Source organism: Papaver somniferum, chromosome 8 (assembly GCF_003573695.1).
Source record: "Papaver somniferum cultivar HN1 chromosome 8, ASM357369v1, whole genome shotgun sequence".
NCBI lineage: Eukaryota > Viridiplantae > Streptophyta > Magnoliopsida > Ranunculales > Papaveraceae > Papaver > Papaver somniferum.
In genome coordinates, this window is record NC_039365.1 from 19,479,873 (window position 1) to 19,551,345 (window position 71,473).

General features: G+C 36.9%; 5 protein-coding genes and 1 long non-coding RNA gene across 9 annotated transcripts; 1 reads left to right on the forward strand and 5 right to left on the reverse strand.

The window, feature by feature from the left end:
• The first annotated feature begins 29,893 nt into the window (after positions 1–29,893).
• On the forward strand, positions 29,894–32,895 carry LOC113304438 (protein RETICULATA, chloroplastic-like). Its single transcript, XM_026553556.1, has 7 exons — positions 29,894–30,667; positions 30,766–30,864; positions 31,067–31,287; positions 31,478–31,547; positions 31,738–31,817; positions 31,903–31,967; positions 32,311–32,895. Exons 1-7 carry the CDS (start codon positions 30,056–30,058, stop codon positions 32,502–32,504), a joined length of 1,341 nt encoding a protein of 446 aa, XP_026409341.1. The 5' UTR covers positions 29,894–30,055; the 3' UTR covers positions 32,505–32,895.
• On the reverse strand, positions 32,815–35,896 carry LOC113304439 (CASP-like protein 4A4). The gene is made up of 3 exons (XM_026553557.1): positions 35,521–35,896; positions 35,301–35,436; positions 32,815–35,225 (listed from the first exon to the last, which is right to left on the reverse strand). Exons 1-3 carry the CDS (start codon positions 35,778–35,780, stop codon positions 35,040–35,042), a joined length of 582 nt encoding a protein of 193 aa, XP_026409342.1. The 5' UTR covers positions 35,781–35,896; the 3' UTR covers positions 32,815–35,039.
• Positions 35,897–36,333: 437 nt separating this feature from the next.
• On the reverse strand, positions 36,334–39,565 carry LOC113304440 (bifunctional UDP-glucose 4-epimerase and UDP-xylose 4-epimerase 1-like). The gene is made up of 8 exons (XM_026553559.1): positions 38,994–39,565; positions 38,770–38,905; positions 38,578–38,679; positions 37,669–37,896; positions 37,486–37,567; positions 37,312–37,394; positions 37,104–37,195; positions 36,334–36,836 (listed from the first exon to the last, which is right to left on the reverse strand). Exons 1-8 carry the CDS (start codon positions 39,245–39,247, stop codon positions 36,752–36,754), a joined length of 1,062 nt encoding a protein of 353 aa, XP_026409344.1. The 5' UTR covers positions 39,248–39,565; the 3' UTR covers positions 36,334–36,751.
• Positions 39,566–40,829: 1,264 nt separating this feature from the next.
• Positions 40,830–45,541, reverse strand: LOC113301390. Of its 2 annotated transcripts, none has more exons than XM_026550175.1 (10): positions 45,400–45,541; positions 44,808–44,981; positions 44,099–44,168; positions 43,905–43,962; positions 43,701–43,795; positions 43,501–43,604; positions 43,201–43,329; positions 41,769–43,002; positions 41,392–41,534; positions 40,830–41,052 (listed from the first exon to the last, which is right to left on the reverse strand). In XM_026550175.1, exons 2-8 carry the CDS (start codon positions 44,936–44,938, stop codon positions 41,805–41,807), a joined length of 1,785 nt encoding a protein of 594 aa, XP_026405960.1. In that variant the 5' UTR covers positions 44,939–44,981; positions 45,400–45,541; the 3' UTR covers positions 40,830–41,052; positions 41,392–41,534; positions 41,769–41,804. The 2 variants fall into 2 exon arrangements, with proteins under 2 accessions (XP_026405960.1, XP_026405959.1); XM_026550174.1 differs by having other exon boundaries at positions 44,099–44,171.
• A 2,345-nt stretch (positions 45,542–47,886) lies between these two features.
• On the reverse strand, positions 47,887–49,219 carry LOC113301396 (chromosome transmission fidelity protein 8 homolog). The gene is made up of 3 exons (XM_026550182.1): positions 49,018–49,219; positions 48,683–48,917; positions 47,887–48,127 (listed from the first exon to the last, which is right to left on the reverse strand). The coding sequence occupies exons 1-3, from the start codon at positions 49,165–49,167 to the stop codon at positions 48,060–48,062; spliced, it is 453 nt and encodes a 150-aa protein (XP_026405967.1). The 5' UTR covers positions 49,168–49,219; the 3' UTR covers positions 47,887–48,059.
• A 13,368-nt stretch (positions 49,220–62,587) lies between these two features.
• LOC113304753 lies at positions 62,588–69,014 on the reverse strand. Of its 3 annotated transcripts, XR_003338359.1 has the most exons (12): positions 68,765–69,014; positions 68,498–68,541; positions 67,812–67,893; positions 66,868–66,937; positions 66,403–66,501; positions 65,533–65,703; positions 65,246–65,422; positions 65,114–65,161; positions 64,941–65,004; positions 64,744–64,834; positions 64,575–64,654; positions 62,588–63,351 (listed from the first exon to the last, which is right to left on the reverse strand). It is a non-coding gene; the product is annotated as an uncharacterized LOC113304753 (long non-coding RNA). The 3 variants fall into 3 exon arrangements; XR_003338357.1 differs by having other exon boundaries at positions 65,246–65,703; XR_003338358.1 differs by having other exon boundaries at positions 64,941–65,007; positions 65,246–65,703.
• Positions 69,015–71,473: the final 2,459 nt, after the last annotated feature.

Here is a 71,473-nt window from a genome sequence, read left to right on the forward strand (position 1 = left end):
TTTTATGGTTCTCACATGTGTGCAGGTAGGAATGAAGAGAAAATTCCTGCAACACGTTGAATGGTGGGAAGGAAAACTTTCGAAATATTTTAAAAATCTACATCTTTTAACGTTTTGAAAAACTATTTTTCTGACGATCTCTAAGAAAGGAAATCAACCACTATTATTGAGGATGAGATTACTTACTCGCCTTCGCATCCGATCGTCAACGATGATAACACCACTCTCACTGCATCCAATAAAAAACGGCTTCCACTCCTCGTCTTCATCTTCTTGGTCTTGGTCTTCGTCTTCAACTATTGATGATAAATGCTCGAACTTCGTAATTCCTTGACAATTTGTAACTCTTTACCTTAAATCCTCGTCGCTTGAAATTTCCTTATAGATTTTCCTTCCCCACAGCTTATTAAATAAATATTAAAAACAATGATAAATTTTTCTCTTGTCTCATTTTTTTTTTTTTTTTCAATTTTCAGTTTTCAATTTTTTTTTTTTTTTCATTTTACTTTTTTTTTAGAGACAAGAGAAATAAAATACAAAACAAAGAAAAAAAACAAACCATGGCCGTGGGAAAAATACTTTACCGCTTGATTCTTCACAACTTGTATCGTCTCGAAATCATAAACTTCAATAATTCTCACCTTTTGCTTTTCTTTGCTCTTGTAAATAAGTCTTCAACATGTATATAAAATTATGCTCATTGCTATGTAAATCTTCAACATGTATATATAAAAATCCGCTCATTTTATGTTGCTTTACTTAGATATGAAATTTACTCTTTTCTTATTCCGTTGCTTGTAAACCTTGAACTTTTTCAACTTTCCTTGTAAATTTTGATGTCGCTCCCTTGTTGATGATGATGGTGTTTCTATGGATCTGTTGTTTTCGAGAGAGAGAATGGTGCTAACTGCAAATCGAACTACAAGAAGGAAGCTTTCATCTATAGACGTCACCCTCATGATTGACAAAAATAGCACTGAAGAGATCAAAAATTAGTGCTTCTATTGGTAGGAGGTTGGGTAGCTCACCATTCTACCCGGAATTAACGTACGGTGACACACACTCAAAAGAAAGCTCTTTAGTTATTTATAAAGAAATCTGGTCGGTGCCTCGCATGATATAAATAGGGTAGTCTCTACTAATGATTGATCAACAACTCTAATAATGCATTTCTCCCTGATCCTAATTTGCATCACTGGAATGATTAAATCCATTATTTAACACTCTAACAAGCAAGAAATCCGAACGTAGTTCCCTAACACTTCCAAGTTCAGTTATGTCGGTCAGAATTCTCTATGTAAACATACCTAGAAGTATGCTAGTGACTCTAAAATCTCTACAAGTTGGAGGTTTTATGCAAAAAAAAATTATTTATTTTTTAAAATATAGTTAACCACTCCCCCACACTTAAACCTTACATTGTCATCAATGTAATTGAATCGTCCAAGTAAAGTCAAGGTGGGAAATCCTAGTATGATATGGAACAAGAAAAAAAAATAAACAAAACAAAAAGAAAATTAAAATTAAAAGGATAAGAAATACAAAACCTATGGGTTGCCTCCCATTAGGCGCTTGTTTTAAAGTCGATGGCCCGACTTAGCTCTTGCTTCACATTACTCTTCCAGAGGGAGTGAATCTTCAAATGAAAGTTCATCCACATTCACATGTGAGATGTTCTCGTAGTATGGATTCAATCTATGACCGTTGACCTTGGAAACCGAGTTGTCTCTAAGACTAGTAATTTCAACTGCACCATAAGGAAAAACATTAGTAACAACATATGGTCCAATCCAACGGGACCTTAACTTTCCAGGAAATAGTTTAAGGCGAGAATGCTATAAAAGGACTTTTTGTCCCACTTCGAAGCTTTTACGAGAAATCATCTTATCATGAAAAAGATTGGTCTTTTCCTTGTAAATACAGGCACTCTCGTATGCATCATTACGTATCCCCTCTAGCTCATTTAGTTGTAACTTCCTTTGCTTCCCCGCATCGTCATACTCCATGTTGCACTTCTTTATCGCCCAATAAGCCTTATGTTCAAGTTCAAACGGAAGATGACAAGCTTTACCATAAACCAACCGATATGGAGACATTCCAATTGGTGTCTTATACACCGTTCTATACGCCCAAAGTGCATCATTAAGCTTAAATCTCCAATCTTTCCTTGTAGTATTCACTGTTTTCTCAAGAATGAACTTGATTTCCTGGTTTGAAATTTCCGCTTGTCCACTAGTTTGTGGATGATAAGGCGTACCAATCTTATGTGTAATGTTGTACTTCTTGAGGAGAGCGTGGAAAGCCTTCTTGAAATGTGATCCTCCATCGCTTATCACCACTCTTGGTGTACCATGCCTAGTGAAAATGTTTTCTCTTACAAAATCACAAACAACTTGAGAATCATTAGTGTTGGTGGCTTTAGCTTCCACCCATTTCGAAACATAATCCACCGCAAGAAGTATATAAAAATTTCCATTCGAATTGACAAAAGGGCCCATAAAATCAATACCCCACACATCAAAAATCTCAACGGCAAGAATTGGTGTGAGTGGCATTTAATTTCGAGCACCTAGATTGCCCGTTCTTTGACATCTATCACACGATTTACAAAAAACATGTGCATCTTCAAACAAGGTGGGCCAATAAAATCCACTCTCGAGAACTTTGAGAGCGTTACATTTAGAACCAAAATGGCCACCACAAGCACGAGTGTGACAAAAAGAAAGAATAAATTAAAATTCGGAATTAGGCACGCACCTTCGTATCATTTTATCCACGCCATATTTCCATAAGTATGGTTCATCCCACACATATTTCTTGGCTATCTTCTTAAGTTTCATCTTTTGGAAGTTAGACATTGTATTAGGTACCTTTCTTGTCACCAAGTAATTCACTATATCCGCGTACCAAGGTGTAGAATTTTCCAAGGAGAAAAGTTGTTCGTCCGGAAAGCGGTCTTGTAATGGAAGTTCTTCTTGAGACATAACAAGTCTACTGAGATGATCAACGGTATTCTCCACTCCTTTCTTGTCTCAAATTTCTATGTCGAACTCTTGTAGCAATAGGATCCATCGTATTAGCCTTGGCTTAGCTTCTTTCTTCTTTATTAAGTATTTAAGTGCGGCATGATCGGAATATACAATAACCTTTGTGCCCACCAAGTATGATCGAAACTTTTCCAATGCAAAAACTATAACCAATAACTCCTTCTCTGTGGTAGAATAGTTGATTTGTGCATCATTAAGGGTCCTCGATGCATAATAGATAACATGGGACAATTTGTCCATTCTTTGACCCAAAACGACTCCAACCGCATAATCACTAGCATCACACATTAATTCAAATGGAAGATTCCAATCCGGTGATTTGATAATTGGCGTACTCGTCAACATTTCCTTAAATTTGTCAAAGGCATCCTTGCATTCCTTGTTGAAGTCAAAAGGTACCTCCTTTTGTAATAACTTGCACATCGGCATGGAGATTTTGGAGAAATCCTTGATAAACCGCCTATAGAAACCTGCATGGCCAAGAAATGAACGGATTTCCCTCACCGAAGTGGGATATTGTTAGTTCCTTATTAAATATATATTTGACTTTTCCACTTCGAGCCCTCGAAAGGACACAATGTGACCAAGTACTATGCCATGGTTTACCATAAAGTGACATTTCTCCCAATTAAGGACGAGGTTTGTGTCTATGCATCGTTTAATAACTAGTTCAAGGTTGTCTAAACAACTATCAAAAGAATTGCCATAAACACTGAAATCATCCATAAATACCTCGATGATGCGCTCCACATAATCCGAGAATATACTTACCATGCATCTTTGGAAATTAGCCGGTGCATTGCAAATACCAAACGGCATCCGTCTATATGCAAACGTTCCAAACGGACAAGTGAAAGTTGTCTTCTCTTGGTCCTCCGGTGCAATAACAATTTGGTTGTATCCCGAATAACCATCCAAGAAACAATAATGAGAATGTCCCGCTAACCACTCCAACATTTGATCAATGAAAGGTAAAGAAAAGTGATCCTTTCGAGTTGAGGAATTAAGATTTCTATAACCAATGCACACTCTCCAACCGGTTTGAACTCTTGTAGGAACAAGTTCATCGTCTTGATTTCTAAAAACCGTAACACCGGACTTCTTTGGTACCACTTGTACCGGACTAACCCATTTGCTATCGGATATTGGGTAGATCACCCCCACACTTAGCAATTTGAGTATCTCTTTCTACACAACCTCCATCATGGGAGGATTAAGCATACGTTGAGCATCACGTATCGGCTTCACGTTCTCTTCCATTAGAATTATATGTATTCACACGGATGGACTAATGCCTTTGATGTCCGCAATTGTCAACCCAATAGCCGTTTTGTGCTCTTTCAAAAATCTAAGCAAACGGTCTTCTTGTACCGGTGTGAGGTTCTTTGCAATAATCATCGGATGCTCATCTTCATCTCCCAAGAAAGAATACTTCAAATGGTCTGGAAGTGGCTTCAATTCTAGCTTAGGCGCCTTCACAATAGATGGTACAAGTAATTCATCATCCATGGGTAAAGAAATATATGAAACATTACCCTTTTTAGCTTCTTGCAATGCCGTCAAGGCACCACACATCTCCACCAATTCCTTGGATATTTCAACATCCAAATTAGACAAGCCATGGACGTCCAATTCAATGCTCTTTTGCAACACCACCTCAAGTTCGTATTTTTGACTCAATTCCACCATTTGTTGCGCTAACGAACTAACCACATCAATGGAGTAAGCGGAATGCACATCACTTGGGTAGCGCATGGCTTCAAATATGTTGAAGTGTATTATCTCCTTATCGAATTCCATAGTAAGTGTACCCTTGTCAACGTCAATCTTCGTCTTTGCGGTCTTCATAAATGGCCTTCCAAGAAGTAAAGACGTAGATGACCGATTCTCATTGTTTTCCATATCCACCACGAAGAAATCAACTAGAAAAATTATCTCATTCACTTGCACTAACACGTCTTCTACAAGTCCCTTAGGGTATATGTTAGACTTGTTTACTAATTGGATAATAACTCTTGTCTCTTTTAAAGGTCCAAGATTCAAGGAGTCATATATATCGGCCGACATTACACTTATGGAAGTAAATCATGTTCAAACCTTTTTGTACCAATAGTAATTGGCACCGTGAAACCACCGGGATCCGTGCACTTTATAGGCATCTTGTTCAATAGCATAGCCGACGCACTCTCGCCAACTTTGGTAATTTCATTATCAAGCAACCTATCCTTCTTTGTGCATAATTCCTTCGTGAACTTAGCATACCTTGGCATTGTATTGATGGCCTCGATGAATGGGATGTTGATTTCGATCTTCTTGAAGATATCCATGAGTGCCTTGTCTTGAGCTTATTTCTTAGATTTAGCAAAACGACTAGGAAAAGGAGGTGGAGTAGTGAAAGTAGGACCCGTTTCCTTGGATTGGTTGGTAGGTGTTGTATTCTCCTTTCGTTCGGCTTCCTCCTTATCTTTGACTACCTCTTCACTAGCTTCTTCATGGTGACTTGGACTCTCCACTTGTCTTATACTTCTTAAAGTAACCGCATTAACATTCTATCTTGGATTCACAAATCGTTGTGAAAGAAGCTTTGTGGATGCTTGATATTTCAATAGATGCACATCGGTTGCCAATTGTCCCATTTGGGTTTCCAAAGCCTTAATGACCGATTCATTCTTTTGTTGGCTTTGTTGGATTTGTTGTAACATAGAAGTAAGACTTTTTATGCCTTGCATTAACGCATTGAGCTTGTCATCACTCGAAGAATCACGCTCCTTGACTTGTTGTGGTTGGTTGTTGAGGTTGGAAGCGTGATTGTTGGAAACCACCTTGTTGCACATATGGATTAGGAGCCTCCTCTTGCTTGTTCGCATAACTAAAGTTAGGACGATCCTTCCAACCGGGATTGTAAGTATTGGAGTATGGATCGTACCTTGGCCTTTGATTTTGATATAAAGCATTTACTTATTTGGTCTCATCATATGAAGGTATGATAACTGTAGCCATCCTTTGCATCATTATCTCCATGTTACTCATCCTTTGATCAAGGTGTGATGATGAATCACTAACTTCATGCACTCGCCTAACCATTGGTTCTTCTCTTGTGTAGAATTGTTGCGAGTTTGCAGCCATACTTTCAATCAACTCTCTATCTTGGGTCAACGTCTTTTTCATTAGTGCACCACCACCTGCGGCGTCAAGAAGAGATCTATCACTGGGGTGGAGAGCTTCGTAGAAGTATTGGAGTTTCATGACATCACTGAATTGATGGTGTGGACTGCTTGCCACCAATCTCTTGTATCGCTCCCAACATTCATACAATGACTCTCCCACATTTTGCTTCATCCCACAAATCTCCTTGTGAATTTGAGTAGCTTTTGATGCAGGAAAATATCTCTCGAGGAAAAGTTTCTTCATCTCATTCCATGTTGTAGTACTTCCGGAAGGCAAATAATACAACCATTCCTTAGCATTTCCCGCCAAAGAGAACGGGAAAGCTTTCAACATTGCTCCATCCGCATTAGTTTCCGGTGGAAGCATAGCCATGACTATGGTAGAGAAGTCCATAAGATGTTTGTTTGGATCTTCATTCACCATGCCATGAAACTTTGGTAACTCTCTAATCAACCCCGGCTTGATATCGAAGGTTGAGTTAGTTTGGATACACCATTGTTGTGTATCGAGCTTGTGAGAAGCTAGATCCTTGAGTGTACGGTCATCCATTTCTTCTTCGTCTATATCGGAATCTGCGAACTCACTAGATGAAGAAGGAGGAAGTGGAGTGTTAACCGCTCGAAAGAGGTCCTTTAGTTGAGTGACGGATCGAAGACGTATACCAATTGGAATCGGTATGCCTTCTTTAAGCATTCACCAAAGATATAGTACCTGAAACAAGATTCTCGAAAACTAAGTTAGATACAATATAAATCTAACAAAGCAAGAATAAAGCAAAAAGAAAAATAAAACAACTAAAATTGTCCGCTGCTCCCCGGCAGCGGCGCCAAAAATTGATGCGTGTCGTAACCACAACAAATTAATTAATATTTTTCTCACTAATTAACAAGTAATATAGCGATAGTAAGGATCGTTCCCACGAGGAGCAAGAGGTTTTAGTTGTCTTATAATGTCACAAAAGGGGGGGTTTTAGATTTTATAAAGTAAAAGAAATAAACAAAGCAATTAAAAGTGTATGTTGAGATCAATAAGAGAGATTAGATCAAGGAATCCTTCTTCGTTGCAAAACAATGATTCAAGTTATGTTATTTTCCACTTTTTATTAGTCACAGATTATCACCAACCGTAGGTAAAGAAGCTAGCTCAGTGCTAAACCCCTAAATCCCTAGTATCACCGGATACGGAAGTTCTCGACTACCGGATTCTATTCACCAAACCACCTAGTAGTAGCTCACTCAAGATGTAATTTATTTAAATGCATTAAGATTTATGAATTTATTAGGTTGATATTAGTAGTTAGACTCTTAGCTCAAGATCTACTTGCTAACGTTGTTTTCACACACAATTTCTCCACGGAATCCCTCCACAAGGTCTCGTGTTTGCTACTTGTGTAAAGAGTCAAGAAACGATTACTTATCCCCTAACTTTCACTAGCTTTAGATCAATTAACAAATCAATTTAGTTGGCCACCTAAACAATCTATCAATCAACCATGAATGTATAAACATTCCTATTAGTAAAAACAAACGATAATCATGTGAAAAACTTCAAAGTAGATTTAAAAACAAAACTCAAAACATGTTAAGAACTAGGAATTCATCCTCAATCAATAAGAAAATTAGCTACTCATGTTTTTGAAATTCACACAAATAATTAAAGGGAGAATTTTTAAAGCTCACATAAATAATTAAAAGAAGAATTTTGAAAGCAAGCAAAAACACAAGTGTTGTGTGTGTAGAAGGTGTAGAAGTTTGTGTAGGGAATTTCTCTTATTTATAGGCTTCAATTTTCTTTAACTCCTCTTAGGAATAGAATCCCTTTCCCTTTGTAGCTCAACTTCCAAATCCAAGTCTTTCTCAAATCTTCCATCTTCTCTTTCCAAATCCAAGCCCAATTCTTCAAACCCATGAGAGAAACTCACACAAAAATCTGTTATTTTGGTCGTCGGGAAAATCCTGGAACCACCGGAATCCGGCCTGGAAAGTCGCCGCCGGCAACCTGAGATTTTTTCACTGCGGAATGAATATTCCGTCACTGTTCTGTTATACTTAACTGTCAAACTACCAGTCTTCTGTTAGTCAATGGTCAATGAGGAATAGAGTCAGCTGGTCTTATTCAGGTCTGAGTCGTCTGAGTAGATCTTAATCACTGAGCTGGATCATCTCATCGCCGGTATGAGTTGACTCGCCATAGCAGACAATCCGACAGAGTCTCCTCTGTTTTCTGGGCATTTCTCAGGCCGAATTCATGCCAATATTTTCACTTCCTGCACAAACCTGCATCCTAGACATACATCTAATTCTCAAGCATCGTCTCATTCATTGTACAACGGTTGCTTTAGACCACCTCCTGTTCTTGTAATTCTATAACTCCGCTTCAACTAAGGACACAACCCCTGCTTCTCCATCACTTCTGTATTGCAACATCACCTGATCTAACCTTCAATTCATTGCAAAACCCTAAATCATCAAAACCCATTCATCCATTAGCTTCAATTACAGCACCAGCAGTTCTCTTCACCAACTGTGACTCAAATCGAATAAACCCATCTTTGATTCTCCTCTCTGTGTCTATTTCAAACCCTAACCAATTTTACCAAAACCCATCTGATTCATATCACAGTGTCGTTCTTCAATTACAGAGATGAACCCTAATTTCTTCATTTCTTCAATTTCAAGCCCCATCGTTACACAACATCACTAATTCTTTCCCCTGGTTTCAAATCTGTCTCCTTCTCTTCGATTCTCACACTAAACCCTTACTTCATTTTGATCTGATTTCTTCTCTATCGACTCCATCTCTCCGATTCAATAGCAGCAGGTTTATTATCTTCAACAGATCTCATCGATTCAATCCTCTCTATGTTTTTGATCCATCTCGATCTCTCGGAATTAACGGCAGTCACATCTGCTTTTCTCATCTTACTTTCAGGGACTGTAGAATGAGGTGAATGAGAGAAACACGTCTCTCGATTTAGGGTAAAGAGGTAGGGTTAGTTATTTAGTACCCGGTCACCTTGATAAGGTCCACCCCAGTGGGTGACCTATAATAGGTGGTCATTTCTGATAAGGGCTAGCCAGTTTCCATCCCCTTATCCTCAACTGATTTGTATTTAGTACTCCTTCAAACAGGGTTGCCCCTTAACCTTGACCAGGATCCCAATAATGACAGCCTATGAAATTTCCTTTTTAACCTTTCGGCTCAATTTGGGTGATTTCTTCTTCTTTTTCTCCGTGCGACTCCAGAGTACTTAATAACTCAAAAATATGCGTAAAATACATAATTTACAAGAAAAATAGCAGAGAAAGCATAAACAATAGATAATAAATAGGATGTATTCTACACCTTATCATTAAACCAGTCACCTTAGGTACGCATACCCGTACGCGTACCCACGGAAGTTTTCGACCGAAAATTTATGTTGAGTTTCTAAACTCAAATCCGGTAGCTATGGTACACGTACCCGTACGCGTACCCAAGCTGGTTATATTTCTCAAATCGGAAGTTCATGAACTTAAACAATAAATAAGGAATGCAATCTTTGCAAACCGTGGCTATATTGTTCATGAGTTGATTCAAGTGAACCAAACCGATTTGGTTTCAATTGTGTCTATTCATAAAGACCTAAGTAATTGAAAAACTCTTCAACTAGTTCTTATGAGTCATTTGAACTAGTTATGTGAAAAAGATGAATATGGTTAATATGGAAGTACTCATATGGCTAACCATTGGTTAACTATTTGTGAACCAACTAAGTGTACACGTTTAGGTACGGTTACTCAAACCTAACTGAAATACATTTCATTTGTATGTGACAAGCTAAGTTTCGATCTAACAGTTGAAAGATATTAGCTTGGTTAAATCAGGTTTTTCATCTAACGGTAAATATTGAATGATTTGTTACCAAGGTAACTTGGATTGGAAACCTTGATTTGAAAACTATATAAAGGAGACATCTAGCAACTGGAAAAACTAATCCCCACACCTCCTATATGATACTAGTTGGTTTTTCTAGAGTCGATTCTCTTTTAACCTTGGTTTTTTCACGAAACCCTGTAGGTTAACGACTGAAAGACTTCACTGGGATTGTGAATCCAGACGAAACTAGTTCTATTGTAGTTGAGCGATCTGATCTTGCCATTTTCTATAGAACGAGTTCAATTGAATAACTGACTTGAGATTATATCTCCGATAGGGCAAGATAAAAAGAAATCACAAACATCTTCGTCTCATCGTTTGTGATTCCGCAATATCTAGTTTCGCTACCATACAATTTATATTATTGTGAGGTGATTGATAATTCTAGGATATTCTTCGAGAATATAGGTCCGGGTTATCAATTGGTTTATGTTCACCTTGATTTTATCAAAAGACGGAACAAAACTCTTAGGTTTATCTGTGGGAGACAGATTTATCTATCATCGTAGACTTTTCTGTGTGATACAGATTTGTATATTAAAGTCTTCGACTTTGGGTCGTAGCAACTCTTGGTTGTGGGTGAGATCAGTTAGTGGAATCAAATGTGTAGTATCCTGCTGGTATCAGAGACGTAAGGAGCGCAATTATACCTTATATCAGTGTGATATTGATTAGGGTTCAACTACAGTCCATACCGAAGTTAGTTTGTAGTAGGATAGTATCTGTAACGGCTTAATACAGTGTGGTGTTCAATCTAGATTAGGTCCAGGGGTTTTTCTGCATTTGCGGTTTCCTCATTAACAAAATTTCTGGTGTCTGTGTTATTTCTATTCCGCATTATGTTTTGTTATATAATTGAAATATCACAGGTTGTGCGTTAAGATCAATCAATTAGAATATCCAACCTTTAGATGTTGATTTAAATTGATTGACACTTGGATATTGGTCTTTGGTACCATCCAAGTTTATCTCTCTAGTATTTGATAAAGACTCGCAGATTTCCATTTGCTTGAGTAAAGATCAAATCGAGAGATTGAGATATTAACTCTTTGATACTTTTATCTAGATTGAGTCTGACTGTCTAGTTGATTCTCTAGAAAGTATATTGGAGTTAGTCCATACAGATTGCTAATAAAAATATTGGGTGAAGTTGTTAGACCCCCGCTTTTTCAATTGGTATCAGAGCAGGCAAACACGTTCAAGACCTCAAAAGTCTGTGTTTGTAGCGATATGAATATATGGACAGTAATGCTATCTCAATGAAGGCACCACCATATCCAGGGATTTCAGAACTCTCTTCTATGACTGATTTATTTAAGTCTGTCAAAGAGATTCTATCTAAACCATCACCAGGTTTAAAATCCTCTGAACCCTTTTCAGGAATTGAAAAGAAACTTGAAAGCCTATTCTCTAATCTTTATCTATTCCAGAATGAACAACAATATCTTGACAGGCTAAATCAAGTTATGATGAATAATTATCATGATAAGGTTGATACTGATTTACTAATCAGTGAGAGCAATGCTCCTCTTCTGTTTTCTTTTAGTCATAATAAATTAGACGTTTTACAAGAAGAGTTAGAATCTCAATCACATGAGTATATCACCGCAAAGCATGAACTATTTCATGGCTCAATTCTTGATCCAACTTATCAAAATATTAATATTATCTTCAAGTCTGAAGAAACCAGGATGTCCCTTATTAAAAGGGTTTCCCCGTGCAAAAGTAAGAACTATTTACAAAAACTATTTCATTTAAGTTGGAAGAAGATAAATCAGAGTCTCAATATTTTTTGGGTTCTGTTAAAATTCCTTGATAGACTTATAAAAAACAGGTTCCGTGAGGCTCTCAATATTTTGAGATGTAACAGATGTTGGAAAGAAGTTCTTTCTTGGTGTCATGCTTTGAAAGAACAATTTTTTGTTTCTACAAAAAATTACCCAAAACAAATGAATGTTGAGTTGTTGCTCCTTTTTGTACCAAACATGTGTTTGACTTGCACACGAGCAGTTCACATATGTTGGACCAGAGCCGTCTCACGAACGAATCTAGTATTTGAACGTGTCAAATAGCTTCACTCTACACTTAAAAGAGAAAAAGAATCTCTTTGGTTCTTTCACCCTTCTTCTTCGTCTCTCCAGTTCGTATACGAGAGAAGAAACTCTATAGTTCTCATATCTTCAACATCTCGATTCTCAACCAAACCAAAATTGGTTTGACTATTTGGTTCCAGAATTAGCTCGAGACCCTATAGATTAACGACTTGAAGACTTTATTGGGATTGTGAAGCCAGACCCAACTATTATCTTTGTAGTTGCGTGATCTGATCTTGTTGTTTCTATCGTGTTGAGTACAATTGAAATAATTGGCTCGAGATTTTATATCTCCGATAGGCAAGATAGAAAAGTAATCACAAATAAACTTCGTATCATCGTTTGTGATTCCACAATAACTTGTTTCGCTAGTCGATTAAGTTTATTGTGAGGTGATTGATAATACTTGGATGTTCTTCGGGAATATAAGTCCGGTTTATCAATTGGTTCCTGTTCACCTTGATTTATCAAAAGACGGAACAAAAACTGTTGGGTATTTCTGTGGGAGACAGATTTATTCAATCCTATAGACTTTTCTGTGTGAGACAGGTTTGTCTGTCAAGTCTTCGACTTTGGGTTGTAGCAACTCTTAGTTGTGAGTGAGATCATCTAAGGAAATCAAGTGCGTAGTATCCTGCTGGGATCAGAGACGTAAGGAGCGCAAACGTACCTTGAATCAGTGTAAGATTGATTAGGGTTCAACTACAGTCCAGACCGAAGTTAGTTTGTAGTAGGATAGTATCTGTAACGGCTTAATACAGTGTGGTGTTCAATCTAGACTAGGTCCAGGGGTTTTTCTGCATTTGCGGTTTCCTCATTAACAAAATTTCTGGTGTCTGTGTTATTTCTATTCCGCATTATGTTTTGTTATATAATTGAAATATCACAGGTTGTGCGTTAAGATCAATCAATTAGAATATCCAACCTTTTATGTTGATTTAAATTGATTGACACTTGGATATTGGTCTTTGGTACCATCCAAGTTTATCTCTCTAGTATTTGATAAAGACTCGCAGATTTCCATTTGCTTGAGTAAAGATCAAATCGAGAGATTGAGATATTAACTCTTTGATATACTTTTATCTAGATTTAGTCTGACTGTCTAGTTGATTCTCTAGAAAGTATATTGGAGTTAGTCCATACAGATTGCTAATAAAAATATTGGGTGAAGTTGTTAGACCCCCGCTTTTTCAATTGGTATCAGAGCAGGCAAACACGTTCAAGACCTCAAAAGTCTGTGTTTGTAGCGATATGAATATATGGACAGTAATGCTATCTCAATGAAGGCACCACCATATCCAGGGATTTCAGAACTCTCTTCTATGACTGATTTATTTAAGTCTGTCAAAGAGATTCTATCTAAACCATCACCAGGTTTAAAATCCTCTGAACCCTTTTCAGGAATTGAAAAGAAACTTGAAAGCCTATTCTCTGATCTTTATCTATTCCAGAATGAACAACAATATCTTGACCGGCTAAATCAAGTTATGATGAATAATTATCATGATAAGGTTGATACTGATTTACTAATCAGTGAGAGCAATGCTCCTCTTCTGTTTTCTTTTAGTCATAATAAATTAGACGTTTTACAAGAAGAGTTAGAATCTCAATCACATGAGTATATCACCGCAAAGCATGAACTATTTCATGGCTCAATTCTTGATCCAACTTATCAAAATATTAATATTATCTTCAAGTCTGAAGAAACCAGGATGTCCCTTATTAAAAGGGTTTCCCCGAGCAAAAGTAAGAACTATTTACAAAAACTATTTCATTTAAGTTGGAAGAAGATAAATCAGAGTCTCAATATTTTTTGGGTTCTGTTAAAATTCCTTGATAGACTTATAAAAAACAGGTTCCGTAAGGCTCTCAATATTTTGAGATGTAACAGATGTTGGAAAGAAGTTCTTTCTTGGTGTCATGCTTTGAAAGAACAATTTTTTGTTTCTACAAAAAATTACCCAAAACAAATGAATGTTGAGTTGTTGCTCCTTTTTGTACCAAACATGTGTTTGACTTGCACACGAGCAGTTCACATATGTTGTACCAGAGCCGTCTCACGAACGAATCTAGTATTTGAACGTGTCAAATAGCTTCACTCTACACTTAAAAGAGAAAAAGAATCTCTTTGGTTCTTTCACCCTTCTTCTTCGTCTCTCCAGTTCGTATACGAGAGAAGAAACTCTATAGTTCTCATATCTTCAACATCTCGATTCTCAACCAAACCAAAATTGGTTTGACTATTTGGTTCCAGAATTAGCTCGAGACCCTATAGATTAACGACTTGAAGACTTTATTGGGATTGTGAAGCCATACCCAACTATTATCTTTGTAGTTGCGTGATCTGATCTTGTTGTTTATATCGTGTTGAGTACAATTGAAATAATTGGCTCGAGATTTTATATCTCCGATAGGCAAGATAGAAAAGTAATCACAAATAAACTTCGTCTCATCGTTTGTGATTCCACAATAACTTGTTTCGCTAGTCGATTAAGTTTATTGTGAGGTGATTGATAATACTTGGATGTTCTTCGGGAATATAAGTCTGGTTTATCAATTGGTTCCTGTTCACCTTGATTTATCAAAAGACGGAACAAAAACTGTTGGGTATTTCTGTGGGAGACAGATTTATTCAATCCTATAGACTTTTCTGTGTGAGACAGGTTTATCTGTCAAGTCTTCGACTTTGGGTTGTAGCAACTCTTAGTTGTGGGTGAGATCAGCTAAGGGAATCAAGTGCGTAGTATCCTGCTGGGATCATAGACGTAAGGAGCGCAAATGTACCTTGAATCAGTGTGAGATTGATTAGGGTTCAACTACAGTCCAGACCGAAGTTAGTTTGTAGTAGGATAGTATCTGTAACGGCTTAATACAGTGTGGTGTTCAATCTAGACTAGGTCCAGGGGTTTTTCTGCATTTGCGGTTTCCTCATTAACAAAATTTCTGGTGTCTGTGTTATTTCTATTCCGCATTATGTTTTGTTATATAATTGAAATATCACACGTTGTGCGTTAAGATCAATCAATTAGAATATCCAACCTTTGGTTGTTGATTTACATTGATTGGCGCTTGAACATTGGTCTTTGGTACCGATCAAGTAACTCCTCTTATATTTAATCAGGCTCGCAGATTTTTATTTGCTGATTACGGATTGAATTAAGAGTTAGAGATATTAAACTCTTTAATATACGTTATTCTAGATTGAGTCTGACTGTCTACTTGATTCTCTAGAAAGTGTATTGGAGTAAGTCCTCTCTGGTTGACAAACGAATTGTTGGGTGTGGTTGTTACACCCACGCATTTTCAAGTTACATTTCATTTGTGTATAACAATCTAAGTTTGATCTAACGATTTAAAGATATTAGCTTGAATCTAATCAAGTTTTCATCTAAAGGTGAATATTGAATGCTTTGTTTCCAAGGTAACTTAGATTGCAAACCCTGATTTGAAATCAATATAAAGAAGAAATCTAACAACTGGGAAACCTAATCCCCACACCTCTTGTGTGATACTAGTTGTATAATATATAGTCGATTCTCCTTTAACCTTAGGTTTTTCACGAAACCCTGTAGATTAACGACTTGAAGAATTCATTGGGATTGTGAAGCCAGACCCAACTATTTTCTCTGTAGTTGCGTGATATGATCTTTCCATTTCTATCGTGTTTGAGTGCAATTGTAAGATTGGATTGAGATTTATATCTCCGATACGCAAGATAGAAAAGTAGTCACAAACACCTTCGTCTCATCGTTTGTGATTCCACAATATCTTGTTTCGTTAATCGATTAAGATTATCGTGAGGTGATTGATATTTCTAGGTTGTTCTTCGGGAATATAAGTCAGGTATATCAATTGGTTCATGTTCACCTTCATTTATCAAAAGACAGAACAAAACTCGTAGGTATTTATGTGGAGATAGATTTATCTATTCGTATAGACTTTTATGTGTGAGACAGATTTGTTTATCAAGTCTTCGACTTTGGATCGTAGCAACTCTTAATTGTGGGTGAGATCAGCTAAGGGAATCAAATGCGTAGTATCTTGCTGGGATCAGAGACGTAAGGAACGCAACTGTACCTTGAATCAGTATGAGATCGATTAGGGTTCAACTACAGTCCAGACCGAAGTTAGTTTGTAGTAGGCTAGTTTCTGTAGCGGCTTAATACAGTATGGTGTTCAATATGGACTAGGTCTCGGGGATTTTTCAGCATTTGCGGTTTCCTCATTAACAAAAATTCTGGTGTCTGTGTTATTTCTTTTCCGCATTATATTTTTTTATATAATCGAAATATCACAGATTGTGCGTTGAATCGATCAATTGGTAAATCTAACCTTTGGTTTTTGATTGAAATTGGTTGATCCTAGAACATTGGTCTTTGGTACCGTTCAAGTTATCTCTCTTATATTCAATTGGGCTCGCAAATTATTATTTATTTGATTGCTGATTGAATTGAGAGCTTGGGATATAACTCCTTGATATACTTTTCTTAAGATTGATTTTAACTGTCTAGTTGATTTTCTTGAAAGTATAATGGAGTTAGTCCATACAGATTTCTAAGAGAAATATTAGTGAGGTTGTTAGACCCAGATTTTTTCAATTAGTATTCCAAAAATTTGTTCTTATAGTGACTATTTATATGTGACTTTTGAGAAATCTAATCATATCTGTCTGAAAAAACTGTCATATGGCTTCCAAAATGATATCTCTTTCGGTATAAAATGTATCCTTATGCTTGTTGGGATTTATACAACTATCAAGGAAGATGTGAAACCTTATCCTAAGGAGAAGAATTCTTACTTTAAGTAGAATAAGAAGAAGAACGTGAAGAAGTCAATATCAAATGGTTCTAACCATCAAATATTTGCACTATGTTTGGATAATGCAAGAAGGGTAAGTTACAAGTGAAAACTCTCAAAGTTCAAGAAGTAATTGTCAAGCAGTATGAAATTATGAATGGACGCCTTATGACCAAACGTCATGAATCATATGTTTATATGTCGTTGACAGATAAGAAATTTGGTGATGATGAAGAATTGCTCAAAAATATTTGTTCCTAATTTACTCCTTTTAAGGATTTATTCTTACTTTTTTAAGGAGGAAAAACTAATATTTTGAAGTAGTTAATTTTCCCTTTACATTACTGCTTTATATCCATCACCTATTAATTATTGAAGTTTATTTAGTTAATTTTATTTGATGATGATTTCAATACTTGATATTTACGGATTGTTTTTGTGCATTGTTTATTTCTCATGAGACAGTTTTTTGTTTATCTTAGTTTTGCGATTAGAACATGATTTCATGATTTCTCTTAAGTTACACTGTTTACTCTCTTTGTTTGTAATTGACTAGAATATGAGTAAACTTTTGATGATTTATATTTCTTTTAAGTTATAATATTTTTATTTTTTTGTTCGTAACTGGCTAATTCCAAAAAGTTATGTTGTTAACTTCTTAGGTAGTAGATGATTAGAAGGGAGTATCTGATAATATCAGATACAAATTTACTTGTAAATTTTTCTAATGTCCAAGAAACACCCTTTTCGTTGAAAATGTCGCTCATATTGTTTTCTTTGAGAATGGCATTAGATGCGAGAAAGTGCAGATTTGAACGTGTGCTTAATTGTTACATTTTCATGGGTAGTACAGTTGTTAAATCTTAGGAGAGAACTGTACTTATAAAATCTCTTCTTGGTGAAGATGCTAAGTTGCGAAACTTAGTGGAATCATCTTAAAAAGATGGTATGTTATCTTTAGTCTTGATAATATCTTAATTCATAGTTCATTACGATCCTCATTCGAAACTGAAATGACGATGGTACCAAGTACACCACAGTCATTTCGATATCAACCTATGCAAGAGATGCGTTGTATAATCTAATACATACACGAAATGTCAAGAAGATTACTTAAACAAGAGTTACACCTGGTATATAACATAAGTTTGAATCCGAACCAATCTATGGGATCAAAACAAGTGTTTATTAATGTACGAGTTTATTTACTTTCGTTATAAAGACAAAGCAATATAATGCGGAAGTACAAGTAAATCCCACAACACACAAGAACGGGAAAAATTGCAAGAAAGAAAACCCCCGAGACCTAATCCAGTCTTAAATACTCTCAAAATTAAGCCTCTATACAAGTTGACTACAACAACTTCATATATTTCTCAGTTCCTTCAGTATCTCTGCGCCTACAACCAATCTGGTTTACACACATGAATCTCGATATATAGTCCACTATCTCAAGTTGCTTCACCTGCTGTGAATACTTCAGCTACTCAACTCCTTTATATCGTAATCAGAACCCGTAAAGGACTAGATTGTCTCAGTAACCTCTCTATCAATCTCCTATATCAACAAGTTAATCAGAGATATAGGTGAGTACCAGGGTTCTTCCGTTTAATCAATATAGACTCATTTGTTCGGTCAGATCAACTAAATCAATATTATTGAAATAATCAATCTTAGTTTACCGACTATCAAAGTAGATCTTAAAGAGAAACACAAATATAGATTTCCGATCTATACAACAAGCTTTAAAGTCTATTCGAGATAAACAACTTTTCGGATCCTATTCAATCAAGTGTGCGCGAGGTTATCACGAAGATCAGAATACCAAAAAGAAAATATTTTAGTCTTCAATCTTCAGTCTTCAAAGTACCTGTACAAACAACTTGATTCCACGAATGATCGATAACACACAAAATGGAGTCTATGAACAATGGATGATCAAAATTTATATCTTTAGATCTGGATGTAAAAAAGCAGATCTGAAATCGTTGATCCTTGAACTAGTTCGAGTGACCTTATATCAAAAGATAAGGATCATGGAATAAACAAACTAGATAACTCAAGGTTCAACTTTACTGTTAGTCAATCAAATAAATAACCAAGAAAACTAAAACAACAATAAGATTCTTAGTTTCCCACCAACAGTACTACTAGAGCTTATTCGATCCTTCAGAAGTCTTTAAGTGAAGCGCACATAAAAGATTTTACCTAATTAGGATACTCTCTTGTTGAACGAGTATTACAAATGGTTAGTTTAGTGTGTCAAAGGGATAAGTTTGTAATAATTACGAGCTTCACTATTTATAATGACAAAACGTAGTTTGGACAATCAGAAATTACCAAATCCAATAATACTAAAGACATTCAATAAATGCTTTTTTCGGTTTTGTTAAAATTCCAACTGTAATCCAACTCATGTACCAAAATCTCTCTTGGATGACAACTAATACTACTAGCGTATAACGTAGACTTACTAATATAGAAACCAGAGATATACTTATTCATTGGGATATAAAAGCATATAAATTTCGAATATCAAAAGATATTTCGATTTCGGGATCTCACCTTGAGTATCAAGGAAAATATTGAACATTAAGTAATAAGTGTTTTGCACATATTTAAATATCTTATGTGGACATCTTATGAACTTTCCATATTAACCAAACTACATTTCTATAACTATGTAAACCCTAAGATAATAACCAAACTGAATATGTTTATTTTAGTTAACCTAAGGATTGGTCCTGCTAGAGATCCATGGGATCGGTCCAAGTAGTGATCCTTGGGACCGGTCTTAGTAGAGATCTTTCATAAGACATCGGTCCTATTAGAGATCCTTAGGATCGGTTCTAGTAAAGATCTTTGTTTTAAGGGATCGACCCTAGGATAAATCCTTTGATTCTTTTCAACTACAAAACAAGTTTTGTATGTCTACTTCCTTAAACTCATGTAGTTAAACACAGTCTTTGAGGTATGAAATCAACTCGAAAGTTCAACATACTAACTAACAACAAGTTATCAATTAGTGCTATGTACGTAGAATCTGGTACAACAAATTTACTAAAATCATGTTATATTTATTTAGTATTTAACCAGTGTCATTACAACACAGGTTATTTCTATTTTTATCGTAATAATGAAGTCACTGTCAGTAGATAATGGTAGAAAGTATGAGTAAATATGATAATCAGTACATACCTTTGTAGATGAATTCCTCGAAGGTATCTCCGTTATTCTTCAGTCTTCAATTTTTAAGATCAATCGGTTAATTCCAATACTCAACTACCACACTATATTCCTTGTCCGATACATACTTCAGTAGATTATAAATCAAGATATAGTTTCGATTAACTCAATTTGACAACTAGCGTTACATACCAAAATTTATGAGTTTGACCAAGTGATGCTCTAACACACTTAACTACCATAGTTAGATAATTATTGCTTCCAAGTTTTAGAGAAACATTTGTTGTTTCTTTATGCCATATGCTCAGTAACGCATCCAGACAATAAAAATGAGGGGGACTAAAAAACATTTGTACATACACTAGTGGACCAAATTTAAAAATTAGGTGGACTAAATGTTAAATAAATTTAAAATTAGGGGCTTTTTATGGTTTTGGTGATTTTAGGAGGGGGGGTTAGTGGAAAAACGGGGGCCTAACAACCTCACCTAATATTTTGCTTAGCAATCTGTATGGACTAACTCCAATATACTTTCAAGAGAATAAACTAGATAGTCAGACTCAATCTTAAGAAAAGTATATCAAAGATTTATATCTCAATCTCTCAATTCAATCCGCAATCAAACAAATAATAATTTGCGAGCCCGATTGAATATAAGAGAGATAACTTGAACGGTACCAAAGACCAATGTTCAAGGATCAATCAATTTCAATCAACAACCAAAGGTTGGATTTACCAATTGATCGATACAACGCACAACCTGTGATATTTCAATTATATAAAAAAAAATATAATGCGGAAAAGAAATAACACAGACACCAGAAGTTTTGTTAACGAGGAAACCGCAAATGCAGAAAACCCCTGGGACCTAGTCCAGATTGAACACCACACTGTATTAAGCTGTTACAGACACTAGCCTACTACAAACTAACTTCGGTCTGTACTGTAGTTGAACCCCAATCAATCTCACACTGATTCAAGGTACAATTGCGCTCCTTACGTCTTTGATCCCAGAAGGATACTACGCACTTGATTCCCTTAGATGATCTCACCCACAACTAAGAGTTACTACGACCCAAAGTCGAAGACTTTAAGAAAAAAATATGTCTCACACAGAAAAGTCTATAGGAATAGATAAATCTGTCTCCCACAGAAATACCTACGAGTTTTGTTCCGTATTTTGATAAATCAAGGTGAACATGAACCAATTGATATACCGGACTTATATTCCTGAAGAACAACCTAGAAATATCAATCACCTCACAATAATCTTAATCGACTAGAGAAACAAGATATTATGGAATCACAAACGATGAGAAGAAGGTGTTTGTGACTAATTTTCTATCTTGCCTATCAGAGATATAAATCTCAAGCCAATATTATGACTGCACTCAATAACGATAGAAACAGCAAGATCAGATCACGCAACTACAGAGAAAATAGTTAGGTCTGGCTTCACAATCCCAATGAATTCTTCAAGTCGTTAACCTACAGGGTTTCGTGAAAAAACTAAGGTTAAACGAGAATCGACTCTAGCTTATACAACTCGTATCACACAGGAGGTGTGGGGATTAGGTTTCCCAGTTTCTAGAGTTCTCCTTTATATAGTCTCCAAATCAGGGTTTGAAATCTAAGTTACCTTGGTACCAAAGCATTCAATGTTCACTGTTAGATGAAAACTTGATTAGATTCAATTGAATATCTTTCAACCGTTAGATAGGACTTAGCTTGTTATACACAAATGAAATGTAAATTCATTTAGGTTTGAGTAACAGTACCTAAACTTGTACACTTAGTTGGTTCAACAATAGTTAACCAATGGTTAGCCATATGAGCACTTCCATATCAACCTTATTCATCTTCACCATAACTAGTTCAAATGACTCAAATGAACTAGTTAGAGAGTTGTTCAATTGCTTAGATCTCATAGAAGTATATAAGACACAACCAAAGCAAAATCGGTTTTGATTCACTTGAATCGATTCATGAATATTATAGTCACGGTTTGCAAAGATTGCATTCCTTATTATATAAATGTTTTAGTTCATGAATAAACCGATTTTAGAAAGTAACCTACCTAAGTATCCGATCATGTACGCGTACTTAAGTAACCGTATTGAGTTTTTTTTTCACTTTCAAACTCCAGAAGAAATTCACGGACGTGAACTTTCCTCCAGTACGCATACTCACCCGAATTTCCAACAACCGCCAGTACGCGTACGGGTACGCATACTTTGGGTTCCCGGTTTTGGACTTTTACCCAAATATGAGAACACACCATGTTTATATCCAAAGATGGTTACATGTTCTAAACTCTCATTTCAATTATTGAAACTTTCTTAGAGGATGTTATATAGTTGTTATTCACAAACTATTTTTCATCAAAGCGATTTTCAAGTTACTGAAATAATCAACATGACTTTCGTCACGTGTAAAGATGAACTTTGCCAAAGCGAAATCTTACCAACACATATTTCGAGAAATAGATAAGCGAGATAAACTCGATTCGAAATAGCAAATGTGTATAATCGAAGTCTATATAACAATACGACTTTTGTCTCAAGATAGGAGATATAATAGATAGACTTTTGAGTGATAGATAAGTTCAAGTCTCCACATACCTTTTTGTCGATGAAGTTCTACCAGTTCCTTGAGTAGTTCTTCGTCCTTGCATGATGAACGCCGTGGAGTCTAGGCCTCAACTATACTTACTATCATAGTCCGAGACTTAGCTATAAGTACATTAGAAATCAAGACTTATAGTTTTGGCAACTAAACTTGACAAACAAGCTTGAGATAGCAACGCTTGCGAGTTCGACCGAGCAGTGCTCTAACAATTAGATACAGGGTTGGTCAACCCTTGGCTTTGTCCCTGCATATTCCCCACCACACTGCAAAGGAAACATTATCAAAATATTTTGATTTCTTGATTTTGCTTTAACAGAATTTTAATTCCAAGTGACATTTTTCACTGATTCAAGAGAAACCCAATGCGTACCAAATTTTTGAAAAAAATGACTCCACATTTGAGAAGTGAGCTTACAGTGCATAAGCAAGTGAATATTTGATTCTTCATTTTTTTTTCCTTGGCTATGTCTCAAAATGACCCCGTACTTGAGAAGTATGCTTATAGTGCATGAGCAAGTGAGTATTTGATTCCTGATCTCTATTTTTCCTTGGCTATGTCTCTAAAATGTATTCAAGTGCAACCACACATTTCTAGTAGTCATCTAAGCCATGACATTGGATCCTGCAATATCGATTTAAAAAAGATAACTAGACACTGCAGATTTGCAACATGCTTTAACAATTTTTTAGCATGCAAAAACCGAGTATTTGATCATTTTCCAATCAAATAACTTTTTGAATCCATCAGTAGTTTTTATAGTTCTTCAAACTTTAGCTAGACACTCATATAGCCAAGGTATATAGTGGTTGCGATTTTGTTTTCCATAGCTTAGCTACATTTAAGGTTTCTGACTAACCCAAGGCTCAGCATAGTGCTTATACCCATAGGCCATATAGTATTTTCCGCGTTGGCAATCTTTACATCTAAGAACTCAACAAAAAACAAACCCGAAGTATTGTATCCACTCTCTTCTCTTCTCACTCTAACTCTGGAGAGAGAAAAGAAAAAACCCCAAAACTTTTAATTTCTTTTGATTTGATCAAATCAGGTTTCATCAATTAATCACCCTTCAAAACACTTCATTTGTCGACTAAATTACAGAAAACATCAGTTTGTTCATAGCAGGATTGGGATATCAAGTTTTGGTAAGTTTGATTATTCAGTAAAACTAACAAGAACAAGTCATATGATTGTTAAAGTTTGGGTATTTCAGAATTTGAGAATTGGAGTTTTGGGAAAATCAATAAATGAGATTACTCTTAGTACTAGTTTTTTTTTATACAATACAAGTAATGCTAGGTATATTATAAAAGAGAAACATGGGTTTAGGGTTTGAAATTCATTGCAGCCGTCAGAATCTAGCAAATCATCATCGGCTTCGTTTGTGGTTGCGGTTACGAAAGAGAAAGGGAAAGATAGTGTGCTGGTGAAGGATGTTGATGATTCTGAGGGTGTTAAGACCGTAACAGGAAAGGAATAAGATTGAGAAGTTTAATCTTTACGTATGTACATGACTAGAGAAGATAGAATTCTTATGTTGAGTCATATCGCTAAAACTGTCATCTTTGTTTGTAACTGGCCTAGAGAATAATATTGTTGATGATTATTTTTCTCACGAAAATAATGTATCTTGGTGCCTCTAATATTAAGATCATTGTCCTTAACTTCTTTGTTCGTAACCTGCGAGAAGAGAGAAAAACATTTGGTATACAAATCTGATTTGTTCGTAACTGGCGAGTAAATTTGTTAATGTCCAAAAATGACAACAAGCTTGAGATAGCAAACCTTACAAGTTCGACCAAGCGATGCTTTAATAAATTTAGCCAAGGATGAGACATTAGTTAGATTCGGAAATCAACTTGATGAAAATAATATTTGAGAATCCTGATTTTCTTAGACTTTTAGCGGCCGCAAGACCTTGTTTATAATCAAGATATTGACATTACAAAGATTCCATTAGAAGCTAATGCGTACAATTTTCTAGTCCAATTTTCATATTGACACATGTGACTTTGTACAACCACTCACCATGAAAAACATCTAATGTCCGGGGAATTTTTAGATTATGAATCCATAAATGTCCATTATTAATAGCCATCCTAGTCCACAGATATAACGATGGAGATAAAAACTCCATCGTTAACACACTATGTACTACCACTCATTAGGAAAAACATCCAATATCTGGAGATCTTTTAGATTACAAGACCATAAATATTCATTGTTACCGGCCATCATATTCCATAACGATAAAGATGGAGGTGTTAATTTCCCAACATGCAAGTGTCTTATTTCGTGAAACCGTACAACATAGTAGGAGCAACCAGAAAGGTCCAAAGTTTGTAATTGTATAAATGATTCAAGAAAAGAAACTTCTTTCATGTGGATATCTTCCAACTTCATGCACTTTAGATGTATTAGTTCTCCTAATTGTTGAGGTACGGTGAAGGGGTTCACATGAGAGTCCTTAAGGTGCATACCTTTCCAAAGTGAACCTCCACATACACTTATCCAAAACATCTTACAACTCCAGGACATGTAAGCATATCAGTGTAGATAAATGAATGGATGCGCGACGTGTTATGAAACTGACACATGTACAGTGTATATATCAATAAAATGCGAGAAAGATAGTGACATGTATTATTTAGACTTCACGTTCTCCATGAAAAAATTAGTTGGCAAAAGCATGGAATTTATTATTAGCTGGGGAATTAAGCATTTCTTCTATCAATTTCTTCTCTTTAGTCTTTTTCTCATATAAAGAATTTTGTATTTACGAGTTTCGAACTCGGGTTATTGGTATTATCACCCGATAACTCTACCATGTACTATCGTCACATCAACTTTTTCCATGTTTTGGTTGAGCTTTTCTAACATGCTTTGTAATGTGTTATCTAGCATTGCCTCGGGATAAAGAATATGTAGATATTAATCACTTGAGAGCCTAAAAAAAAAATTTCTTTACCCAGACGTAGTTTATAATAAAAGAAACTTGAAGAGCTAGTAAAGATTTATGATATTTGAAGGTAACTACATATTTTAAAATTTCTTTTAAACCCTATCTCTTTATAACAACCATCCAAAAACTTTAAGGTTTAAAGATAATTTAATAATATATCCATATTTGCTAAAGATAATATCCAAACTTAAACATCAAGCTAATCATTCAAAGAAATAACAAGTTAAACATAAATCTAATCATCCAAATAAATAACACAATAACATTATTGTAAAGAAACAATTGTGATAAAAAAAAGTTGTGCCAAAATATGACTAGAGATTATCTACAATGAAAAGTTGAAAGTTGAATAAATATTCAAACTAATTGCATATTAATTGTTAGCATCTATATTGTATTTTATATATCATAATATTTCAAATTAAACAACATATAAGATGAATAATTTGATTCACAGATTGTGAAAATTTTGGGATCACTTGGATCCCCTATTACAATAAAGCATGACCTCAAACGGAGCCAAAATTCTCCCCTTTTTAAGTCCTAATGCGAGTGTGCGTCATCATTTTTTTTATTGTATCCTGGAAAAACATGGTGAGTCGATTTGGACACATTGTTGGCTGCTCGATTATTGTATATTGGGACGTGCAAGCGGCAACCTTATTGTAGGGGTTGATCGGGAGAAGCCACTCTGATGATGCTGGAAAATGATCTTAGTTATTTGTAAGTTATCCACCACCGCCACCCACACAACCATAAAAGTTACCTCTTTCGATATCCAACATTTAGTCTCTAAATTAAACAATAACAACATTTACAACTCAACTGAGAAATTCTATAAAAGCAATCAGAATTTCAGCACAAGAATGACATTATCGTCAAACATATTACTAATAAATCAGATGAGTGAAAAGTAACAATATTTTTAGCCTTATTCATTTTCTCAAATTTGAAGATAATAAACAAATTAAAAATGGATTTTATCATTTTGGGTTAGGTATAAGGGTACCAAAGGTTTTCTTATTTGATTTAAACTAGATTGATGTAGTTTTTGGTGGATATTCTTCATTGGTTACTCAGATTTCAATGAATTCATTCTGTTTTTGTTTCAGGTATATAATAAATTCAAGGAAATCTTCTGATTCCAAGTTGCATTGTTCAAATATCACTGGAGGAGAACATTCCAAGTAATTACATTTTGTCAAATAGTTGACTTTCATATTCATCGTGTAAAATTGCAAATGAAGTGGTTGTGAGAGTCTTTCTAAGTGACATTGGAATTGGTTTGTTAATGGAATTTGATGCAATATTATGTAGGTTGAGCTTTAAACAGTATAGACAGTAGATGGTTAGAAAACAATAAAATATTGATCTCAATCAATAATTGGCTCCAAATCTTTAACAAAAACCTAACCCGACAAATCAAATAACTGAATTCGATCATGTAGACAAGATATATGGTTTATATATGGAGTTAACAATTTTGATAATATATTCAAATCCATTCCTCTATAATAAAAATGAATTCCGATAAACCCAATACACAATGTAACGAATCCTAATATAATAAGAAAGGGAAAAACATAATATTTTCTGATTCATAAGGATATGGATTATTTTCTTTGTTTCCAAAATGAGTAAATGTAATAAGGTATTGCGTTCTTCGAGAGAAAAAAAGAGTAACTCTTTGATTATTTTTCGTTCTTGATAAAAAAAACTTCTCTAGTAAAGTTTAAACCAAAAATAAAAATAAACGATTAGTTATCAAATATTGTTATGAAAGTATCTGAAAATAGATTGTGAACTAGGCGAACTAATATAAGCAATAAATAATCAACACATTAAAACTAACAAATATACATAAATACTACCTATGTTTACGAAAAAGAAGTAATATCACTTTCTAGAAATGGAAGGAGTATATGTTAGTGTTTGAGCTTATGCAGGTAATTTTGGATGTAGATAGGAGAAAATAAATAAATAAATAAGATTCAGGTTATAGAAAAATAATAAAGAAAATGATAAATCACTTTTGAATAACAACAACAACAATAATAATACTCAATCGCAATGAATTACTTAATGATCAGAGCGTGCTGACGTGTTATAAATAACCGTTGAACATGAAAAAATTATGCATTACGATACCTTTACGCTGCAACATATCTATGATATTGATTTTGCCCTGAAAAACGCAATGTACGATAAAAATAATCGTGATGACAAATTATATTAGAAAAAAGTCGCTAAAAATGGCAATAGTATAAAAGAATATAAGAAAATTGATCTAATGAAAGAAAGCTTAAGGACGGTTAACAACTGCATCCCAGTTGCAGAATACAGTTTAGAAAGAGAAACCATCAAAAAGTAGAAGTGTGCAACCAAATGAACAAGATGCATTTAACTGCCACAATTAGATAATCGTTGCTTCTAAATTTATTAATGTCATATGCTTCACTAAACTTCAAAACGAAGCACTACTCATTTATTTTTATTTTTTCTCGATTTTGCTTTGGTAGAACTGCAGTTCTAAATGGAAGACTTCACTTATTTAAGAAAAATCCAATACCATCAAAAACAACCTCTTCTTATTTTTTTATTCTCTCCTCTCTCTCATCCCTTCTTCTTCTCCAACAAAACCATCAGAAACAACCCCTCTCTGCTCAGATCTAGTCCAAAAATGGACTAGATCTGAACAGATTTCTTCATTATTCCTTGCTTTCTAGGTTGGTTAGTACTTCAGGTTAGTTTTTGTTATGTTTTTTACTTATCTACACCGTTTTGGTGGTTTTATCTATTCTTTTGAGGTTTATCTTCGCTTGAATGGCGATTCTTGGTTATTGGGTTAGATTTTAAGATCAATAGTGATGCTCTCAATGCTTTCCAACGACGAAATCTTCATCTTGGTTGTCTCCGGTGACGGAATCTTCATCATCAACTTATTCGGTGAAGGAATCTCCATAGATGGTATTTTTGACGACGGAAGCTTCATCACTAGTTACAAGATATTTGAGCAAATCACTCCTACTTTTGGAGCATTTCTTTCTATAGAAGAAAAACAAATTAAATGGTTGGAATTGAATTCCGAGAAAAACCATCCCTCTTCCGATTTCATCAGATCTTATCCATACTTGTATTTGTCTTACTCCGATAATCCTTCTCTTTCTCTTGTCGGATTTCTCGGTATTGTACTCTTACAGTATGTTCTTGCTACTTTATATTCTCTTATTTTCGATCTTAAATTCATTGTAACCTTGAAATCCCATTAATGAAAAGGTTCCTTGTTTATCAAAAAAAATAAAAATAAAAGAAAAATCCAATACTGACCAAATCTTTTTAAAAATACCTCCACACTTGAGAAGTGTGCTTACAATTATAATTATAAACAAGCAAGTATTTGATTCGGCCAATTTCTTCCTTGACTATGTCTTTAAATGTAGGCAAGTGCAACCACTCATTTCTAATAGTTAGCTAAGCCATAACACTTAGATACTACAGTTATGCAACATGCACTAGCCCTTGCTTAACTCGTGAAAACTAAGTATATGACAACACACCATCGGCCTCAAACTTTGGCCGAGACTCATATAACCACGACACATAGTGATTGTACCTTTCTAGGTTCATAACTTAGCCATATTTAGAGTTTTTGACTAACACCTTATTTGTTCGGGTCTAACTCGCGATCTGAATCTGACTTGCATGTCGTTTATTACTCTTACATTTTTTTGATGTTTGACTCGAGATCTGACCCGACTCATACATTTGACTCGAAGCTATTTGAGTCAGGTATCATTTTGTACCTAACTCGCTAGGCACATATCTGATTAAATTAAAGAAAAAAAGATTTATACCTACACCAGTTAATAAGTTTTGAATCATACGTAATGCGTTAGATTCAGATATAGATGACTCAGATCCAAACTAGTCAGTCAAATCTAGAGGAAAAAGAAAAAAAAAAAAAACCTGTGAGCCATGGCTCACCCTACCCTAGTGCTCATACTTGGATTCCAAATGAACCTTTCTCGGAAATCCATAGGCCATAGCGCTTTCAGCCTTGGCAATCTTTGCATTTAAGGACTAACAGAGAGCAAACCTGAAGTACTGTATCCACTCTCTTTCTCTTCTCTCTCTAATTTTCTGGAGAGAGAAAAGAAAAACCCCCAAAATTTAATTTCTTTTGATTTGATCAGATCAGGGTTCCATCCTTTAATCACCCCCTAAAACACTTCATTTGTCGACTAAATTACAGAAAATGGCTGTTTGTTCACAGAGGATTGGATTATCAAGTTTTGGTTCAGTAAATCAAACAAGAACAAGTCATACGATTGTTAAAGTTAGGGCATTTCAGAGTTTCAGAAATGGGGTTCTGGGGAATTCAGTTAATGAGGTTACTCTTAGTACTAGTTGTTTATACGATACAAGTAATGGTAGGCATATTGAGAGAAAAGAGAAAAATGGGTTTAGGGTTTGGAATTCGTTGCAGCCGTCAGAATCTAGTGAGTCATCATCGTTGGCTTCACCTGTGGTTGCGATTACGAAAGAGGAAGGAAAAGATGGTGTGGTGGTGAAGGATGTTGATGATTCTGAGGGTGTGAAGGTGAACCCAGCTGCTGATAATGGAAATGGTGGCGCTGGTAATGGGAAGGCTGGAGGTGGTGGTGGTGGAGGAAATGGGGGTGGTGGTGGTGGAGGTGAGAATGAAGAGAATGGTAGAGATGAGGAGGAGTTTGGACCAATTATGAAGTTTGAGGAGGTGATGAAGGAAGCAGAAAAAAGGGGTGCAAGTCTTCCTGCAGATATGTTAGAGACTGCTAAAACTGTTGGTATTCGTGAAGTTCTGCTTCTTCGTTACTTGGAACTGCAGGTAATGAGATTCAATTGCGATTATTAAAAGTCTCTATTTTCACATTTGGGGTTTTTTCTTTATTTTTGATATGTATTTGTATGATGTTTTGATTGTAGGGTTCATCTTGGCCCTTAGGTTTTTTAATGAGGTCGTGTTCTATGCTTCGAAATCGAATGCTTGCTGATCCTGCTTTCCTTTTTAAAGTTGGAACCGAGGTTTGTTTACAATGTGTATCTTCTTTTAAATTTCTGTGGAGCTCTTTGTTTGAGCTAGAGAGATATGTTTATGCTTAGCCCCGCAGAGGTTAATAATGTGGAAGTCTGCATCGTGACCATTGAACAGTTATGCCTGCAAATTGATCATGCTTTTCTATATATCCTGGTATACACATTCACACCATCTTTTTTGTTTCGGTAGATAGTTATTGATTCTTGTTGTGCAACCTTTGCTGAAGTTCAAAAAAGAGGCAAAGACTTCTGGGCGGAATTCGAGTTGTATGTTGCAGATCTATTGGTTGGCATAGTTGTGAACATCGCTCTTGTCGGTATGCTAGCACCCTATGTCCGCTTTGGGCAAGGGTCCGCTTCACAAGGATTACTTGGACGCATGCAACATGCTTATGCAGCTTTACCTAGCAGGTGAGCGAAATGATACTTTTCCATTGGGTCAAATTTTGTTGTGTTTCCTCGGGTAAATAGTGTCAGTTTGAATTGGATTCAAATGACAATTTCGCCTGCAAGCTTAACGGTTAGATTTTCAGAATGTTATCTGTGCTGTATTATCGAGTATTGGAGGAATCTACTCATTTCCATGGTACCTTGTTTGCAGTGTGTTCGAGGTTGAAAGGCCAGGATGTCGGTTTTCAGCTCAGCAAAGAATTGCAACATACTTCTATAAGGTGAGTTTTTTCCTTCAAATGTTAATGCACACACAGAGACACGCCCGCACACACCCTTTTCTCTTCCTTTTCTTTTTCCAAATTGTTTTCAGTGCATGGAAGTTGTTATTGCACGCATCTGTTGTCCCGTCGAAGGTAGAAACGCTGTCTTGTTTCTTTCACTGAAATTAACATTCATGTCCTGTACTAGGGCCTTATGTACGGAGCTGTTGGTTTCGGGTGTGGTCTGGTTGGGCAAGGCATTGCAAACTTTATCATGACTACTAAACGGTACTATTCGCTTGTGTCTTGCCATGTACATTATCATTTAGCTGATGGTTTTCTCTTTGCTAATTTTGTTTATCTTTGTGATCAGGAGCATTAATAAAGCAGAAGATGACATTCCTGTGCCACCTCTAATAAAAAGTGCAGCTCTTTGGGGTATGTTGCCACTCTGTTTTTCAGTGTCTTGTTTAAATGTTACCCTTACTGGATGGTGTTGTTCGTCTGCTGGACTTCAATTGAAAACTGAAGTAATTTTGACGTGTGGCTTTTCAAAGTCTCCAAGGCCATTGAAAACAAGATATCGACCCCAAAATGAAGAATAAAAAGTTGAAAATGAGATAGCCAAATGTGTTAAATCTAATTCGTATATTCTAAAGCCTTGTGATACAATGGAATCGTTTGCAAATGATTTGAGTTGGTTGCTCCAACTTATTCAGAATTTTGAGTCCTAATCTTTTTTATTCTCTTCTGCTGATTAGTTTGTGCATTTATCTTGCAGGTGTATTTCTGGCAGTTTCGTCCAATACCCGATACCAGGTGGTGAACTTACTGGAACGACTGGTTGAAACATCCCCTGTTGGAAAGCGGGTCCCTGCAGCGTCTTTGGGATTCACTGTTGGTATTCGATTTGCGAACAATGTTTATGCAGGCATGCAGTTTGTGGATTGGGCTAGATGGAGTGGATGTCAATGAGAAAGCTAGAATCATGCCGCACCAGTGCTAAACTTCTATCGAGTTTTTTGCGCTGGAAATTCAGCAGCAGAGTATTTTCTTGCTCCTATTTAAGTTAACCTTCGGAAACACAATGGATGTTTAGTTGTGGTGCAGCATGAAATACTTCAGTAAAACACACAGGAAAACGTTAGATAGCTCAAGCCTTGTGGTTGAATCCTTGTAGTGCTATTTTGTTAAACTGGCAATCTACCTCTTCATTCAGTAGTTAATATACTTATATCTCTGGTTGGGATCTAGTAAAACCCATTGAAATAAAAGTAGTTCAATGTTTCTTTTAATTTGATATGTTAAAGCATGTAGGAGATCGACTATGACCATTACAGTACAATTCAAGTCGTAGTATTTTCCATTTTGTTGTATGAGTTATATATTCATTTTCTGTATTTCCACCAACAAAAGACAAGGTCAACGGGCCTAAGATCATTTCCAGACAATGAATATTCAGAAGACGAACACTCAAGGCTTGACAGCAAGGGACAGTCCGAACCTGGAAGCCTTATCCAAGGCCTTAGTGTCAAACTCACCAGAGTGTCAAGAAGGAATTGAGTTTGAGCTGCAGCAAGCTTCCCATGGTTGTTGAGCCTGTACTTAGGGGATCGACTGGATACGAACCTCCTGCTGTGATTATGTTCTCATTATAGTGGAGAACTTCCTGCCACACCAGAAGTCCTCTTCAAGACTTGAACGCATCAAGATGGTGCACATAAGAGTATCCCCTTATCAGACCGAAAAATAAAAACCAAAGAAAGGGTCACGCAAAGTGCTATAGAGCAAAACATTCCCATAATCCAAAAACCCAAACATGCTTGAAGTTGGAAGAGTTGCAAAAAATTTGAAGCTTTGTAGTTTGGATTAGTCGGATTAATTCCAGCATTGGTAAATAAAATAGTGGTGCAACCGGTAAATATGAACCAAAAGAAAAGGGAAAATGCTGCAGCATAGAGAAGGATAATGAAAAACCATATAGAGCTGAATCAATGAGTGTATTGCATAATTCAAAAGAAATGCTGCAAAAAGAAACCTTATGCAACTGACAACATGCATGGAAAACACTAAAACCATGTCTATTTCATGCGGCTGACCCACCTTGTAAACTGGTTTACTAGATATGAGCTATAGACAGATTCTAATTATGGCTATCAGAGAAAGTAAAGTAAAGTAAAGTAAACTAATAGGTGCTATGTTGTAAAAGGCGTGCGCCTTTGGCAGCGCTTAAGCCCAAGGCCAGGCCAGGCGATGGGCTTGGCGCCTAGCTCCTTTTACAACATAGAATAGGTGCATTGTATAACCTCCTTCAATAAGACTGAACTTGTCGGAAATAAATTGTCTGTATTGGGGAAATTGCTTGCACTGTTTTCTTCTTATAGATAATACACTTGATTGGTTGAGGGTCACACGGAATGTCATTCTGTAAATAAATACATACAAAATGGTGATTACAGGACCTATATGCATTTTATTTCTTAGGAGCAAAAACGTTTCAGTTGTAATTTTTGGTTTTCATTTTGATAGTTTTTTGTTTTTTAACTGTTGCTTTGGAAGGAAAGAAAAATAAAAATGGCGTTGCATGTGTAATTGATTATTGAATGTGCCAAACTTACGGACCAATGGCAATCTGACTTTATGCACCGATAGACTGTGTCCAAATCCTTTTTTCAAACATTGGCTTGCAGCTTCCTTCATGGCTATGGCTTTCCCTGATGGAAGTGGTTGGAGGTGACAGAAGGAAGAAGTCATAGCATTGCTAAAGAAAGCAGAATGTAAGAGCGTGAGGGGATTAAGGTGAGTTGTGTGACTTGATAGTCTTAAGGTGTGACATGCGCTTAAAAATAGTCCCACACTGATAGTGACAACTATGTTTATATGGTATTAGGTTCCAATTCGCTGTGAATTGGATGCTCAAAACTAATAGCCGTATCAGCCAAACAAAAAGTATATGAAAATTTGGCTTTAGCAGTCTTGCCATTGCAGCCCTACATTGGCTATCAGCTACCACAAAATTCTTCAAACTCAATACTATGAGCCTTTTCCATTCACAGTTGATTGGTTTTGCTTTTTTTTTTTTTCCACAGACCAGCTGGTTAAAACAAGACTACCAGCTGAGCTTACACTTGATAATTACCTATACCTATTTTGCTGATCACAGACCAGATTCACTTATGCGTTTTGCCAAAACAAAATCACATCAACAACCTGCATGCAAAAAAAAACAAAAAATGGGGCAGATCTTGTACGCTTAACTCGATGCTAGTGAGACTGGTATGGAGGAATATAAACCAAAGGCAAAAATGTGGGACTAAACTATTATAAAATACCACCAAATATCTGTCTGTTTTAACTTTTAACTTCCCTTCCGAGCAATGTGATAAGTGAAATTTCGGAATCCTAAAATGATTCTCAAAATAGGAATGTCTCTTTCACACACAGAAAGTGTAGGAATAGTATTGGATTTCAAGTTATCCTCAATCCAACCTTTAGAAATGGAGGAATAAATCACCAAATAAGTCTTTTACAAAGTTTGTAACCTGACTGAAGGGTAGAAATGGCGATTATAACGAACGTGATGCACGACATACTCGCAGAGACAACCGCAGACTTCCAAACTGATGTTGTAGGTATAATTCGATGTATAGTGAGTACCAATATAGAAGATGATGAAATGAGAAGGTATGCCACCAGCTGCAAGGAACCAAGAAAATATCAAAACCAGGCAACAATAATTATAGGCCTGCAGAGAGTTTGAATTACCCTCACCTGATCAAGAATGAAGCTGGAGTAATCTGACATCTTGTCGGAGATAAAACGTGCTCTATATGCAATGTCACATACTCCTTTGAAGAGTTGATAAGCTGAGTAAATTGAAGCCAATATTGATACAATAAAACAGTACCTGCAACAACCAACCATGTCAAAATATCATACTCCATATTGGTATTGCAAGCTCAAAAAGTAAGAAGAAGATAGAATTACTTACGTTAGTTCAGCGGTATTAAGGAAAGTAGAAGGCTCATAATTTCTGTACTGAGGCGAGGGAAAAACAAGACATATTGCAGAGATGAAAGAAAAGAGAAAGCCACCAAACCGGAGAAACAGATTTGCGTAACGAAAAGCGGGTTGAGAACTCAAACTCAAAGTGGTAGAACCAGCAACGGAGAACGTAAATGGTGAAGGTGTGGGTAAGGGTTCTTGAGACGGATAGAAGATAATACGCTGTGATTCCCCTGCCATTTTCATTACCCATCATCAAAATGGAACAAATTTGGTTGAATTGTATAGTATTCTTCAACTACTCCCTCAGTTCATTGGAAATTTCCTCAGATGTATGGCCTTTCAGTCAAGGTAATAGACAAAAAAAAAAAAAAAAAAAAAAAAAAAAAAAAAAACTAAACTTGTAGTACATGGTGACTGAAGAAAACTATGAACATATATCGATGACTTTTTCTTCTATCTGTACCACTTGTTGCAGTGACCGACGGATTGTCTTACTTTTAGCAGTTGGCTTTTCATGATATTATATAAACAAACTCTGTTAGGTGAAATGGTTGAATCACACTGCAACTTTTCCTAGAGTCCAAAATTTCTATTCTAGTCAATGCATTATCTCAAACTTATCTCAATGATGTGTAGCTAGCGTATGGTTTTCATTTTGCAAGGTCCTGCCAATTAGATGAGCTTATGCCTCTCTGGTAGGGTGTTGCAGTTGCTAGCTGCGAAATTCGTCTGTATCCTAATTTACCTGACAAATTCTTTTAACTCAAGTCATGGGCTTTTGTTGCACAACTTAAAATCTTGAGATTTACTCTGAATTTCATTAACAATAAATACATACAAATTGGATGTTACAAGTCTAGAGTAACATTGGAGGTAGGCTAGGAGCACTGACATTTTACACTCCTGAGAATTCATTTCATAACATTGAAATTCTGGATACAAAGTGGAATATACACATTGGTAAAAGAACCTCATGCTTTCAGCAAAAGCTTCAACAGGATGGATTACAACAATCCACTGTAAAAGAAGGAAAACTGAAGTAAAATCTTCCTGTTTTTTTATTTCTAAAAGGGTCAGTAAAGTTGGTCCGATACCCTTACCCATACATCATACCGATAAGAACGGAGAAAACGTTATTAGTTCCAAGTAGATATTTGACATTTATGTAGGACTTGATGAAGGCACATTTGAAATCTCTTTATTTGATGTATCCTTCAAGGTTTGCGTTGGTAACCCCATGGGTTATTGCTTGCCCAGTTCCACTGGTCTCTGCACATGTCCTCTATTCCATATTTTGCCCTGAAAACGGTGTTTCAATGTTAGCGAAGTTTCCATGTGGTCATTTTAGCCAGAGTCCTAATTTCCTCCCTCTTATAGGTGCTCACCTAAGCTTAAGATATCGTCAAAATGGTCTTAGCTAAAGAAACTAAGCTCAGAGTTACATATTACTCTAGACTAGTAAAAGAAGAAGCTTGCATATGAATTCCTAAGATCAGAGCAAAACCACACAAGGCAGACAATTTTTTGGAAAGATACTTATAGGAGGCTTAAAATGAATAAACTTACTTCCAGCCAAGTTCTTTTTCAGCCTTTTCTGTAGAGGCATAAACCGCTGTTGCATCTCCTGGTCTTCGTGGACACAGCTTAATCGGGATTTTCTACAAAAAGATAATTTGAATTTAACAGATTGAAAAAGAATTCTACACTCTAGGTACGTCAAACAAGTACTAAACAACTAAAGAACCTAGATAGAGAATGTTGGGAAGACAGATACCTTGCCAGATGCCTTCTCGAATGCAGAGACCATTTCAAGCACAGATGTTCCACATCCAGTTCCTAGGTTGTAGGCGGTACAACCTAAACCAATATACACATCAGTATCATAACCGATATTTTTTCAAAAGATGATTTTACATTGTCTATTTCAAAAGAGACAGAAACGAAATACCTATATCCTCGGAGATGAAAAGCTTTTTCAAAGCAGCTATATGACCGTCAGCTAAGTCCATCACATGAATATAATCTCGTACCTACACATTTCAGGATTCAGTCTTTAGGAATTGAATTTTTACAGAACTATTAAAAAAGAAATTAAGAATATACGAGAAATAAATCATCAGTTCTTTCCTACCGCACTACCATCCTTAGTGGGATAGTCATGCCCATATACATTCAGCTCAGGCAATCTACCAACCGCTACTTGTTGGATGTATGGCATAAGATTGTTTGGAATACCCTTGGGGTCTTCACCAAGTTTACCACTCTGATGAGCTCCAACAGGATTGAAGTATCTAAGTAAAATAATTCTCCATTCTGGTTCTGCCTTTTGAATGTCACGAGCAATTTCTTCAAGGAAAAGCTGAGAAAAGAATTTGAAGAATAAATGAACAACTATGAGATACTTGAACAAAATAACAAAGGATGACAACATTGATATGGTATGTGAAATTCTCATTGAATTTACATTCATCGAACATAAAACCCAACATTAGGTTAATATGGCTCTTGGTCTGGGAACATTTCCGACATCAAAAACCAAACCCAAGAACCATGTTTCGCATAGATCCCTTATGCAAATAGGTACCCAAAAATCTTGGTTACCGAGGAACAAACATTGTGGCAGGTGTCATATCCATCTCCAAGTCTAAAAAAATTTTACTCCAAAACATGTCAAGATTAATATTCAGAAATGACATTCTAGAAATGTGCATTTAGGTAGAATCCTGAAACAAAGAAACCAAACTATGTCGTTGCATGTGTTTCTAGTTAAATGTCCCCATCTTTCACAGTTGTACACCGACTAAGCATTCAACAGTAAAAATACAGCTAACACATCCTAAATTTGGATTAAATCCTTTCTTTTTATCGGTAAAGAATTAGTGCTGGCGGTCACTGATATCATCACCCAATGACTTTACCACTATACTACAGCGGCACCGGCATTTGGATTAAATCCTACTTCCTACTAAAATCAACCATATCCATCCATTTGACTAAACCATACAAAGAACATTAGGTAATTAGCTAGTTGAGACGGTACCTTGGTCCGACCGTATGGATTCATGGCAACTAAGTTGAAGTCCTCAACACATGGAATCTTCTCCGGTTGCCCATAAACAGTTGCAGAGGATGAGAAAACCATCTAAATTTAGACAAAACAAACACCTTATTAGTTGGTAATCACTCCGCTAAAGACATGATTTGTGAAACAAAAAACCTACAGAAATCTTACATTTTTGCATCCATATTTAGCCATAACCTCATAAAGATTAATAGTTCCAACCAAATTGTTATCAAAATATCGTCTCGGATTCGCAACACTCTCTCCAACAGCTTTAAGTCCAGCAAAATGAATCACAGCATCAAACCTGTCACAATTTTTTCACACACCCATTTCATCAAACTACTCATAACCATTCAAAAAAAAAAAAAAAAATCCCAAAAACAAAAAATTACCTGATGGTAGAAAACAATTTCTCAAGATCATCTTTAATCCTAAGATCACCAAGATGAAACTTCAATTTCTTAGATAATTCCTCCCCAACTAAACACCTAACTCTCTCAACAGCTTCTTCCACAGAATTATCAAGATTATCAATGATGTGAACATTAAACCCTTCATTTAAAAGCTGAATAACAGTATGTGTACCAATAAATCCAGCTCCACCAGTCACTAATACAGTCTGATCAAAATTACAAGCAGAACCCATTTCTAAAAACCAAATTTTAACAAAACCCAAGAAGAAAGCTTTTCAAAAGCAGTTGAAAACAGGAGAGAATTTTAAGAACTGAGAAGATAAGAAAATGAGAGAATGAATGAGAATAGAAGAAAATATATAGGAGAGTGGTTTGAGCAAATCAAGGAACAAAATGGATAAACATCATCATAAATTGTGTTTCTGTTGTTGTTAAAAAACAACAAAAGCAGTACCAAAGTATGAGTTGGCAATAGAATTTCATTTAAGATTACTCCAAGAATAAAAGTTTTAGTATTTTTTTGTTATCTTCATAAAAGTAAAAATTCTTCTGTTTAGGCCAAAAAAAAGAATTGATTTTTTTTTCTCTATAACTGTGAGTCAATTTTAGGACTACAGTGGTGGGACAAAGCTAACTTAAGGATACTCAACTCTTAACCGTATATTGAAGGCTCCAGAAAGGATATGCCGTGCCAAGGACATACACCTAAACAAGATCATCTGTCATTGCAAACTCTGATCAATGTGCACTTGCATCTTTAATGGTTGTTGGATTGTCAACTAACATTATCTTTATCAAAATGTTGTCGACAAGGGTTCTGGAATGATTGTAGTTTTAGTGGACACTCTTTTGAAAGCGTGTTAATTTGATATAAATATTATTGGTTAAGTAATTAACAACACGTAAACACTCGTTAGAAAGTGTGCACAAAATTCGGTTCTCTGCATTTTAAAGTGGTTTTTGCAGAAGAGCCAATGTATACAGTTGGTTGGTAGAAAATATGGCTCCCCTTAGAGCATGCGACTAATCCGAGTGGCAGGTTGATCTAGGCATCAATGGACTAACTAGACTGGCTGCTGCAATAGGACATGTTGGGGAATCCAAGTTCCTATATCAGATGACTTGTGGTAAAGTTTAATCTTCGAAACCCATGATTGAATCAAGAAACTGAGCTGTTTAAATGAATTTTTTACCAAAAAATCTCGCCAGACCGAGATAAAAACCACACAAAAAAACTACCCCTCATTGCCCATTTCTTGCACGTTTTTCGAGGAGTGGGGCCCAAAATAAAATAAAATGTGAGAGTCAGTTTTTACCTGGCCTATTTTCTCGGATTCTTTTACCGGCTGATTTAGCCTACTACTGACAAATTGCGGAAACATTCTGCTTTCGTGTTTAACACATGATATATTATACAATATTATGGTGTCACAATATTCAAATGATTTTCAAAGTCACTCGTGAATCATGATAAGGTTGATGAGCTATTTCTGTTAAAGATGACATTTTGGAACCGTCATACTAGTGTATAGTTGTTGAGTGAGACCATCAAATTTTCAACTGGGGTAATAAAGTCAGCGAGGTGAGCTCATTGCTAACTAAGCACAAGTCCACCTGATTCAGCGCGCATATTAGCCGGCAGTTCTCTGAAAGCATGAAGCCACCTAACTCCTTGATGATTTGAATAGTCCATTCGATTACAGAAAAAGAAAGAAACTGTAATAAGAAATCGTGCAAAGGTAAAAAGATTGAGAAGAAGGATAACTCATAAAGAATAATCTGGCATCCTTTCTTTGCTTTTATTGTATTCGTATAAATGCAAAGATGAATAAATATAAGGTTAGCAAAATAATTTATAATGTCTGTACAAATTTACATAGATAGATTATTAATAAAGATAATTCTATAAGAAATATAGACTACTTTTGGGTGTCCCGACCTAAAAAAAGTAGAACAGTAAACGTTTCTGCCCAAAAACTTTTGACCACCATTCCTTCGGAAAAGGGCTCGTTTGAGTCGTATACCCTGCTATCATAATCTGTGAATAAGAAAGGAGATCAATAAAGCTGACAGCATTGATGTGAGACTTTGCTTTCTGAATAACAGAATCGACACAAGTTACATCCATGTAAAGTGTTGCAAATCCTAAATCAGAAAATTACTAATGCCATCTATTTTTGGAAGTTTGGTAAGACTATGAGCAGCCTTTAATGAAGTCGATGTCCCAGATCCATTTATGTTTGGGTTCATTTTTTATGGGAGACTTGAAATAACAACATTGAGGGGACCAAGATGGCACAGATCTAGCTCAAGTTAAGTAAAATGAAAGCCGCTAAACTTATGTCACACTTGTGTTAAAAAGGAAGGATAGACATACCTTCACTAGCTAATGGATGCTCTGCCGCTAGACAGCAAGTCCAGCATGAAGCTTTACCACATGAAAATTCCAGCAAGGGCAACAAAAATCCCGCTTTACAATAAATACCACGTGAAGGTGGATCCTCCTCGTAACAATGATTACTGAAATAAGAAAATGGACTGTTAGATTTTACAGCATTATAAAGGTAGAACAAAACAAAAACCAATGGCTAAGATAGACAAGCTCTTCTAGCAAGTGCATGAGATAAGTGGCCTATTCAAAACACAATGGCAAACATGCACACTACAGGTTTAAGATATTGCCAGCAGTAGTATTTACTTGACGACAGTTATATCGCAAAGATATCATGGATAACACAGACATAATTTACTTACCAAAATAGAAAGTTGTAGTTGTAATTCGCTCTAGAATCAAGAAGCACTAACTTCTGACTGAGCCCGATTTGATAGGTCTCTTGAAGACGTGTCTGAGTGCCTAACAGCTCTGGAGTCGTCACATTCCATATCAAACACATGTTCCAAGCGCACAGATTTTACAGTGGCAGCCACTTCATGTTCCAAAGCATTTGGAGTTGAGAGAGAAAGCCACTTGACATTTAGAAGATCTCTACTGTTGAGATCTTCTCGACCACTATGTGCATGTGGGCTTGACTCCATAAAACCATTTATGTCACTGAAACCATGAGTTCTCACTTCTGGTGTGCAAGCGCCATCAGAATAACATGCATATGGAGCCCAGCCAGTGCAGCCACATATCTGACGTCCACGTTTCCTTATGATGGAAGGGGTATTTTTGAAACTTTTTGCTGCACTCTTTAACACAGCTTCGGGACTACTGGCATCTACAGAAAAATTCCGTAAGCGGCTAGGTGGTGTAGAACAAACTGGGCTTCTTGAATTTAAGAATCTACTATTTTCAGAGAGAATATCGCAACTCGTCAACTGGGGTGGTTCATAATACAATCCTCCATAACCAGTACCATCGCGACTTGGCGACGCGTTGAAGACTTTGCTTTGCCTACCATCATGATCTCTGTAATCCCCATGCTCAGAACAATATTTTGCCCTTTTAGGAGTTTCGGGAAACCTCATTGCAGTAGTAGCTGATTCAGCCTCAGTAAGAACAGCTTGATTTTTTCTAGTATCACAGGGATTTGGATCCAAGGAAAGAAAAGGAGAACGCGTTGAAGTAACATGCTCCGGAGGTTGCCCAGGTGGTGAAAGACTGAAAATGGAGAGCTTCAAATCTTTGGGAGGAATGCCTTCAGTAGCACTTCTAGCAGCACCTTGGATTGGTTTTGTTGCAAATGCGACCTGTTTCTGCAAGGCTCTAGATTCAATGGTCTGAAAAGGTTGCATTTGTTCTCCATTTCGTCCACCAATAGAATTTCCAAGAGTTAGATTTACCAAATGATTTCCAGGTCTACTAACTGGTAATATTTTTGTATCAAAAGCATATGTCCGCCCAGGACCCTGCATGGTCGTATCAACCCTCACATTTTCATGATTGAGTACACCAGGATTTATCTTAAGTAGATCTGAAGGTAAATATGAATCCAATTTTTTCTTCACTGAGCAGTTCCAATGATTCTTTATTGAGTTGTCAGCCCTGTAAATTTCAATAAGAAAGAAGGAGAAATGAGAAACTGGCAGTTACCTACATGCAAATATCGTCTATCATGTTTGGAAAACCACTATATATAATTTCAAGACATGCATAAATCATGCACAATGTGATGGCTCCTTAAGCTTGTCTCAGTTTGATTTATGTAACTAGAATTTATAGACATCTTTATGTGTATCTTACCTTCCAGGTAGGAACCTTGCTATTTCAGCCCATTTATTACCATAAATTTGGTGGTAATGTATAAGAGTCATCTCTTCCTCATGGGTCCAAGCATCTTTCTTTATAGCAGGGTTTAAATGGTTATGCCACCTGAAAAGACAAAAAAAAAGACAAATTTTCAACTCACCAAAATCTAATAATGGAAAATCAAATGCAAACAGAATTACTACCCAAACCGAAAAAAACACTACAGGATTAAACCGAAAGTTTTAGGGGATATCGTTTTAACAATCAAGAACAAGTTAATATTAGGCTTGTTACCTTTCTCGACATTGCTTGCCTATCCGACCTGGTAAAGACTGTGCTATAATAGACCACTTCTTAGAGCCATACTTTCCAACCAGCTCAAGGATAAGATCATCTTCCTGAAATTTACAACCACACATGGATTCAGAATCACAGAAACATGCCAGTACCTTCTAAGGAATCTAAACGATTATCAGAAAGATCATTGTCGGTACCTGTTTGGTCCATGGTCCTTTAACGAGTTCTGGATTAAGAACCTTCTGCCAGCGATGGAGACACTGAACATCAGTCCTATTTTTGAAACAAGTGGCTGCAGCAGAATAGGACACCATGTAATAAAATAAGTTAAATACAGAACTCTATGAGACTATAACAAAAATCTCAAAGCAACTAAGAAAACAAGATAGATAAGTGTGTACCAATTTTCTTCCAATTTTTCCCGCCGTGCGTTTTGACTGCGGCAGTTAACATACTATCCTGTCCATCACCAAAATAACAAAACTGTGAGGTATTTTAACAATCGTCAACTAATTTTTACTCGCGTGCCAATGTTATATGCTTATGATGTAGCTAGAACATTTTCTTATAGCAAAAACGAGGCTTAGCCACTCACCTCTGACTCCGTCCATCCTCCTTTTTTCGACCTTCTGGTTGGACCTGTTGTCCTTTTTGATATCAGAGAACTGCTGTCATGAGAAAATTTTAACATTATATAATCCTGATATCAGTTTAGAATCAGAAAATAGGAATAAAAAAATAAACAAAAAGTAATCATACTAAGGCTAAGTACTTTTAAAACACCACTCAGCTCAGTGATCAATCAAACACCTCCAACAGAGAGACCTCATTAACTCAATGTGCGAAAGGTAAGTAAAGTAAGCGTAACGGAAAATAACTAGAACACCTGAATGTAACTGCCAAAAGGGTATAAGTAGGGGTAAGTCAAGACCCTCGATACATCACTGTGTTTGCAAGAGAGCACTAACTTCTCTCGTTTTACTACTTCCTCATCCTACTAACTATATTATTCTAATTCATAGTACCTCCATAGAATTCCTGGTCTTTAATCCGTTGACTTAAGTAACTCACTCATCCATCTCATAAGTAAGGGATACCAACTAATTAGACAGGCATTTACACCCACATAGCTAGAGTCAAGTCAATTTGGAGCTCACAATCTACACAGCCAGCTCCTCTAACAAGCTAACCTCTACAGCTTCACATCCAACAATTTCCCATTCCCATATGTACCGAAGCAATAACATCACAGAAAATACCCAATAATAAATAACATATATGAATGAGGAGACATCAAATCATACCCTTTGACGAAGGCCGGCTTAGGAAGTGATGTATCAGAACTACTATCCGAAACAGACGAACTTGAAGGGGCAGCAGCCGTAACTTCTTTAGTCACACTTGAATTCGCCTCCTCTTGCTTAACATCTTCCATATTTATCCACCAAATTAACTCTCCAACTAATTAATAACCGAACCTGAAATTAACAACAGAAATAACAAAACTAACTTCAGAACACCGACACAAAACCCTAATTGAACTTCACCTCCTACATTAACTCAAATCCAATTTTTTTTCTTAAAAAAAACTAACTTTAATCAATTCAAACAATCAAAACCCTAAAACCCACCCCCAGATCAATCCAAACACACACACACCCAGAACTCAAAATCACATCTTTTCCAAATCAAATCCTAAAATCAGTCCAACTTTTGATCTTCACACCCCTACGATGTACAAGTCCGAATCAACAAATCATCAAATCAGAACCAAAATCATCCCCCAAAAAAACTAGGGTTTTTCTTGTAACGGCTATAATAAGAAGCTAAACGTTTATAAAAATTTAAACAATTGAAAAAAAAAAGATTCAGTCTTTACAAAAAAAAAAAACTAACCTTGATTTTCAGAGTTCATAAACAGTTGAATAAGAGATTGAATCTTATAAATCTCCTGGGTTTTTAATCGCGGGAAACTGATGAATAGATGGGAGGAGTGAAGAGAAGAGGAATAGAAGATTTAGATGTGGAAAAATCTGAAGGAGAGAAAACGTGAATAGTTAGAAGGTTTAATTTTTGACCTTTTTAAACCAAAACCTTACGTTAGAAGGAAACAAACAGACGGGGACGGCTCTATTAACGGAAAGATTTTCCTTCTTATCATAACGTATTTAAACGCCGTTGTTGTGTTTTCCGTCTACACGTGATAATATTAATATAATAATGAGGGTTTTGTTGTGTTTCAGAAGTTTCTATTTGCCACCCAAAACCGTTTTTGGTTTTACAGAGTATGTGTTTGTTTGTCACACTTTGCATACACCCTTTTGTGTCCAAAAATGTTCGAAAGATAGTGTTATCATGCATTGTATAACAAAAAGTTATTTAATAATCTTTAGACACTATTACAGAGATACATGTGAAATATGGCATATTTACAGTCGGGTTCAAGTGATTTTGGGTAATTTGAATTATGATGTTTTTGCACTTTTGCTTATATAAGTTATCGAAAAGAATTGGAGATTTCTACATGACAAAAAGAAAACCTTTATATTATCAGGTGATTATGATTTCAATATGATATTTAATTGAACCAGACAGACTCTAATCTAGGTAGAAACTGCAATATGATGTCGTCTGAATAGTCTAGATAAAATGTAATAGTAAAATGTTTTGTAGTCTAGAAAGAATGTAATAGTAAAATAAAAAAAATTGTAGTCCAATTAAAATTTTATCTTAGTGCAACACAAAAAGTTGTCTTGATTAAGAAAAATTTTATTCTTCGGTGCACATAGGGTCATGCATCTAAGCATGACGACGTTTGACCAGAAGTTATCTTACATGGCAAGACAAGTTTTCCTCTTCATATATCACGAGTTCTGAACATACCGAGGAAACTGAACTCCACCAAAATCGTTACACACAGATTTGGTTGGTGAGCCCATTCTGAGGCTAACAAGAGGCCACTTTATCATGTCAATCGATTTAGATGAAGTTTCAGTTTCTCGGTTCGTAAAGCACTGATGTATATGATTTAGAAAAAAAAAATGTTGTATATCTTTTTCCATGACTCTTGAAGTAAAATTTTACATTCTCGCTGCACCCAATGATATCCTTTGGTGTGCCGTGCACAACCCAAATTTGTAACTAGGAGTAGTCAAGACTCTAGAGTTGTTGCGGATGTAAGAGCCAAGGGATGTGTAGAAAAAAGTAAGTTGGGTGGAATCAAAATTCATGCATCTTTTCAAATAAGAAACGTATCCTTTTCTTTGGGATTTTGGATGCTTTTAACTCCACAACATCTACATGACTTTGTTTATTATTATTATTATATATATTCATATCTTTGGTTAAATGTTTGGTGGACAAAATTTCAGTGACTTCCCCTGAAATCCACATTAAGAGCAGCTGTATTTCTTTGATTAATAATTTATTTATTACCTGCACAGATATTTTACATAATAAATATTTTAGCATCTATTATCTATACTACTTATAAAGCCAACTCCCTGCATTAAGTGAAGCTGCACATTTGGGTTCTCCAAATTTGCCCCCGCTTAATATTTTCAGCATATATATTGTTAGTACTAACCAAGGGTATATTTGTCCACTGAAATATTTGCCTTTTCTAGACGAGGACGATGGGCATGTCCCCAGTGCTCAGTGTTTTGATAAAATAAAAATTCTCATCTCCCACTATATCTTAATCTTTCTCAAAAATATCACAACTCTCTAGAAAATCTTTCTTCCTATATAAACCTATTCATTCTTTTAGTTTTCTCTAAACCTAAACTGAGTTCCATTCAAATCCAGTATAAGTGAAGAAGATGAAATGAAATCAAGGAAAATCTGATGAAAGAAGGTCACGGTTGGGGGTACTCCTAAAATTGGTGTTGCAATTCTGTTTCATTGTAGCCTGTTTAATCCGTTTAAGCAAGCTGAAGCTGACGGTTGCCGTTTTCTTTTCTTGATTTCATCCTTCTCAAAAATTCAAAATTATAAAAAATAAGAAAGTGGACATAATTCCACAAAAGTTCTAGCAGGGCTTAATTTGATTAGTCTCTGCACGCGCGTGTCCAAGCTCTTGTTTATTATCATGAGAAAACTGAAAAGTCTTTTTCCTCATTGCATTCACTGTCACCTTAACAAACAAATCAATGTTGATAATTGGAAGTGAATGTTTGTATTGAGATTATTAATCCCACATTGTCTGTGCAATCCAAGATCCTGCGATTTATAATTCTTAGGGCCATATCCAATTGGTTTTGAGTTGGATGCCCGAATTCTAACAGTTTGTATGACCAAATCCAAAATGGCAAGCTGGATCTTGCTTCCGAGTAGTATTTCCGGCCGAGTTTGTGTAAAAAAAAAAACACGATTCCGGCCGAGTCACATTCATGACCACCCAATCTCCAGTAGTTTTTATTCCCATGACACAATTACATGTTTAAAACCAGAGCAGAGATTGAAACAAATCAAGTATTCTGGTCATAAGACTCATAACAAAGAAATTTCAAGTAAAAGGCAGAAATTAACAGAAATAAGAAATGTGATGAGAAGTTTTATTCAACCATGGGCACTGCAACTGTTCTCGGACCACTCTTTTTTTCATTTACCACTACTTGCGGTTCTGCAGGAATAAATCAAAATACACCAGACATCAAAAACGACTACTATGATTTAGTCGGTTCCTAATTTAACACAGACACCATGGAACATTCAATCAGTCGGTCCCAATTTGCGTACTTCCGACATTCTTTGGGGCAATTATACTTGGCCATTTCAACAAAAATTGACAGAGAAGATGAGAGGAAAAAAAAGTGAAGCAAATTAGCCTCATCCAGCCAGTCCAACACTAGCAATATATGCATTGTCTACAAGCTCGGGGACTCAAGCTGTCTAGAGAAAAGACACTGCCAAATACTAACATTTTTGCCTCATTCAGAAATCCCCAATGAGGCAATAGGACATGTTCCGATGACTGAGATTGAACGCTTGTGGATTTTCAGGTCATCAAGGACATCATCTTAGTTAAAACTGGGTTCTGGTTCCCATGAAGTGGAACCAGAACCCAGAAAAATGGTTATAGTTGAGTTCCTACCTATGTTTTGAGTGTTCTTCATTTTAGGGTTTTTTTTATTCTACAATTTGTACCAAAAACAACAAATTAAAATTGAGAACTTACTTGAAATTAGGGGTTTGGGTCTGGTTTTGAAGAGAATACGATGCCGAATAATCCCAATTACTTCCAATTCAGTCTCTGTCTTCGGAGAATTAGCCTTACTAATATCTTCTTCTTCATCATCGTCTGGAATTGATTCAAAAATAGTTCTCTTCTTCTTCAATATCAAATATGGTTTCTTCAATTTCATCTTTGTTCCTGATAATTCATGGTATCCAACAGTGAAAGTATAATTCTCCTGAAAAATCAAACAAAATCGAAGATTCAATACTGTGATTCATATGATATATCAAATTAAAATCAATTTACATAGTTACAGAGAGGGGAAGATAGATAACCTCCGAGGAAGTACGACAAAGGATACCGATTTCAAGGTTTTGTATACGATCTTTGAAACACGGTTGAACTTCAATCATGCCTTGTATTTCTACGATTGCCCATTCCGGACAATTTCCATCACCACAACTGCATTTCACTTCGATCTTCATTTTTAGATTAATTTTTTTTTCTCCAAGAGGAAATAAAATGAAAACAAGGGTTTTCTATGGCGGTGGTGGTGATTAATATAAACAGGATTTAGGTTTCACTACTGTGGATAGGGCGGGAGATTTGAAACGCTTTGTAATTTTCCCGCCAATAATTGTAGTTGTAGAAATCAAAACGGCCTGCGACCCGACAGGCTGGCCGGCCCTAAAAAATTGTTGAATATGATTTTAGATGCGGTTATGGAAAGACAAACAGTATGCAGCTTAGTTTGTTTTTGAGTCCTGGCCGGTAGTAGGGGTACCAATTTGCTTGGAGGTGTCCATTTTGAAGGGTAAAAGATACTTTGTCCTTGTACATCCCTGAATTACATCAAGTGACCTTTTAGCAATCTTGGTATCTCTATTAGCAATCTTGGTAAGTGACATTTTTCTTGATATTATATCTCAAAAATTAGTTTAAAATGTTCTTATGACTCGCTGAATCAACGTGATAAAAAAAAAGACAATGTGAAAAGAATTTTGCTTCGTAATTTTGCTTAAAGCGCGTTTGGATACACATCCAGAAATAACTTTTTGACTTTTAGAAGTCAGTTTGGGTGTAAAATTTCAAAATGACTTCCAAAAGCAGAAAAATCAACTTTTTATGAAGGAAAAAATCTGGACTTCTGACTTCTGCTTCTGGAGAAGCACTTCTGACTTCTACTTCTGCATCCAAACAGGCTATTAGTGACTCAAAATATACTAGGTGGCCAGAAACGTATCTCATACATTCGTATTTGAACCTATAATTCAAAAAGTGTAGTGATACATAAAATCTGTCTCATGACAAAAATTTCCCTTACAAATCTACGTACATTGTAACGTGAATCTGCCTTGTCGCCCAAAATCTGCAATGTACAGTTAGATTAACCCGTGACTTAGAAATTGTCATTTGTCTATAAGTCGTTCCATGATTCAAAATGTACAGGTTATCCAGAATTTACCATGACTCAAAACATGTCTAGTGAGTTTTGACCCATCGTCCATAATATAGTTGATGATCCCAGTCACTTTTTTTTTGAAGGAAAAGAGGTGAACCTCTCAATTTCATTAATATCAGAAGATTGCATACATCAAGATCAAATACATCATAGATGAAAAACATAATAAAATAAAAATATTTTGTATCACAGTATAATTCCAATACATCATACATAAATACATGAATTTCAGAAGGAAATTGATGGTATTTGAATGATGGCTTTTGAATTAAGATTCTGCCATTTTGATTTGAAGAAATTCTCTTCTTCTTCGTTAAGACAAAGTTTCCCCAAAAGAGAATAATAAGCACAGAACATCATTATCACGATTAGTTCCGGCAGCCGTTGATGTAGAATCACGTCACTATTAGTTACATAAAGCTATGTACAACCCTTTTAATATGTAAAGTTCATACCAACAACTCACATCACTAACCCGCAAGACATAATAAGCCTTTCATGCTCATCAAGGCGTTTGTCCCGGACAACCTCAACCTACAAGGGGAAAAAAGGCTCGTCAAGTTGCAAAAAGTAGCAATATAATCAATTAGAGCAATTGTTATGCTGCAATAATTCAGATTCAGGGAAAAAAGACTCACGTTACGTAACGATTTAAAGGTTCTTAAAACATGAACTGTATGCATTCCATCTGCCGCAAATTCTTCAGGAATTTTGTAGTTCTTGACGCTCTGAAGTTCAAGATGTGTTGATCAGTTGCAAATTTGCATTCGCTAAAACTAAGAAGATCATATTCGTGTACATGACAAATTTTAGCAGTCTCAAAGCTTAACTTACAAAACCGGAAAACGGAAATGGTTAGCCATATGATTACTCTCATATCAACCTTATTCATCTTAACCATAACTAGTTCAAATGACTTCAAATGAAAATATTTAAAGAGTTGTTCAATTGTATGAAAGACACAATTGGAACTAAATCGGTTTGATTCACTTGAATCAGTCATGAACATTATAGCCACGGTTTGCAAAGATTGCATTCCTTATGATTTAAATGTTTAAGTTCATGAACTGACCGATTTAATAAAGTGACCAGCTTAAGTATTCGTACGGGTATGTGTACTTAAGCAACCAGATTTGAGTTGGTTTAGTTTCAACTCAACATAAATTTTCGGGTAGAAACTTTCCGCCAGTACGTGTACGGGTACGCGTACTTAAGGTGACTAGTTAAGAGTTTGTCAAAGCCAAACTCAACATAAAATTTTGGGTGAAAACTTCCGCCAGTATGCGTATGGGTACACATACTTAACGTGTCTCCTTCACCAATTTCATATACGGACATATGCATACACTTGGTTCCCGGTTTATGGATTTATACACTAATGTGCGAACACACTATATATGATTATATCCAAAGATGATTACATAATCTCAACTCTTCATTTCAATCATTGAAACTTTCTTAGAGGATGACAATAGCCGTTTTCACACACCATTAGCATCAAAGCAATTTTAAAGTTATTGAAATGTCAACATGACTTTTGTCACGAGTAAAGATGAACATGGCTAAAGCGAAAGCTTGCCAACACATATTCCGATAAATATATAAGCGAGATATACTCAGCTCGAAATCTCAAATATGTATAATAGAAAACTATATCGTAAATACGACTTATGTCTCAATATAGGAGATTGAGTAGAAATAGACTTTCCTAGTGATAGATGAGTTTAAGTCTCCACATACCTTTTGTCGATGAAGTTACACAATCTCCTCTTAGTAGTTTTTCGTCTTAAAATGATGAACGTTATGAAATCTAAGCTTAACTACACAATCTATGTCCTAGTACGAGATATCTATAAATAGTCCAGAAATCAAGACTTATAGTTTTGATCACTAACATTGAAAAACATGCTTGAGATAGCAACGCGTGCGTGTTCGACTGGGTAATGCTCCAACACTTTGGTCATTATCTTCACGTCCTCCATTTCATGAGGTTTTAGCTTCGCAACTAATGAGTGGGAAACAAAACTTTTCGGGTCCTCGTGGTTATGGAGGCCAAACCACACCACACACTCCCATCCCTTGTCTCTTAAGTTGAATACAATCTTAAAGGGGCATGCATCCTTCCTCGTATGAGTTTTGTATACCCTATTAGTCTTCTTTGGATATACATAACCCTTTCTCTTGTGGATATTCTTCTCCTTGTACGACCCACTTCTCTCGCAAACCATCTCGAACCGAACATCTGAACCTCGGGTATTCCTCACTAGCACACACATGTTCTTATTAGCCGTCGTTTTATCCCAATCGATTGCTTCTTGTTTAGATGTTATTCTTTACATAAGGACAACCACGGGATATTATAAGGTTCATTATAAGCAATCCTTCCCTAAGTGAAGTTCAAAATACTAGGTGAAAAGTATTCTTTGGCAACATATCGAAGGAATTTTATAGTATTTCAGCGTATCCTGACCAAGCGGTCTTCCATTTGTTGGGTCAATATATGTCACAATCTAAGGAACGGATGAAAAGAAAATTAAATTAATTCCAAAAGAAAAAAAAACTATGCCGGACCACAGTTCCGGCATGCTCGACCACATTTCCAGCATGGAGGAACTGAACCGAAATTGATGACAAAATTTGACACTGTTACAGTATAATAATTTCATTGGAAATCAACTCCGGAAGTTAGTATGCCGGCATGCTCGTTATCTGTGTACCAGCGTGGCCGATAATTAACGAACCACGCCGATATTTCAGTTTGAAAAAGTCACTTATTTCCTGTATGTTTTTCTTCAGGTACCGACATGGTAACTTTAATATTGTAACATGCCGGTAGCATATTCCGTGGAATATTCTGTGGTAGGTAAAAAGTAACTTGTATACCGACATGGTTTTTTTAGTGTGAGAATGCCGGCAAACATTCCAAAATGGGAGATATTGTATGCATACAACGTCCATGCGGGCACCGAGCTTTTTCAGCAGCAGAAATAGTGAATTCAAAGGTAAAAAAAAAGAAAAAAAATTCAACAAACTAGCACTTGTACCTGAGTTTTGGGAGTGATTGTATGTTGAACTTGTTCACTTTCTTGGGTTGGTTCTTCACGAAACTCTTCATGATCATAAAAATCATGATCTAAAGGTGATTCATCATATAATTCCATTTGTGAATCGTTATCATCCACCATTTTCACCAAAAAAATTTTCTCTCTCAAGTTTTTTTCTCTCCTTTAAGTCACATAACTCACACATATAATACACTAATCGTTTATCAAATAATCTTATAAATTTTCTAATTATAATTAAACACTAAATCTGATTAGCGAGTGGTAGATTGGGAATTTTCCTTTGCTACAAATCAAGATACAATGGAAGAAAATATCGAAGATTAGGTGGGAGAAGACAACCGTGACGATTTTGACGAAGAAGATATCCTGCCAAGAGCAAATCAAGACGAAGATTTCAACAACGAAGATGATTAGAGAATGATGATCGCGTTTCTCAAGGATGGAACCTTACCCGCGGATCACAAACAAACCAGGAAAATACTCTCCAAAGTAGGAAGATATGATCTTCGGGATGGGGTCCTGTACAAGAAATCTTTCCTCGGACCATTACTACGTTGCTTATACAGGAAAGAGGGGCATAGAATTCTAAACGACATCCATTATGGTGACGCAGGGAATCATAGCGGCATGAGATCACTAGCCGACAAAGAAAAAAATGCAAGGATATTACTGGCCCACAATGATACAAGATGCTGCAAGAATGTCCCGACGATGTGAAGAATGTCAGCGTTTCGCCAAAAAGATACACACACCAGCAACAACGTTGAATTCTGTGGATAGTCCGTGGCCATTTGCAAAATGGGGCATAGATATCGTTGGGCCTTTCATCGAAGGATCAGGGAAAAGACGATTTTTGATAGTAGCCACGGACTACTTCAGTAAATGGGTGGAAGCCAAAGCCTTACCCAGGATCAGAGACGTGGATGTGTTTACTTTCATATTCCAAAACATTATTTGCAGGTTCCGCATACCAGCGGAAATCGTGTCCGATAATGGTAAACAATTACAGGGGAAAAACATAGACATGCTCTTCGACACTTTCAAAATAAGGAAAAACAAGTCCACCCCCATATACCCTCAAAGCAACGGACAAGCGGAAGCTACTAAAAAGACCCTCGCCCTTATCCTCAAAAATAAATTAGAAGAACACAAGGGGCGATGGTGTGAACAGCTACACAATGTATTATGGGCATACAGGACAACACGAAGATCTGCCACTGCGGAGTCCCCATTTCTCCTAACTTATGGAGCTGAAGCAGTCATCCCAACAGAGATCCTCATGCCAACCACAAAGACCGAAGCATGGGAGAAAAATCTCACAACAGACATGATGTTAGAGAGACTGGAATAAAGGAGGGAAGCAGCATTGCAAAAGATGAAAAATTATTAACGGAGATTAGCGAGAGAGTACAACAAAAAGGTTAAGCTTCGAAATTTTGTAGAAGGGTAGTATGTGCTAAGGACAATCCCGCAGTATTAACGAGAGAATAAATGGGGAAAGTTAGCACCTACATGGGGAGGACCTTTTATAATACACGACATTGCGGGAAACGGTTCCTACTATCTTCGCAATCTGAAAGGCGAGGTCCTCCGGCACCCTTGGAATGCTAAATGGCTCAAACCGTACTACCCATAGGAGCAGCGCAGCTTTGCATCTGCGTGAAGAATACCAGAAGAAGAAGGCAGCATAACCGCTTTACATGTTTCTATCTCTGGACGAGGAGTAGCAGGCCTCAACCTATCAATCAAACAAACTTTTTCGGAAATCTTCAAGCAAACGAAATGGTCAAAAGTCCCGCTGGGTGAACGCATGTACATTACATAATAAATTAACAATATTGGGGAAAGTAGTTAATCTACAATCTCTCATGGCTCCCATATCAGTGTCTATGAGTGTAAGACCAGGGGGAAGGCACCCGGCAGAAAGAGATACCCAACCAATTTTAAGGCAGCGGGTCGACGGAATGGGTGCATGTAAATATTTCAAATAAGCATCCCATATCCTAGAACGCTGCCTCGGCCCCCACCGTTTGGGAATCCTCTATCCCAGGATTCTCCAGCGGGGTGACAGGTCTCAAAACGATCACGAAGGTATTTACCTTCGGTGTCGCACCCAAACACTCTCGACTTTTTACAAAGCAAGTTATTTCTAGTTTAACACTTCACAATACTTAAAATAAAGATGAATTGATAACACAGGTATGCCAAAAGGATGATCCATTTCATAAAGAGTTGATTACAAGTTCAGCAAATAAGATAAAGCAGGAAACACATCAAAAAATGATCCGAAATTATATAATCAACAAGGATCAACTTTCTATGACTAATAAAAGAAATCTACTTGGACGATAAAGTTCCATCAACAGGGTTGTATCTGCGAGATGAAGGTACGCTACCACCTGAAGAAGGCCCAGAAGAACCAGGCAAGGGCGCGGGAAGGGGACGACGCGGATAATTCTTGACAAGACCATGTTCGAATTTAAGATCAAGTTCAATCTTATCTAGGACTTTGTTGGTCTCTTCAGCCAACTGACATCGAGCTTTATAAGTGATAACAGCGGTCCGCTGGTTGGCCTGAGACAGCAATGCAGATAGGCGTTCCGCCTCTTTGGAGGCAATATCCGCTGCTTCCTCACGAGACGCGGCCAACCCTTTGAAATAGTTGGATTGTCCTTCCTGCTGCACTAAGGCAGATTGAGTTTTTTTAAGCTCATCATTTGCTGCGTGAAGCTGTCCCTCGAGTGCTGAAAATAAGAAATACCAAGGGGTTAAAACAAATAAATAACAGAATCACACTCGATAAAACGAGGTTATACCTTCGACATTAGCCGAAGCCTCTTCATACTCATTAAAAACTGCGTCCCAAGCCTCATCAAGAAAGTCATATTCGTCGGATAGTTTCTTATAATCCGTTTGAAGGTTCGTAAGAGCAAATTGACTGGCGTCTAAATCTACCTGCTTCATCGAATCCAAGTGACGATGATGGTTGACTTCATCATTCACCTCCCCCATCCTTTTATGAAGTCGATACACATTCATCTCAAGATCTCTTTCAGACTCCACTTGGCGAGCAACATCCGCTCGAGACGCTGCTAGGGCTTTACTAAGTGCACCAACCTCGGCCCTAGCATTATCTCTTTCCTCGGAAAGACGCAGCATACTATCCCTGACCCCAGGGCCTAAGAAAGAACGATCATGTTGTAACTCTCCTTTTAAAAAGCGCACTCTAGCCTCTAAGTCTGAAGCATGTTCTCGAGCATCACGCAGGTTGTCACGCATCCATAGCAGCGTACCATTAAACAAACAACGGTCATGATTGTACTTATTTTGCATATCAACCATCAGTGTTCGCTTTTCACGCCACTCAGCTGCTAAGGCGTTGTGCTCATCAGCACGAGCATTCCACTTTACGGCTTCGCTTTTCAACTTACCCACCAACTCTGCAATGCGGGATTTCTGTCGTTCCCTTTCTTTCCGAAGTCATATGAGCTCGGGACTCCACCCACTGAAGATAGGGTGGGGAGACTGAGACAGAACATCAAAGTAAAAATAGGGAATCACGAGGAGTAAAAGACCAATAAAAAATACGAACCTGTGAGGGACGATACATTTCTGCGAGCTTGCTCCAATTCATTGCGGACTATAGCAAGTTCCGAACGGAGATTCTCCTCGACATTACCCAGCCGCTCCTTTTCCTTCAGGAGACCCTTCAGTTCACTTATTTCCATCTCGGCCGCAGATAGTTCTTCTTCTCTATGACGAAGCTTAGCCTCCAACTTTAAAGACTTTGCTTTAAAGAATTGGTATAGAACATGGTTACAATGTTCGCTCCTCATCATCTATGTCACAAACGACAAACATTATTATACCCAAGGGATCGGATATCGCGAAGAATACAATGTTCGTATATCATGAGGGAATCAGTACAAGGATTTACCTCTAAGACACGCTGCTGGGGAAAACCGTATTGGTACCCATCAGCTATGGCCATCATATCAGCAACAGAGGAGGGAGGGTCAACCACTAGGTTAGCTTCTGAAGCTCTCAGATTCTTCTCCCACATCTCAGCAACGCGGACTTCAGAAGACACTTGCATCATCTGACGAGTATAAGCGTCAGAATTCTTCTCACCGGGGACCACTGGGGTAGGGTTGGGGAAGAACATCAGATTTTTCTTCTTAAGCCAAGACAAAATGGCATCTTCGCCTTCAGGCATTAGCGAGTAAGGGAAATCCTCTGAAGGAGATTCAACCGCAGACTTCCCTTTGGCTGTTCTCCCCTCACTCGCGCAAGTCTCGACATCACCAGCCTCAGTATGACCACCGGCGTTTTCAGCCTGCTGACCGGTGACATCTTCTTTACCAATATCCCCAAGCACATCCCAATCATCATTTGGGGAAAGCAATGAGAAGTCTTCGGCAAGACCCATGGCAACATTCACATCAAAGGATTCCCCCGCGGAATATATCCTACCAAAAGAAAATTCAGGGGAAATAACGGGCAGAGTACCCACACCAACAATATTATCGCTAACAGGGTAAGATCCACCCCCGCCAGTACCACCAACGGCACTATTACCCTCAGACACACCATCACCACCCGCGACAATTCCTTCTTCACCATCACCACCAGCGGAAACTTCTTCTTCACCATTACCACCTGCATCATCAGGGTAAGAAGTGTCGGTACGCTCTTCTCCATCGGACATTTCTTCATCCTCAACATACCCTTCGTTTACAGGACTCGTAACCTCCTCATAACCCTCAGCCTCACCGGTAACCGCAGTAGAAGATTGTTTGGGTCCAAGTTTCTTCTTCTTCGACACCTACAAACCAGTATACATCCCACAAAGGCTCAGTTTTTCCCTCACTTCAAAAATGAAAATTATTTCAAGCAAGGAAAAAGGGGCAAATAGCATAGAGAATATAAGAAGAAACTATACCTTAGCAGCAGCAGCATCCTTCGTTGGATGGGTAGCACCAGAATCCTCCTCATCTCCATCAACGACATCAAGAGCATAAGGAAAATTCATGCCCGCGAAATTCGGACGCCAAGGACAGAAATCTCCATAACGAGCAGGAGGAGTTTCACGAGGCTTGCTGTTTTCAGAAGGACGCCAACCGCGCGGACCAGGAATCCAACCATAAGCCCAAGGACCAACTACCTCAATAACAGTAGCATGCCATTCATAATCATGGTCACGCTTAATCCTTTCACGAGCAGGAAAGAGTTTCTGTTTAGCAGATCCCTCAGTACCAGGAACATACTTCAGCTTGGCATCACTCACCTCACTCAAAAGACGAATTTCACCATGGGGAGCAACAATATTACGAAGACTAACACTCCACGGCTTACGGTTTCTACTGTTGACATAATCCCCAAAGGAACTGTTAAAATTATGAGGAGTGTACCACTCTCTCTCAGCAGGATTTGGAACATAACAGGTCATCATAGTCTCTTCCTTGCTTCGCAGGTAACATTCCTTCAGTGAACGAAGATAATTCCCAGATAGTTGTGATACGGAACGATTATGAGTGTTTGTGGAAGAGCCTTCGCGACTAGCCAACACGTCATAATAAAAGGAGTCACCCGACTTATATAGGGGCAACATGAGACCCACCTCGAAGGCTCCAACCGTAGTTAATAGATGAAACTCGTCAAACTGATACTTAACAAGGAGCTCGTAAGTGATATCATCGTCAGGGGCATAGAAGCGAACCTCAAAAGCTTGAAGCTCATGTTTTTCCTTGAACATCTCAAGATCAATATGCTTGAAAGTGACCTTCTTCTTACCAACTGAAACGCTGCGTATCACGGGGACAGTTTCTTCTTCGTCTGCAGAATCATAAGTAGGACTCAATTCCGAAGCTTTCCTTTTAGAAGGAAGATTTTTAGACGGGTCAGCTCTCGACATAGTACCCTTCGAGTACTTCCCTTTGAAATAAACCGTGGGAGGAGGCGGCAAAGATTTCTGCGGAGGCACTGAAGGAGGAGCCATAGAACGAAGGGGCGGAACATCCAATGCTTCATTACAAGGAGGAGGAGCCCGCGTACTCCTAGAGTCATCACGAGGGGGAGCCTGCTCACTCCTAGAATCTTCACGAGGACGAGAAGGGGCACGGTTAACAACATACCTAGACCCAGAAGGACCCTTCGGCACATCCCTTTTCTTAGTAGGTACAACCTTCGCACCAGAGGAAGATGAAACCCTATGACCCCGAGGATCCGATTGCGAAGACTTGTAAGGACCTTCCCCAAGTGGAGATCTGTCAGAATCTCGACGCGGAGGGGATCTTGGCGGACTAGACGACGAGGTTTGGTAAGGAGCCAGCGTACGATCAGACATGTCTACAAGGAAACACAAAAACAGTTTAGAGAAGAATACGAGGAGATCACTAAAGATCAAAAAAACCATAATTAATGGTTCATCCGGAAAAACATTAAAAACCCCAAGAACTAAAAATAACCAGAATACTCCATCAAACTCCAGGGATAATACTTAGATACAAACTCACAGACTTTGTAACAAAGAACAGGGGCAAGCATATATGCTTCGACATGTGTGTTCTTCATCACAAAGCCAAGAATACAGCAGCAGGAAACAAAATGGTAGATACATAGATAAATCAATGATTAACAGCTAATGAAAAACTCCATACCTGTATAGAAGAGGACGACAAGCACCAACCACAGTCGAAGAAAGGAGGATCGGAGATATCAAAATCTAGTTGTCTGCGATACAGGGGCAACAACAATCGAGAGCGAAAGAGACAGAAAATTGAATGTTGTTATCTTCCTCACAAGAATGACGATAATAAATGACTAAAGAACAAGAATAGAAAACAAGAAGAGGATGAACACTGACAAGAAGAGGATAAAAGTTTTTTTTCACATTCTCTTTCCTATTTATGAAGCTAGAGAAGACAATAACTGTCCCTCGTACCAAGGAGCAGTTATGGGGAAAGTTAATGCAAAGTGGGAAACGTGCCTGTATTTATAGGGGAAGTTATTTCAGGAGAGATAAAACGTGTAGGACGACCTTTCTTCTTCTAAATTGCAAAATTGCCCAAGTCAGAAGAAGAGGGGCAAATTGTATGTACACCTTTCATCATCCACCACGTGTACAGAAAGAGACACGTGGAAGGCATGCAAAACAAGATATCAAAACATTATAACAAGCATCTCATCAGAAGATGCCACCGGTCAGCAGTTCTGACGGTCAGGGACAAAGGATCACAGAGGTATGATGGCTTAGAGGAGCACCAGATAATACCCCTTGGGTGTTAATACACCCAATCCCGAGGAAGATCCCAGATCAACGGCTGAGAGGAAGTTTGACTGACACAGATGTGACCAGACAAAGAGACACTTGTCTGACACGAGCAGACATCCATCTACCCGCATTAAATACCAAAGAGATATACACGTGTCAATCAGCTCGTGGAAGAGGCGAGGATAACCCTTCGTATTCAAGCTCAGGCCGCAGCATATGCCGAAGACCTCTGCGTAATGGGCACAAAGCATAAGAATATAAGATTACAATGGCACCTCAGAAGTAGGACCCACGTTCCAATCCTATAAATACCCCTCTCCACTAAGAGAGAAGGGGTCGACCAATCCAGAGCAAATAGAATAGAGAATATAGGAGAGAGAAATAGGAAGACTAAGTAATCCCCCTACTTCCGCAGACCTATGTATACTCTAAAGTCATTCGACTATCTTTGTAATCATTCAATACATAGTGAAACACCAGCCCCGTGGATGTAGGCCTTAGTGCCGAACCACGTAAATCTTTGTCTTATTTACATTTCAACACTTTACATTCAGCGTTGAACTTCATGTGCTTTACATTTATACTTGATTCTTTGTTTATTCCTTTATACGAACATTATTTATGATAATATTCGACTAGACAATGACAAGCTCGAAGGCTTTGAGTCGATGAATCGATATAATCATCCCCTTCACACGTACGACGTACAATTTTAAAATTAGAATGTATGCGAATATTGTTTGTGAACACGTGGATGGCTTCGTGATTTATGTGTTCACACTATCTATGCAACGATTCCATATTAATATACCGTCCAGCCGGTGCCCCTGCGTATTACACTGATTATAATGCAAAAGCTCAAACCATTGGTCAATACTTCGTTTTACCTTCAGGTTATTGTTTACTCACAAATGAGGTTTTGTCAAAAGTCAGAGAGGACATAGAAACACATACTAGTTTAAGGAATTTTTGTGACTCATTGATTCGGGGAATCGTTTGGGCAAAAGGAAAAGAGTGTGTGAAATGGTCAAGTTATGTAGAAGCCAATGGGCCACCTGTATGTTCAAACCATTTCATAATTGGTTGTGTAACAGCGGATGAAACTGGTCAGTTCAAAGAAAATAACTTTATAACAATTGACACCGATAATTATCTTGTGGAGGAGACGAATGCTGTTTTAGCTGTTGCAGGAGATGGTTATGCAACAGAAGCGATTAAACATCGTTTGGGAAAAAATTGATTGGGCGACAAAGTCTTCAGATGAAATAAGAACATTATTTGTTCAAGCAATGGCTCTAGCTTATAGTGTTACCGCAACTGTTGGTGGGCCAACCGATATCTTTCGGATTGTGAAATATTTTCAATCTCACTACTTGATTATACCTGAATTATATTTCGCCAAACATAAAATTCAGTTTGAAAAAGGTGAAGGTTAGTGACCAATGTTTGTTACCTTCTGGGATCACTAAAGAAAGTGTGGCGCTGAAAGTTGCTGATCAATATTTGTCAGATTCTGGATTCACTAGGGAAAGTCTAGGCAAGCAGATATGCCTTCTTCAATATAGTGAACCGTGGACGACATGATGAGCAAGCGATATATAGGTTATGATGGAGGAGTGCCCATATTAGAAACTAACACTGAAAATATATTTAGCGGTCTATTTACTAAGGAAGCATTATATAAGTTATGACGGAGGGTTCATATTATAAATTAACATTGAGCGGTCTATTCATGTTGTGAAGGTTAATAGTATCGGATGGAATTATTCTAACCTGTTCAGAGTTCTGAAAACTTATTTATTTATTTATTTATTTATCTTTAATCTGTAGAACATCTCATTTCTTGAAAATGTCATGTAAAGAACCGAGTTATTTCAATTATAATATTATTATGATAGATCTGTTGCTTATTATGTTGAATTAGCTATCTAGTTTTGTGCACTGGGAAATAAAACAGTAGGATTTCGAAGATCCTACAGACCAGTCAAATAACAAAAAACAGTCCTCCAGACCGATGTCAATGCCTGCAGTAGCAGTTCCAAGTCTTTCAAGAAGGGTGTACAGTGTACACAAAGAACCAAATAGAACATAAATAACCCATGTACTGAAATGAGAACTGTAACCAATATATAAAACTGCAAGTTTATAAACACCATGATAAACCTTAGTTCTGTGAGTTCTACAACAAGCGAACAATGTAAATGTACTGCCTAAAACCAAAGCCACAATCAGTAACAGGGGAAAACCTAAACAACTCCAAAAAGCAGGTTTCAGATCTTTCCAGAGGAGCCCTTGCAAAATTGAGAGAGAGAGAGAGAGAGGGCTCTAAAAGCTGTCCAAGAAGCACAGTCTCTGATGCGCGCAGTGACGTATAAGGCTCGGTTGGGGCCTTCTTCGGCCATCATGTCTTCATCAGTGAAGGTGACACTGCCTGCGGTTGGGTTGTTCGACTCCGTACCCGTGTTCATTAAGGACGGCGCCAAGTTCATGTCAGCAACACAATTGAGAGCCGCAAAGGTATCAGCACGTTGATCTTTGGTGAAGTGCAGAAGTTCACATAGAAAGTCGGCCTCCTGTTCTGCAGGTTTCTCCGCGGTAGTGAAGCTTCCAATGTGGTGATGAGGCGAGTTGGAAAGGTCTATTCCTGGTTCAGTCGATTCTGGTTTCGTACAAAGGCATTGAGATAACCTCTGTGGGTTTAGGCTCATATAAATCAAATATCAAGGAACAACACCAGTGCAGTCTGCCCATACTCTACAGAACATTTTGAATGAACACACCAGTCAAATCAGGGAATGAGCTTGTTCTTTGAAGCTTAGCTGATTCTTTTGGTCGGGCGCGGTGCAGATAGTAATATCTTATCCAGCTCCTGGAAGAAACGGAGAGGAAATAGCCAATGGGATATAGAGGTAAAAACATGAGTAGCTAACTGTTCTGAATAACTGAAATTTATAAGCAAATTGATGAACGAAAATTACACCTCTTGGGAAAACAACCAGATGAAAGAGGATGCAAATTTGTGAGCGAACTTGTGAAACTTCATGCTTTGACCAGTAGATTATGTTTACAGCTAATGCAAAATCAATGGGTGAATTACAATACCGCACATTGTGTTACTCTGAAAGATGCTGGTTCCATAAAAGAATGCTGATCTTGGCCTCTTTGGATATGCTTTGTATTGGGACTTAGTGATCAGGACACTAACATGGACTAACTTTTGGAGCACCATTTATTTTGTTGCTAATCACTAATTTGTAGGACAGTTCAGAAGAGATTAATAACGTAAACATGTAAAAAGCAACAAACATTTACTTCATCACAGCAAAGATGATTAGTGCACTCAATCAGCATTGCTCAGGAGGATAAATATTATGATGGGAGTTGAAAAGATGAAGGTACTGCAGTTGTCTATGACGATTGGCGAGAGCTAAGAAGATAATTAAGCATCTTTCTCTGTTCAAATATTACATAATAGATGACAAAGTGGTTATGATTCCAACTTGAAAAGGTCCTAGACAAAGTGGTTGTATCACAACTAGCATCAAAACTACTCTTAAACAACTCCACATACCACGGGCTTAGAAACTTGAATAAAATTAATTGTCCACAGTTTCATAGGCGACACATCAATTGCAGAGTAAGAATCCCAACCTTCTGCTTAGACAAATTTGGTCGGACCTATACCACAGGTGCATCCCTAACTTTAGAAGTTGAAGTCTCTTTATTTCAAAAACACTCAATCCAATTTAAAGCCTCCAAAAGAAGAAGGAACTGGCAATTTAGCATCCGAATTATGACAAACTAAAATGCTAGGTTTCAGTATTCATATATTCTTCTTTTAGTCATAATATGCATTAGAGCAGACCGCTTGAGTTCCATTGTAAATCCAAATATGAAGGTTAGTTAATAATCGATATAAACTACACTATATATCCACCAGAGGAGTCCAAGAATATATGGATTGGATCAGTCCCCTGGTGCACTAGAATTACATAATAATAACTAAATAGAACGTTGTTAATCAAAATAGTCAAAATTAAGAGCAAGCGGATTTGGGATATAACTGATTACACTGAGATTCATTAAACATACCGTTTTATATCCTGCATAGTTGTTACTAACAGATCCTGCAGGTGACGAAAGCAATGAAGACCAGCAAGCTCCTCGCTATCCTGACATGGATGAAGAAGGTTGACATAAGATAAAATTGACAAGAAAATAAGAAAAAGACCCAGGGCACTTCATACATCCATGTCTTTACCAGGACATTCCATGTTTGTATGGTGAGCTAAATTATCAGTAAATTCCGCAAGTCATCAGTTGCATCCTTAGCTATTGCTTGGTGCAACTAGCTGTGAAAGACAGGAAAAACATGCCCGTTGATATGGGTAACTTTTATTTTTTTACCAAATATTTGAGCATGCTGGATGACAGATACTAGTAATAGACTATGCCTACCCCAGATTATGCCTCCATGGTCGACCTTCATTCTATGGCAGAGTAAAAATGGTATCCCACAATGCTGCTTTATCCCAAAAATCAGATGCCAAAAATAAGTTCTTACATGATACTCAAATATAACCAAGAAAAGAAAAAACATTAGCGCATCATCAATTTGTCATAAACCTCACCAGTTCCCAGATACTCGTAGCTCATCAAGCAAGTTCCTTCAGCAAGCTCTGCAAACCAGAACTGGATCAGCAAAGTGCTTTCAACCTAAACTCGGTCACAGGCACATTTTGAGAAATAATGAGCATATCTACCTTGAATCGTTTGCATTGTGTAGTCTGGACGAACACTACTTTGTGGTAACAAACCCTTGACCAACTCTCCTTTCATCAATTGGAGAAGTCTCTGGTGCTCAATGATGGCATCTACACACTCTTTTATCAAAAGGAATTGCTGATTGGATGGTTGCGTATTGCTTCAAGGTAACTTCACTGAGAACAAATAAAAGAAACACACATGAATATCTGCAAAGACCATCTGAACTTGACATAAACTAGTTACTGGTAGCATGAGTTAAGGTGATGATGCAAGGATGAGTTACACTCCATCGCCTTCGAGAGGCTATACAAGAGTAGCACGTAGATTATGAAGATGCTCTTTGTGAATATGCTGGTTGCCATTCTTTTTCCTTCAGCTATGGATACAGTAGGATCTCCAGTACTTGGAGAATCACTACCTGCAGAGCTAGCTGATAGTCGAAGACTGGAGAGTCCTGCAAATGAAACATAGCAGTTAAATTCAAAACTCGCTAGCTAGAAAGACCCCCACCTTCTCAAATTCTCTTGAATGTACCAGCAAAAAGTCATAATCATTAGTATGACATCCAACTGAGACACTTCAAAAAATTAGAGGCATGCAAATGATAAGCAAAGCCAAAGGAAACTAATTAAGTAATTATAAAAAAATAAATAGTGAAATATGATTGAATACTACTAGACGACCAGATTCCAAACATAGTATGGTAGAGTTCAAATCAAAACCAACTCTTCTACACAACAAGATTCCAAGCGTAGTATGGTAGATTTCAATTCAAGATCAACTCCTGTATCACTACAATTACAAAATAGTGAAATACGAATGCACCCTTATGCGGTAATTAATAATACACTACAAAGAAATATAACTTTTCTCATTTTTTGACTCAGTCTTGACAAGCGAGCTGCTAGGAAAGCAAATATGGCAGATCTATCTCAAATTCTGAATCATTTATTTGCAACATCATTAGCTGCTACATATCTTCAGGTGAGGTAATAAACCAGAAAATAGGGACCGTTATAGTTCTGTGACTCTGCGAGAAGCAGCAGCAGGGACAGGTTACCCTCTATTAGGATTTAGGAGAACACTTGAGTTTCTGGACCCATCAAAACATGTGCATATAACCATAAATTAATTAATTACTCAAGAAACTAACCTCTACATGGAAGAAGAGCTTATCCTTTTGTTCATCATCTGTGGTAGGGCTTGGACCATCTTTTGCAAGTCTCCTCCAGATGACAGTTCACTCCCATCTCTGTACAAAAAGTAACATTTAAAAGAGGGGATTGGGATAATAACCACATGAACTAGAAATACATCATTCTAATACGAACTCGGAAGAATTCTAAGATTAGGATCCGACCTCGATCCATGAAAGCCAATCATTGTAAGACTTAAAATGCAAATACTATTCTTTCTGAATATGTTTTACTGAAACTAGAGTGACCCTGTACCAACTTTATGATTATACAGCTGTTACAACTTTTTCAAATATATCCAGAAGATGTGTAAGGAACACATTACGTATACCTTCGAGCATTGCCATCATCTTAATTCACTATATTAACAAAATTGAAATGAGACAGTGTTCATTGAATAACATAAACCACGTAAAACAAACCTCGATTGTATTTCCGCAGCTTTATTTTTTAAACAAATGAAGTCATCTTCTCATGCAATCTTTCGCCAGCCTGCAATAATGTACAAAGATCAAACTTAATCTTCCTGATTTCCTACAAGAATATAAACTCTTAGAAATCAGACATACATCTGCAATATGTGCATGGCATAACTCAGCCACACAGGACTATGATCCCCCAAAAGAACATCCTTCTAATCAGGTTCAACACCTGAGTTACTTGGAACCTAACAGCATATTGGTAATGTATCAGGATATGTAAAGTAAACCTCAAATTACACAAACATTAATAGCTCGGTTGGGAGAATTAGAATCCTAGGAATTCAACTATGGGGTAATCCAATTCTTGGAATTGGATTCCAAGGAATTTGATTCCAATCCAAAAAATTCATGTTCGGTTGAGATAATTCAATTATCTTTGTTATTACCCCGGAATCCAATTCCATTGCATCATTGGACCAATGCAATGGAAATCTATCATTTTGGAAGGAATTGGATTCCTAGGAATTGAAATTCCCAATTACATAGAGTTCATTTGCCCCGTTCGATTCAAGGAATTGGACGCATTCCCTAGGAATCGGCTTCCTAGGATTCTAATTCTCCCAACCGAATGAGTTGTAATAGTAATTAACAGGATTACAAAAGTAAGAATTGATTCAGGGCATACCTGGAGCACAGATCAGAACTACCATGCAGAACTCAGATTACTAAGTTGCCAGGTTTGCCTAGTCGATTAAAAAATCAAACAGGTTGACCAAAGCTGTCTAGCTTTGGTACATAAAAGAAGCTCGAGACAGAGGCTTATAAATATTGACACCCAAAGTGTTTCAGAAACACATATAAAACCATTCGAAATCCAAAGACATATGCCATGAGAGAAACATACAACTACATAAGGATTTGAGAAATGCATCCATGTTGCTTACATGAGACTCCTTTGTCTGTAATATCTGCCATGCTGCAAGAGCAAGACATCACTTTGGCTGTAACTTTGTCCACGATGAGAACCTGCATAATCAATTAAATTGACAAAATGAGCCCACTGAGTAGTGGTCAAAGGTCTATGAAAATCAGCAAATCAGATTTTACGGTGTACAGATGTAATTCAAGGAGGTGTAAATGTATCAAATCTTATTGATGTTCAGTACATACTCAGGTCAAATTATAGAAATTATGTTGATAAGTGATGATTGATTGACTTCAAATATAGTAGCCAATGGCTTGCATGTCAGACTAATACAGAACCTTAGCTACCATGTTAATCACCTGTATTTTTACTTTTGATGATTGGTAAACTACCCAATTAACTTACTGGGGAAATGTAATACCAATCTGTACAATAGTAAATAAGTGGGAGTGCCTATATCTCCTAAAGCTATAGACCAAGCACAACTTTCATTTTTCAACCAGAAAAAAAAAATCTGCCAAGCAGAGGATGTTTTGTTGAAAAACTATATATGCAGCAGAAATTTACATCTTGCAGATAAACTTTGGAGTTACCAAATTGTGTCAGAAGACTATGTTTGTATTTGTGAAAATTTACATGATACAAAACATGGCCAATGTGAAAAGTATAGACAGTATGTTAACAATTGGTGAGAACGCAAAATACCTTCCAAGTTAATTTTGTCGAATGAAGCATTTCCTGCAGCAAAACTGTAAACAAAGATCCATAAATATATACACAATCCAAACTTTAACAAGGAAATCATAAATGGATATATCATAATCATCATGTATTCATTACAAGATATAACACATAAAACAAATTTCTCAAAAATTCACAAAATTTGTGAGAAAAACATGGCATGAGACATGGTTTGAAATTTCTTTGATGCCAAAATTGTGTTACCATATCAATCGATTTAACGAGGTTCACCTTAATTGTGTGTGAGGGAGTGTGAGGGAGAGCGTTTCATTAGATCGTTAGAGACGTTAAATTCTTCTCGAAGATGAATCCCCGAACTTCTAGGGTTTATGTTGCTTTCTTGGCGGGAAGAAAGAAAAAAATGAAGTGAAAAGGGGGGAATCGGGTTAGGTTGGAAATCTTGTTTAAGAGTGTGCCTATTTAATGTCTCCCTCTACCTGTCTAGTAGAAATTAACGTTCAGGGCTTTAGACACTCCAGTCGGGCTTTTTCAAGTCTAGTATTAGGAGATCCGGCTACACCTTATTTCAAACAAGTCAAATCATTTATGAACGATGCAGTCCAAAGCGTGTGTTTTTTTTATGACCAAAATATGGATGACTGAAATATGCATAAAACAAAATATGATATTTGCTCGTCATAATCATTTTCGATGTCTTGGTTTCAAATATCAAAACTCTGAAAGAGCTTTCCTTGTAATCATGTTGAAGACGACAATCATAAAATTTTTGGTAAAATCTCAGCTCGAATTCGATTCATGATCCGGTTTAGATCATTTTATTTAAGCTTCTGGAGTCTCGAACCCCAAGAACCTCTCAGAGATGATCCCAAAACAAATAGATCCGGTAAATTTAAGGTTGTGGTACTAAATCTCATGAAGTTTTAAATCCCATTAAGGCTGAAACTAGAGAAGTCATGTTAGCTTCTGAATTTGATGTGGTGACTGAGATGCAAAAAGTCATTATTGAAGGTGATGCTGAGAAAGTGATCAAGATGCTAAACGTGGAGAAAGCTCATGTAAGGACCCTCAAGCTCTTCAACATTATTAGACTAGTCAAGAGACGTATTACCGATAATAACTCGATTAATTTAACACGAACGTTAATAAATAGAAATTAATCTAACAACGATCTAAATATGAAACTAGTACCGTTGGATAGATCTCAGGAAGTTGTGTAGAATGGACTACTCGAACATGTCAATCGAATACCGGACGAAGACGATATCATTGGACAAATATGAAAGGAAAAGTAGTCTTTTTGGTTTGGACCGACCCTGCCCTTATCCATTTCTTGGGTGCTCTTAGCAATTCTAGTCAACCTTATCCTTAGTCAAGTAGATAAACTCGATCTCTCTTTTCTCTTTCATTTTTATTTCTTCTTCTTCTCTCTTCTTTCTCTTTCTCACTTCTCTGCTCTGCTTTTTTTGTTCTTCGATCGAGTGAGGATTTAAGAAATCAATTTAGTGACTGATAGATCGAATAAAGAGGGTATGGATTATGCAGTATCTTCTGGTTGTGGTGATGATGTTTGTTGTTGATTCAGACTCGAAGGAGGAAGTGAATCAGGGAGTAGGGTTTGAAGATGAAGATTAATGTTCTGAAGATTTTGAAGATGAAATTAGAGCTATGGTTGGATGAAGAATCTTGGGTAGTTTTTTAATTGAAGCCTTGAAGTTGATTTAGTGACGAATCATCGAAGAATCAAGAGTTAGGGTTTTCCAGTTGAACTGTGGATGATTGATGATCCCGTGAGGAGCTGTTGTATTGAATCAAGGGGAAGAATAGTTCGAGTGCAATTGTTTCATAAGACTAATTTGAGGTAATAACTCTTCATCAGTAAATTTAGTAAAGTTATTTGTCTACTATAATGAAGTGGTGTGTTTGTTAATGAATTGTATGTATTGAGGTGAAGGTGGAGTTGGGTTTTGTTCTGTGTTGAACCTAAGGGAGTTGGAGTGTGTATAAATGATGGTTAGGTTCAATTGTTATTACAGAGCTGAGATGAGTATGTTGAATTGCAAGTAATAGTACTGTGATTGTTGTTTGAATTGAATTGTTGTGGATGTATGAATTATGAAGTGTTGTTGGAGTCAAGTGGTAATTATTGGATTGATGAAGCTGATGTTGCTATATTAAAGCTGGGAAGAGGAAACTGTGTTGTTGCAGTGGTGTTTAAATTGTAGATGGTGGTATATTATATGTGTTTGGCTGTTACAGGATATGGATGTTACTTTGACCGCAACTGGAATTTAATATGTGTGTGTCTGAGGTGTAGGTTGAGATGAATGAAGTTGAAGAGATCATAATGGAGATATAATTTGAGATATATTAGGTGAAGGTATAGGGGTGATGTTTTAATGTTGGGGTTATGGGGTTGTAGAAAATGGAAAAGGAGTTTAGGTTTGATTTGCTGAATGGTTGTAATAATATTAGTAGGAAAATTGTTGAGGTAAGTTGGGCAGTAGTAGTAATGATTGTAGAATCAGTAGGTGGTTTGTTTGAGAGCTTACGGCTACTGCAATTGTAGGTAAACTGAGTTTAGTGTTGTAATTGAGTTATGTGTTATAATGTTTTATATATAGAATCTCCTTTTGTATTTGAGCTTTGGCATATACATCTTAGGTTGGCCTGTACAATGGCTTTGGCCAGAATGTATTCAGCTTAGCTGACTAGATTTAGTGTTTCTGACTCAGTCAATCTGACTGAGTTATTTATAAACTTAACTCACTTGAATCAGTCTTGCAGACTGAGTTAACTCAGTGACCAGACCTGACTCAGTAAACCTTGACTGAGTTGGTTTCTTTGACCATTGACCCCGGACTTTGACCTTTGACTGACGTTGGCGGTTAATTGATCCCGTTGACCGTTAGATTGACGCAGTTAGGTCAGGCCTTGTGTAATGGGCCTGTCTAGTGAATCTTGGGCTTAGGACTAATTATC

Bases quoted from the DNA above. Each gene is read 5' to 3' on its own strand.
- LOC113304439 (XM_026553557.1), bottom strand. From the start codon at position 35,780: ATGAAAATGGCAGGGGAATCACAGCGTATTATCTTCTATCCGTCTCAA. The intron at 35,437-35,520 runs GTAAGTAATTCT...TGGTTGTTGCAG, and splicing joins CTTAATACCGCTGAACTAAC to GTACTGTTTTATTGTATCAA. The intron at 35,226-35,300 runs GTGAGGGTAATT...GGTTCCTTGCAG, and splicing joins CCAGCTTCATTCTTGATCAG to CTGGTGGCATACCTTCTCAT.
- LOC113304438 (XM_026553556.1), top strand. From the start codon at position 30,056: ATGGCTGTTTGTTCACAGAGGATTGGATTATCAAGTTTTGGTTCAGTA. The intron at 30,865-31,066 runs GTTTGTTTACAA...TTGTTTCGGTAG, and splicing joins TTTTTAAAGTTGGAACCGAG to ATAGTTATTGATTCTTGTTG. The intron at 31,968-32,310 runs GTATGTTGCCAC...TTTATCTTGCAG, and splicing joins AAAAAGTGCAGCTCTTTGGG to GTGTATTTCTGGCAGTTTCG.
- LOC113301390 (XM_026550174.1), bottom strand. From the start codon at position 44,938: ATGGAAGATGTTAAGCAAGAGGAGGCGAATTCAAGTGTGACTAAAGAA. The intron at 43,963-44,098 runs GTGAGTGGCTAA...GGTGATGGACAG, and splicing joins GAGGATGGACGGAGTCAGAG to GATAGTATGTTAACTGCCGC. The intron at 43,330-43,500 runs GTAACAAGCCTA...TTGTCTTTTCAG, and splicing joins GGCAAGCAATGTCGAGAAAG to GTGGCATAACCATTTAAACC.
- LOC113301396 (XM_026550182.1), bottom strand. From the start codon at position 49,167: ATGAAGATCGAAGTGAAATGCAGTTGTGGTGATGGAAATTGTCCGGAA. The intron at 48,918-49,017 runs GTTATCTATCTT...TTGATTTTTCAG, and splicing joins TTTGTCGTACTTCCTCGGAG to GAGAATTATACTTTCACTGT. The intron at 48,128-48,682 runs GTAAGTTCTCAA...TTATTCCTGCAG, and splicing joins ACCCAAACCCCTAATTTCAA to AACCGCAAGTAGTGGTAAAT.
- LOC113304440 (XM_026553559.1), bottom strand. From the start codon at position 39,247: ATGGGTTCTGCTTGTAATTTTGATCAGACTGTATTAGTGACTGGTGGA. The intron at 37,897-38,577 runs GTACCGTCTCAA...TTCTTTTCTCAG, and splicing joins ATCCATACGGTCGGACCAAG to CTTTTCCTTGAAGAAATTGC. The intron at 36,837-37,103 runs GTAAGTTTATTC...CACCGTTTTCAG, and splicing joins GAAAAAGAACTTGGCTGGAA to GGCAAAATATGGAATAGAGG.